The sequence below is a fragment of the Chenopodium album genome, chromosome 3 (genome assembly GCF_948465745.1).
Source record: "Chenopodium album chromosome 3, dcCheAlbu1.1, whole genome shotgun sequence".
Classification (NCBI taxonomy): domain Eukaryota; kingdom Viridiplantae; phylum Streptophyta; class Magnoliopsida; order Caryophyllales; family Amaranthaceae; genus Chenopodium; species Chenopodium album.
In genome coordinates this window covers 16,417,693-16,489,781 of record NC_137836.1, presented here as the reverse complement: position 1 = coordinate 16,489,781, position 72,089 = coordinate 16,417,693, and the positions used below count along the sequence as shown (strand labels likewise).

Sequence of the window (72,089 nt, the reverse complement as noted above, 5' to 3'; positions counted from 1 at the left end):
GGAAGGTGGGGGGGGGGGGGGGGGGGCGGGCGGGTAGGGTTGACATATGGATAGTTAGGGTCACCCCTAAAATCGCTCCCCCCCGGGGCACGATAATCGTACCCGGTTTCCGTCGGGTAGTCTACCCGGGAAACGCCTTGGGAGGAGGGCCCTTGCCAATAGGGCCAAGTAGGTTGCGATCCCTGCCACTAAGGGACCGGGCCTTGTTGGGGTGGCCAATAGGGGTAATTGACCAGGGGGGTGACCTCACCTCTATCCACGGCCGTACCATAGAGAACTTGGGTTTGCATAAACATACCCTGCTGGTTCTCCATCAGGCTTTGCATGCCAAGTTGCATGCTCGTCATTTGTTGTTCAAGGCTACTCATGCCTTGATGTTGTTGCTGTTGTTGATGCTGTTGTTGTTGTTGTTGTTGTTGCTGCTGATGTTGTTGTTGTTGTTGTTGCTGATGTTGTTGTTGATGTTGTTGTTCGACTACCATATTCCTTGCGCCACCCAAAGCAGTGGGTAACACACCATTGTCTCGCGGAATTTTCCATACATTCCTAGCATTCCGCTCCAAGGATGTACGGCTGGGGTAAGGCAGGATACAATGGTAATCGCGCTCAACAAACCAAGCATGAAAATTGTTGGCATCTGAAGTTCCTTAGAGGAACCCCGACCTTCTCATTTGTTGTATGTCTACGAATAAATCCTTTTCGGCCCCAATTTGAGTGCATGAGGGGAAGAAGCGTTCATAGTTAAGCTTCTTGGCAATCCTTGTGATCATCCCACCAAGGGCAATTTCTCCCGTCTTGTGACCCGACTTGATTGCCTCGCAGCACATAACGAACCAGTACCCCATGTCGAGCCTCCCTCTCAACTCCTCCCTAGTAGCAACCCACAAAGTAAAGAGCTCTTCATGCGAGAGCTTACTCAAGTCTTGCTTGCTAAACACCGCATACCCAAGAATGCGGTGAAGGATACGGAGAACAGGGTGGATAATTTGGTTGGCCACCGAATAACTAGTGTTGAACTCTTCAAAATCGATAATCGTTTGCCACCATCGAAATGCATCGTACTCTGGGAATAGGCTGAATGAAGGGGCAAGGAGGTCCGCCTCGGGGTTCAAATCCAACAATGTATTGAGATCACTAAGAGTCATAGTGTGCTGGTTGTTGAATAGTTGAAAGGAAATTTGGAAGTCGTTGTTACCATAAGGCTCTTTTTCAAATGAGGCCAAGAATTTGAAGGTGGGCTCTTTATATGTTCGATATTGATGCTTGATGAACTCATTCATCCCTAAGTTGTCAAGGAGTGACCTTATGTCATCGTCATTTCCCAAAGCTCTCATGGAGCGTTGATCATAGTGTCTCGTGGGATTTAGCTTTCGTCCTTGAAGGTCATTGAAGAAGGTAGCATGGACCTTGTTCAAGAATTTCAATCGAGGGGGAACATTCGGTCCTTGAGCTTGAGTTTGAGTACTAGGTTCCTCAACCCTTAACCGGGGCTCCTTTCTACTCTTCCTTTTATTCATTGTGCCCTCAAGCAATACAAACAACCAAACCAAAAGAGAACTCCCTTCGAACTCAACCAATAATTGAAACACAACAACAACAACCGAAGCCTTAACAATCTGCAAAAAGGTTAGTACCAACAACTAACCACACAAATATAGCTCCAAAAACAACTAGAATCAACAACAAAGCACTAAATCACAATACATTATGATAATAAGCAATTTTCATGAAAATAGTTGCATTATCATCAATACTAACACAAAATTGCTCAACTCAATTCCATGAAATAGCTTCCAAATCAATAATGTTAACTGTTAGTTGAAACGAATACTACAAGAGGGGGGGGGGGGTGAATTGTAGTTAAGTTCCTAATGACTACTTTTGCAAATTTAAAACAGAATATAAAAGGAACTTGATAGTGCACACACAGTTTTACGAGGAAACCTTCCAGAGCCCAACTGGAAGTAAAACCTCGACCCTTTTAAGGGATTTCAAACACACAAGCAATCCACTATAATAGGGCAATGAAGAAATTACAAACCTATTATAATCCAGACCTTTAAACACAAGTTCCAACTAGAACTTGTAGCACGGTAAGACTCAATCCTACCCAACTCAAATCCCCTGACTTGAATTCACTCGTACTCTCACAGTACCAATGCACTCTTTTTACAAAAGAACTTCTACTGTATGTGATAATAAATCTCATACACTCTCACCAAAATACCCAATCAATTACAGTAAATAATATGTCTAGAATATGTTAGGCAAGCTATGCATAAAACTCGAAACTAATATGACAAGATAAAGCTTGGCAAACTTACACTTTGATAAAGCTCACAAGTTTTTTCTTCACGCATAAACTTACAAAAATCGAAAGCAGTTTTACCTCTACTATTTATACAAGTATAACTTGTATAGAAAGTAGGTTTTCAAAAGATAAAGATGTTAACTTTCCTTATCTCTAAATACGATTTTTGGTAAATCATTTTGTAAAAAAAAAAATCTTTTCCGAAAAATACAAGAAGATATATATTAGAGAATAATATCGTTTTGCAACTGATTTTAGGAAAATAAATTAAAACAAAATCTTTTTTTTTTTTCAAAATCTATCTTTTTATATTTTTCCAATTTTATCTTTTTGCCAAATTATCTTGTCACGTCTCTAATAGATTTCATGCATATCTTATTAACATATTTAACAATAAATCTAGAAGATAAAATTATCTCAATGCCGCGCTTCTGTAATTCTGAATATCTTGGGCTTCACGCAGGCTAGGAACAAGTTCCTGCTGTCACTTGGTCTCCAGTTCACAACTGGAACTTCGCAGACTAAGTTCCTTATGGAACTTACTGTCTTCAGCTTACAACCTTCAAGTTCCTGTTAGGGAACATTCCTGTTAAGGAATTTATTTCTTGTTAGAAAACTCTTCTTCTATTGATTAACTCTTTAAAGATTCTTCAAGTCTTTATAATACAAGATGTTCTTCCTTCACTAGTAGAAAAATAGCAATAGGCAGCCCCCATATGGCACCGGTTCAGGCCAAACCGGTGGCCAAAACCGGTCTAGAAATGGGCGGGATTTTAGAACATGAGAAAAGGCACCGGTTTGGCCTGAACCGGTGCCAAAAATAAAAAAGACACCGGTTTGAACCGGTGCCAATTGAACCGGTGCCCTTGTTAGATAAAAATAAAACCGGTCAAGCTTTATTCCTTAGTTGTCCTTTATATTCCTAACCCTAAATGAGAACTCAGGTTCATTCTCTCTTATTAGCTGCCTCTCTCTTCTCTCTCCTCCTTCTCTCTCCTCTCTTCTCTGTCATCCTTCCTTCTCGATCTCTCCGACCACAACGAAACCTCAGATCTCTTCTCTGTTGTCCTCCTTCTCTGTCCGATCTCGCTCTCCTCTTCTTTCCCCCCTCTTCTCCGACCTTTCTTCTCCCTTCTGTCTTCTGCCCACCACCGCTACTAACCACCGCCGCCACCTGCATGTTTCTGGGTTTAATATTTGAGGTAAGGGTTTACTAACCACCGCCGCCACCTGCATGTTTCTGGGTTTAATATTCGAGGTAAGGGTTTCTGGGTTTGATTATTTTTGGTAAATGCCTTGATTTTTTTTGGTTTGATTGTTGTAATATTGTTCAAAATTGATGGGTTTAATTGATTTTTGAATTTTCTGGGATGATTTTGAATTTTTTTTGCGTTTAATTGATTTTCGAAATTGATTTTTCTGGGTTATGAGTTTAATTGATTTCGAAAATTTTGGAAATAATTGATTTCGAAATTTTTGGGGTTAATTGATCTTCGAAAATTTTGGGGTTTAATTGCTTTTCGAAATTTTGGGGTTAATTGATCTTCGAAAATTTTGGGTTTTAAAACACATTAAAAAATTTTGTGGTTAATTGTGTTTCGATTTTTTTTGGGTTTTTTTGGTTATTTATTTATTTTATTATTTTGATTTTTGAGTTCGTACATTATATTCTAAGTTCACAAGTGATGCATGAGTTTTCTGGGTTTTTTTTTCGCATTTTTTGTGAGTTTTATTGATTTCTGGATTTTAATTGATGCAGGTGTTAATTGATGCAAAAGGATTCAAGACTTTGATTTTGGAATATTGTTTTTGATGTTGTAATTTTTTATTTGTATTTTTTTTTTGTATTTTTCAATATCAATTTAACGTTGAATTTTATTGTATGATTACAATTCATTGTATTTTTTTTTTTGTATTGTACAATAACAGTTGAATATATTGTTATATTTCATTGTCTTTTGCGCTTGTTCTAATTTATATTAGTTGATTTAATTTTTAAGTCAAAAAAAATAAAATAAATTTTGGGCAGTTTTGGCACCGGTTAACCGGTGCCTAATTGGGTATATGGCACCGGTTTTGAACTGGTGCTAAAAAGGGGGGGTATTTGGCACCCCCCACATAGGCAGCGGTTCAAACCGGTGCCTTAGACCGGGTTTGAACCGTTGCCAAAACACTTTTTTCACCTAGTGCTTCACCAAGGTCCATTTCTCCTGTACTTAATCACTTGTAAACCTTTAGTTGAGTTTGCTTTAGTTTAAGTTCATCATCATCAAAACTTATAAGCTTCAACAATTTCCCCCTTTTTGATGATGACAAACTTAAGAAAACTCTTAACAAAAGTTAAAACACATAGAAGGATGTATTTTTGTATTTTTGATTTTTTGACAGAAAGTAAACACACAAAAACAAGAAACAAAAATAAAATGAGGAAAATAAAACACACAAAACAAAGAAAAACAGAACATGAAATAACTAAGCTACCAAAACAGAGAAGTTTTGATATTTTCTCAACTGGAACCCAGAACGACTGAAACCTTCAAGTTTGCTTCTTCTTTTCTCCCTTTTGGCATCATCAAAAAGTCCTGCTTTTTCAAGATTATTAAACTTCTGACAACAGCCCCACAAGCAATTCATCGAGTGTGGGAAATTGAAGGCAGCACTGCTAACTTACTTCCAATAAGTTCAACTTTTCTACATAAGCTTTCACAATATAACACACACATGGTTGCACCAAGTTCCAAAATGTTTCATTACAGTCAAAAGAAACTTCCTGCTTAGTTTTCCAACATATTTCAATATAAAAAAAATTCTAAAACAGAAATTGAAATGTGACAAGTTCATGACTGAAACATAGAAAAACAAAAGTAAGGCTAGAAGTAGGCTAGACAAAATGGGATGGATGAGGCTGGTCTTGTTTAAGTTTCAAGGAGTTCAAGGATCTTCTTGTTGTCTTCAATATTCTGCTGCATATACTCCTCCAGCTTATCTTGAAGACGCTTAAGGTCCTTCTGGAACTCCAACTTTTGTAGTTTGAGACTACTCTCAAGACCTTGGACCTTCTTCTCAAGATCTTGTATCTGCTCTGTGGCTGTCTTCAACTGCTTTTCTGCAATGTTAGCTCTGTGTACCAGTTCAGCCACTTGTCCTGCAATGACTTTTTCCTCATCCTCATCTATCTCAAGTGGTTTCTCCAAGATAGTTTGAGGAGCCTTACCAGCTGAGATCCTCCTACTCTTCCTCACAGCTTTTTCTGGAACTTCCTTCCCTTTTATTTTTCCTCCCACTGCTTTCTTTACTTCACTTTTTCCGACCTTTCCATTTACTACTTCAAGGTTTATACCTTGAAGTGTTTCCCTATTAATCACATCTTCTGGTTTTTCCTCCAATCCCTCATAAACTCCTTTGAGCTTCACACCTAGACCCTCAAACACAGTAGACAACAATGCACCATATCCCACTTTGTTCTTTCGTGGAATACAGTGTGATAGGTGTTGATACATTAGGGATGGAAATAAATTTGATTTTGATTTTCTTGGAGAGACAAAAGATGACAGCCAAATCCATCAAGCATGCTTGGCTTCTCTTATGAGTTTTGGGCAATATGGTTTTTCTCACCAAATTGAACAATAGCTTATTAAGAGGGCTAAGATCATTGTGGCTCATAACATTCTTCCCCCTTTGTCCTCCCAAGAATTCAACTATATCTCCACTGAGATAGTTTCCTACCTTCACAGTATTCTTCCCCTTCACATACAATTCAAATCCAGCAGTAGGTACATTCAGAATTTTACCTAGTTTCTCAACATCAAACTCAATTTTCTTTTTATTTACTAAGCTAGAAATCTTCCCTTGTTTAACTTGAAATTTTGCACAAAATTCATCCATAGCCACGGGATATAGCGCATTATTAGAAGCAGTAGATAACATATACTCCCACCCTTGAAATTTGATTAAATCGAAGAATTCTAAAAACCTAGCCTTCTTACACCATGTACTATCAAGTCTGTGACCAGTAACATACCTTCCCGCGCTTGCAAGAAGTTCCACTTGGTCATCATCTTCATCAACCTCTTCTTCCTCTTCCTCTACAGAGGCATCTGCTTCACTTTCTCCCTGATTCTCTTCTTCTTCCCGATTTTCCTCTTCGCCTTGATTTTCTCCCTTTTCGAACTCATCAACTTCCTCAATTTCCTTTTCAAGTGACTTTTCTTTCTCTCTTTTCTGTTTCCATTGACGCAATTTATCAAGTACACTTGAAGTACTGTACTCTTCTTCAACATTCTCTCTCTCAACTTCCTTAGGGTTTGAGGATAAAGGTTTCGGGTTTTCAGAGGGTTTGGGAGAATCGGAGGTACTTTTGGTTGATTTTGGAGAAGGTTTATAATTCACCATTGCTAAAGGTGAAGTTTCTTCTTGAATGGTGTGTTCGGTGTTTTGGGAATTTTCAGAAGAAACGATTTCTGCAATGATAACCATGGTGTTTGATTGTGATTTTGTTCTTGAGATTTTTACTGAAGAGGGTGAATGTGATTTGACAGTGGAGTGAAAAGGTGGATGAAAGATGCTTTTTATATTTATTGAAGCGGTGCAAGGGAATTGAATGATTTTACTGTTCAGTCATTAATTGTAACACATTCAATTAATTTGTAAAATCATTTGGCAGGATGTATTTTCAAAATTCACTTTCTTTCCAAATTCATTTAATTTCACAAATCACAATTTCTTTCTAAATATACACATATTGGAACACGGCTTAAACACATATGCACAATATATTATTAATTGCTTACATAAATAAGTATTTTAGTGAACTTACCTTTAGTAATTAACAACGGTGACACTTCAGCTATGTTTGTCACACCAAAGTTGCGCCAAAAGCTCTTTAAACTTTATTTACACTATTTTTGAATCAGCCATATCTTGGAACTTCAGAAGCAATCAAGTTAGCTTGATCATCCCAAGTTCCAATCTCAATTTCTCAAATCTTTCTCTGTTCAAGGGTTTGGTTAGAATATCAGCAATTTGACTTTCTGTTTGACAAAATTCTAACTTAATATTCCCTTGTTCCACATTGTCTTTTAAAAAGTGATGCCTAATGTGGATATGCTTTACCTTTGAGTGTTGAACTGGATCTTTAGAAATACAAATAGCACTGGTATTGTCACAGTAAATAGGGACACATTCAAAAATAATACCAAAATCTCTAACCTGTTGTTTTATCCATAGAACTTGTGAGCAACATGCTGCTGCTGCCACATACTCAGCTTCAGTTGTGGACAATGCAACAGTATTTTGCTTCTTGGAACCCCAAGAAACCAGACAAGGTCCTAAGAACTGAACCATACCTGAAGTACTTTTTCTGTTAACCAAGTCACCTGCATAGTCAGCATCAGTAAAGCTATTTAATTCAAATGAGTCACTTCTAGGATAGAAGAGACTCAAGTCATCAGTTCCTTTTAAGTAATGAAGAATTCTCTTTACTGCTACGAGGTGAGATTCCTTTGGATTTGCTTGAAACCTGGCACATAGACCTACACTAAAAGATATGTCAGGTCTACTTGCTGTCAAATAGAGTAAAGAGACAATCATACCTCTATACATAGTTTGGTCTATGCAAGTTCCAGTTGGATCTTCATCCAATCTAGTTCCAATACCCATAGGAGTCTTATTGGTTTTTGCATTTTCCATCTTGTATTTCTTGATCAGTTCCTTGATAAATTTTTGTTGATGGATCATGATTCCTTCTTTAGTTTGCTTGATTTGCAATCCGAGAAAGAAGTTTAACTCTCCCATCATACTCATTTCGAATTCTCCACTCATTAGGTCAACAAAATACTTACAAAGAGATTCATTAGTTGCACCGAATAAGATATCATCAACATAAATTTGTACAACTAATATGTCAGTTCCATTTGATTTTAAAAACAATGTTTTATCAATTTTTCCACGTTTAAAACCATTTTTCAATAGGAACTTTGACAGTCTTTCATACCATGCTCTAGGAGCTTGCTTCAGCCCATAAAGAGCTTTGTCAAGCTTGTAGACAGGGTTTGGGAATTCTGGATTTTCAAATCCAGGAGGCTGTTCCACATAGACTTCTTCATCAAGATATCCATTCAAAAATGCACATTTAACATCCATTTGGTACAGCCTAAATCCCATGTAAGTAGCAAATACAATAAGTAGGAGTATAGCTTCTAACCTGGCTACAGGAGCAAATGTTTCTTCATAGTCAATACCTTCTTGTTGATTGAAACCTTGTACTACAAGCCTAGCTTTGTTCCTGACAATAATACCATGCTCATCTAGCTTGTTCCTAAACACCCATTCTAAACCAATTGTCTTCTTTTGCTTAGGTCTAGGTTCTAGATGCCATACTTTGTTTCTTTCAAACTCGTTAAGTTCGGCTTGCATAGCATTAATCCAGTCTGCATCAGTCAAAGCTTCAACATGGTTTTTAGGTTCCATTGAAGATAGGAACGCATAAAATCCACAGAAGTTCCTAAGCTGAGATATGGTTTGAGTTCCTTTTGTGATATCACTCATGATTGCATCAACTGGATGAGATTTCTGATGTTTCCAAGGCTTTGAAGTAAAGTCTTTAATTGGATACAATCTTTCTTCATTGTTGGTGACTAGTTCAACTGTTGGAACTTCTTCTAGATTTTCAGTTTGAACTTCTTCTGGAACTTCTTGATCAGCTTCGTTCTGTTCTGGAACTTGAGGAGTTCCCGTTGCATTCTCTAATGTAGGATCTTTATTAGCTTCTGTATTTGCCTCATTTTCTTCCAGCTGCTTTTGTAATGATGTTGACTCTTCATCTTGATCCATCTTGCGAACAAGTCCTATTTCAAAGTTATCATCACTTTCCTGTACATCAATCAATTGTTCAGTTTCATCAAATATAATATGTACAGATTCCTCAACACACATTGTTCTCTTATTATAAACCCTATAAGCTTTACTATTTGAGGCATGTCCTAAGAAAACAGCTTCATCACTTCTTTCATCAAACTTTCCTAAGTTTCTTTTACCATTATTATGAACGAAGCATTTACAACCAAAAGATCTGAGGTGAGAGATGTTAGGTTTTCTCCCTTTGATTAGCTCATAGGGAGTTTTTTTGGTGATGGCTCTAACAGATACTCTGTTGAGAATATAGCATGCTGTATTAACTGCTTCTGCCCAGAAGTTTCTTGGCAGACCACTTGAGATTAGCATTGTTCTAGCCATGTCTTCAAGACTTCTATTCTTGCGTCCCACCACTCCATTTTGTTGTGGAGTTATTGGTGCCGAGAAGTTGTGATCCATACCATGCTCAGTACAGAATTCATCAAATTTAGAATTTTCAAATTCTGTGCCATGATCTGACCTAAGGTGAATCAATGGATTACCTGTTCTTCTCTGTTCTTTCTTTACAAATGCTACAAATTCATCAAATGTTTCATCTTTGCTAACAAGAAAGAAAACCCAAGTAAATCTTGAAAAATCATCAACAATTACCATTACATATCTCTTACCACTTCTACTTTGGATTCTCATAGGACCACATAGATCCATATGAACAAGTTCCAAAGGTCTTTTGGTGCTTACCATTTTCTTAGATTTAAAGGAACTTCGAGTCTGTTTTCCTCTAACACAAGCATCACACACTTTGTCATATAGGAACTTGATGCAAGGGAGACCTTCCACAAGTTCCTTAGCTTTAAGTTTATCAAGTAATGTAAAGCTTGCATGACCAAATCTTTTATGCCATAATAAAGGATCATTCTCAATAACACTGAGACATGTTAGACTGTTTTTAGGAACTTCGTTAAGATCCACAACATATGTGTTCCCTTTACGAGTTCCTTCTAAAATAATGTTCCCAGTGTCATTATGAATGATTCTACATTTATTTGAAGTAAAACTTACTGAGTTTCCTTTGTCACAAAATTGTGAAATGCTCAACAAGTTGTGTTTGAGACCCTCGACCAAAAATACATTATCAATAGCATGGGAACTTGACCTTCCTACTTTGCCAATGGAAATTATATCTCCTTTCATATTGTCACCAAAGGTCACAGTTCCTCCATAGTAGGCATCCAGTGAGAGAAATCTAGATTTGTCTCCAGTCATGTGCTTCGAACAACCACTGTCGAGGTACCAAGTGTTGTTCCCCCTCACTGGAACCTGCATGAAGAATTAAGCATTAGTATCAGGAACCCAGGTTTCCTTGGGTTCCTGTGTAATAGGAGTGGGATTATTTTTCATAACCCAAATTTGCTCAACATAATTTTTATTTTTCTGTGTACTACTTTTTCTCTTTAAACAATTCATCTGCTTATGTCCAGTTTTTCCACAGAAATGACAAACAATACTACTAGGCAAATTAACATACTTCTTTTCCTTTTGGAACTTCTTCTTGAAACCTAGTCCTTCTGTTCTTTTGGTCTGTGCATTAATAATCCAATCAGGAACTATGTACTCAACAGGTTTCTTACCTTTCTTAGCCTTCTCAAGTTCCCCCTCAAGTCTGGCTTTCTCCATTCTAATTTCCTCTAAATCCGATTTCAATTTCTCAAAATTGGTGATTTGAGTTAGAGAAGGAACTTCAGAATTAGGTGAGTCTATTCCTGATCTTAACAAAGAAAGTTCAACATTCAAGAGTATGTTATCATGTTTTAAGTTTTCTAAGGTCTTCTTCAGAATACGATTATCATAAAAAAGACTAAAGAATCTATATTGAATGTCAAATTTCATGTTATCAGCCCACTCACTATTTTCTTGATAAGTGATTAAAGCTTTATCACTTTGCTGTTTGGCTCTATGCAATTCTTTAATATCTTCTTGAATTTCCACAACAACATATATTAGATTCTTTTTAGAGAAATGTTCTAGATCCCTTTCAGAATACCATACCTCAGCTTCAAGTTCCTTCAGCTTAGCCTTTTCATCTGTTTTTGCCATTAGGCATAGATGGGCTGTTTCTTCAAGAGGTTGATCTTCTTCTTCTTCTGTATCAGTATCTCCTAGGCGGCTTGCATTGCTTTCTTCACATTGTCTTTGTTGAAGTAAGGCTTATACACTCTGGATTCCTTAGATTGCTCCTTAGGTTTGTTCTTACCATCCTTGAGTGGACAATCCTTAATGAAGTGATCTTTTGCTCCACATTTGAAACAAGTAGTGTCTATGGAACCAGTAGGCTTCTTGTTTCTGTCAAACCTTCTATTATTCATCATCTTTTTGAAGCGTTTGACTAGCATAGCCATCTCCTCTTCATCAACTTCAGATTCCTCTGAATCTAGAGCCTTTAGAGCAAGACTCTTAAATTTGGAACTTTCGTTATTGGAACTCAGATGCAATTCATGAGTCATAAGTGATCCAGCTAGTTGTTCCATATTGAACTTGGTGAAGTCCTTAGCTTCCTGCATGGCAGTAACTTTGGATCTCCAACGTTCATCTTGTGGAAGACTTCTCAAAATCTTTCTAGCCTGTTCATCAATAGGAATATGCCTGCCAAGAGAATTTAGTTCATTAATTATGTCATTAAATCTAGTAAACATTTCTTCTATAGTTTCTTTAGACTGCATTTCAAACCTTTCATATCTAGACATCAGTAAATCAATTTTAGAACGTTTTACCTCGTTTGTTCCTTCACGAGTGACCTCGAGTAGATCCCAAATCTGTTTAGCAGTCTTGCACCCCATGATACGATTATGCTCATGAGGTCCAAGACCACAATGTAAATACTTTATTGCTAAAGCATTCATTTCGAGTTTCTGATAGTCTTCTTTGTCATAATCAGAAATAAGTTTAGGAACTACCTCATTTTTATCATTTGTTGCGTTTACCTCATAGTCACCAGCTTCAATAACACGCCAAACTTGGTAATTCTCAGCCTTAATGAAAATCTCCATTCTTTTCTTCCAGCAGGTATAAAACTTACCGTTAAACATAGGTGGGCGTTGGGTTGAGTACCCTTCTTCAAGTTTTTCCTTGTAGTTCATTTCTCCTCAAGATCTTACTCAGCAAAATTATCTGCTTACACGTGAGAACCTTGCTCTGATACCAATTGTTAGTTGAAACGAATACTACAAGAGGGGGGGTGAATTGTAGTTAAGTTCCTAATGACTACTTTTGCAAATTTAAAACAGAATATAAAAGGAACTTGATAGTGCACACACAGTTTTACGAGGAAACCTTCCAGAGCCCAACTGGAAGTAAAACCTCGACCCTTCTAAGGGATTTCAAACACACAAGCAAACCACTATAATAGGGCAATGAAGAAATTACAAACCTATTATAATCCAGACCTTTAAACACAAGTTCCAACTAGAACTTGTAGCACGGTAAGACTCAATCCTACCCAACTCAAATCCCCTGACTTGAATTCACTCGTACTCTCACAGTACCAATGCACTCTTTTTACAAAAGAACTTCTACTGTATGTGATAATAAATCTCATACACTCTCACCCAAATATCCAATCAATTACAGTAAATAATATGTCTAGAATATGTTAGGCAAGCTATGCATAAAACTCGAAACTAATATGACAAGATAAAGCTTGGCAAACTTACACTTTGATAAAGCTCACAAGTTTTTTCTTCATGCATAAACTTACAAAAATCGAAAGCAGTTTTACCTTTACTATTTATACAAGTATAACTTGTATAGAAAGTAGGTTTTCAAAAGATAAAGATGTTAACTTTCCTTATCTCTAAATACGATTTTTGATAAATCATTTTGTAAAAAAAATAATCTTTTCCGAAAAATACAATAAGATATATATTAGAGAATAATATCGTTTTGAACCTGATTTTAGGAAAATAAATTAAAACAAAATCTTTTTTTTCAAAATCTATCTTTTTATATTTTTCCAATTTTATCTTTTTGCCAAATTATCTTGTCACGTCTCTAATAGATTTCATGCATATCTTATTAACATATTTAACAATAAATCTAGAAGATAAAATCTTAACTAAATTAATATCTCAGTGTCGCGCTTCTGTAATTCTGAATATCTTGGGCTTCACGCAGGCCAGGAACAAGTTCCTGCTGTCACTTAGTCTCCAGTTCACAGCTGGAACTTCGCAGACTAAGTTCCTTGTGGAACTTACTGTCTTCAGCTTACAACCTTCAAGTTCATGTTAGGGAACATTCATGTTAAGGAATTTAGTTCTTGTTAGAGAACTCTTCTTCTATTGATTAACTCTTTACAGATTCTTCAAGTCTTCATAATACAAGATGTTCTTCCTTCACCAAGGTCCATTTCTCCTGTACTTAAACACTTGTAAACCTTTAGTTGAGTTTGCTTTAGTTTAAGTTCATCATCATCAAAACTTATAAGCTTCAACATTAACAAAAATGTTCCAAAATCACTAAATATCACACTAAAAACCAACAAATCCATAGCAAAGAAAATCAAAATCACATGAAACTCATGCAAGCTAAACCATGCTTAATAACTAAAAATTTTGCATAAACAAGTGAAAATAAGCAATAAGATAGCAAAATTTAGAGTTATACCACTTAGTAGAAGCTTGAACACCACTAAGAACCCCCAAGAACACCACCTTCAACCTAGCTTGCACACCATAAAAATGGAGGATTTTTGGGTATTTTGGAGAGAGAAAGTGGGTAAATTTGTGAGTAGAGTGAAAAATTTTGATGGATTTGAATGAAAATCAATGGAATTTGTGAGAAATGGGTGAAATTGAAGGGTTAGGGTTTAAGTTTGTGAGGAAAGAGAAGAGAGCATGCATGAAATAGGGCTTGTGAAAATATGAGGGTGAAATGGAAAAGAAGAGCTTAAAACTAGGGATGTCAATGGGGCGGGGCGGGGCGGATGGTGGTCTTCCCATCCCCATCCCCACCTAATATTTTCATCCCCATCCTCGCGGCGGGTCCAATTTTCATCCCCATCCCCGCCCCACCGGGTACAACTCCAAAACCATCCCCGCCCCACCCCCCAATTGGATATCCATCCCCACCTAATCCCCACCAAAGACCCGCCTAATCCCCACCCAAGATCCACCTAATATCCGTATCTCAATTACACAATCTTACATAATTAATACGAATTATAAAATAAAACATTCTATACACATTTTTGTGTTATAATATAAGTGTCGTAAAAAGTATTATAATTAATATTGTATTTCATGTAATTATTTTATAAATAGAATAAAAGTATGTAATTTTGCTTTAAAAGATATATAGATGTGGGTATGAGGTGGGGATGAGGCGGGTACGAAGTGGGGCGGGCGGGGCGGGGCGGGGATGGGGCGGGTACAACTTAAAATCCACCCCGCCCCATCACCCATGGCGGGTATGGTTTTTATCCCCATCCCCACCCCACCCCACCACCCGCCAAACCGAGACCCATCCCCGCCCCATTGGGGCGGGTCTCCTACTTGACCCGCCCCACTGACATCCCTACTTAAAACCCGATTTTCCCAGCTTTGCGCACCCGCACAGGGGATTTGGCGATCTGCGCGCCCGCACAGGAATTTGCGCGCCCGCACAGGGGTCGCGCACTAGGTCGCGAAGACTCACTGCGTCAAATCTCCAATTCTTAGCAAAAGTGAGCGGGTTCTGATAGTGTTGCGCGCCCGCACACCCTTCCCTATGCGCCCGCACAGAGGTCGCGCAAGCCTTCTGTTTCCAAGCTTAAATTTTGAACAAAAGTGTGCGGGTTCTGACAGGGCTGCGCGACCGCACACTTTTCACTGCGCGCCCGCACAACAGTCGTGCACAGGGTCGCGTAGAGCAAACTTCAATTTCTTTCGTCTAACTCAAAGGAGCCATAAGGGGTAGTCTTTGATATCACAAAAGGACCCAACCTCTTTGACTTGAGTTTACCCGGAAACAAACGAAGCCTTGAGTTGAAAAGTAAAACCTTGTCTCCAACCTTAAAGCTCTTGTTTCGAATATGTTGGTCATGCCACTTTTTGGTCTTCTCCTTATATAACCTTGAGCTCTCATAAGCATCATCTCTAAGCTCTTCAAGTTCATTGAGCTTAAGCAATCTCTTCTCACCGGCCAACGATAAATCCATATTGAGTTCTTTGATGGCCCACCAAGCCTTGTATTCTAACTCAACTGACAAGTGACAAGCCTTTCCATAGACTAACCTATAGGGGGTCGTGCCGATTGGAGTCTTGTACGCCGTCCTAAGAGCCCATAGTGTGTCATCAAGTTTGAGAGACCAATCTTTCCTTGATTTATTCACCATCCTTTCAAGAAGATTTTTGATTTCACGATTCGAGACCTCCACTTGTCCTTGTTTTTGAGGGTGGTAAGGTAATCCAACCTTGTGATGAACGCCATACCTCTTGAGAAGAGCTTAAAATTGCTTTTTGGCAAAATGGGAGCCTCCATCACTAATTAGCACCCTCGGAACCCCAAACCTAGGAAAAATGATCTTCTTTAGAAACTTAAGCACAACCTTGTGACCATTGGTAGGTGAGGGTATGGCTTCAATCCATTTCATCACATAATCAACCGCTACCAATATATATAGATTTCCACAAGAAGATACAAAAGGCCCCATAAAGTCCACTCCCAATACATCAAAGGGCTCAACTTCCAAGATATTTTGTTGAGGCATTTCATCTCTTTTGGTTATGCCACCACTCCTTTTACACCTATCACATTGTGAAACGAACTTTTGGGCATCCTTATGCATCGTTGGTCACCACAATAGAGATTGAGAGATTTTTGCCACCGTCTTATCAACACCCTCATGTCCTCCACATGGTAGTGAATGACAATTCTCAAGAACTCCTTCGATTTCATGATTCGGAACACATTTTCGAAAAAGGCCATCTCCGCATTGTTTGAACAAGTATGGGTCATTCCAAAAATATCTCCTCACTTCCTTGAAAAACCTCTTCTTTTGTTGAGGAGAAAACTCTGGGGGAGTGACTCCACAAGCAAGATAATTAGCAATGTCTGCATACCAAGAGCTACATGTTGAAGCCATAGCCATGAGAGCTTCAAATCCTATCTCATAATTGATTGGTACATCATCTTTGTTCTCAAAAGGTAGCCTAGACAAATGATCCACAACGTAATTCTCCGCTCCCTTTTTGTCCCTCATTTCCATGTGAAAATATTGAAGAGAGAGAACCCAACGGATTAGGTGAGGCTTTGATTCCTTCTTAGTCATGAGATATCGCACCGCAATATGATCCGTGTACACAATCACCTTAGATCAAATAAGATAGGACCTAAACTTATCAAAGGCAAAAACAACCGCTAGCATTTCCTTCTCCGTTGTTGTATAGCTCTTTTGAGTTTCATCAAGAGTCCTACTTGCATAGTAGATGACACATGATTTTCCTTCTTTCTTTTATCCAAGCACGACACCCACTGCAAAATCACTAGCATCGCACATTAGCTCAAAAGGCAAGCTCCAATCCGGAGCTTGCACAACGGGAGAGGAAATGAGAGCTTCCTTGAGCTTACGAAAGGCTTCAAGGCAAGCCTCATTGAAGTTAAAAGCAACATCCTTTTTGAGTAATTCGGTCAAAGGTTTGGCGATTGATGAAAAGTCTTTGATAAATCTCCGGTAGAAACTGGCATGCCCAAGAAAAGCTCGTACTCCCGTGATAGAAGTAGGAGGGGGCAATTTCTCAATCATTGAAACTTTGGCCGGATCAACCTTAATGGCATTTTTTTAAACTTTATGACCGAGGACAATGCCCTCCTCGACCATGAAGTGACATTTTTCCCAATTCAAAACCAAACTTGTCTCTTGACACCTTTTCAAAACTTTTTCAAGGTTAAAAAGACAAGTGTCAAAAGACGAGCCACCAACACTAAAATCATCCATGAAAACTTCAATTTCTTTTTCAAGCATCTCGGAGAAAATGGAGGTCATGCATCTTTGAAAGGTAGAAGGAGCATTGCATAAACTGAATGGCATTCTTCGGTATGAAAATGTCCTATATGGACATGTGAAAGTAGTTTTCTCTTGATCGCTTGGATGGATAGGGATTTGGAAGAATCCGGAATACCCATCCAAGAAACAAAAGAAAGCATGTTTAGAGAGCCTCTCAAGCATTTGGTCCATGAATGGGAGAGGAAAATGATCTTTCTTGGTGTTTTTGTTCAACCTCCTATAATCTATACGCATTCTCCACCCGGTCACCGTCCGGGTGGAGATTTCCTCTCCTCCTTCACCTTTTATTATGGTCATCTCACCCTTTTTTAGAACTACATGAACCGGGCTAACCCACTTGCTATCGGAGATAGCATAAATGATGCTCGCCTCACGTAGTTTCAAAATTTCTTTCTTCACAATCTGTCGAAGGTTGGGGTTCAACCTTCTTTGAGGTTCAATGGAGGTGGAATGATCATCTTCAAGATGAATACGATGCATGCATAAAGAAGGGCTAATACCTTTGATATCATCAATGCTATACCCTATCACATCCTTATATTTTCTCAAAATATCAAGAAGTTTTTCCAAATTAAGAGCATGTAGGGTAGCATTGACAAAAATAGGGTATTTTCCCTCTTTATCAAGAAAAGCATATTTCAAAGAAGGGGGAAGGGGCTTGAGTTCTACCTTGGGAGGAGGCTTAGAACTCTCCTCCAATTTCTCCTTCTTGGACTTAAGCTCGATCTCAACTTGTTGTTCAACCTCCTCCTTTGAGGATTCCTCCATTTCCATGACAAACTCTTTAGCCTCATGGGAGTGGAACTCTTCTTTGCATGTAAGAGCTTCTATCATTCGATCTTGAGGCCTCATCACGACCCTCCCTAAGCGATCTAGCTCCTCGTTCACAACATCAACTCTATAGCATTTTTCAACCATTGGGGTCTTGAGAAACTTAGAAAACTCAAAGACAATCTTCTCATCGGCCACCTCACATGTGATGGTGTTGTTCTTGCAATTAATGACCGCCCCCAAAGTTTTAAGAGCTTCACGTCCCAAAATCAAAGGAGTGTTAACATCTTCCTCCATATCCATCACTACAAAGTCACAAGGCTCGTAGATGTGTCCCACTTGAATTGGAACATCCTCAAGCTCTCCACAAGGTAATTTCACCGACCGATCGGCCAATTGAATTGTCTTCCTTGTAGGGATCATCTCTATATTGAGTTTTTGAGCAATGGATAGAGGGATTAAACTAACAATTTCTCCAAGATCGGCTAAGGCGCCCCAAGCTTCCATGTTCCCAATATTCACCGGCAAAGTGAAACTTCCCTGGTCTTTTTCCTTCTTGGGCATCTTATGTTGGACAAGAGCACTCACTTGATGTGGAAGGGTGATAAGATCATCATTGAGCTTCCTCTTTTTGGTGAGAATATCTTTGAGGAACTTGGAGTAAGATGGCATTTGTGTCACAACTTCAACAAAAGGGAGGTTGATGTGCAAATTCTTTAAGACACTAAGGAATTTTGCAAACTTGTCATTCAACTTCCTCTCCGCAAGCCAACCGGGAAAAGGAACCGGTCCATCAAGATTCCTAGATTCACTAGGAATTGAAGTTGTCTTCTCATTGTCAAGCTTCTTCTTCTCCAAACCTCCTTCTATCTCATCTACCTTTTCTTTCTCACCAACCTTATTTTCTTTTACACTCTCCTCTCCTCCCTTCTTTTCCTCACTATCCCCTTCATTTGTCCCTTCATAGGAAGTTCCCGACCTCAATGTGATCGCCCTGCATGTATCGGGTTTTGAGTTGTGAGATGGGTTAGGTTGTTGTCCGGGTAGAGTAGATGGTGAATTGAAAGGAGTTCTCTCGGCCAATTGAGCTAGTTGTGAATCAGCCATCTTGTTGTGAGATCTTATCTCTTGCATTTGTTGCCCAAAAGATTGCATTTGCGCATGCATGGCTTGGAGGAGTTGAGTTTGTGTTAGCTCCGCTTGAGGTGCTTGTTCTTGATGATTTCTTTGAGGTGCTTGGGTTTGATTGTTGTATTGGTTGTTCCTTAGATAGCTTCCTCTTGGGTTTTGGGGTTGAGATGGAGGTGGATTTTGATATTGAGGGTTGGAGTTGTAGGAAGGTTGAGCTTGTTTGTTCCATTGTTGAGGTTGAGGTGCAAACCCGGGTGGTGGTTGTCTCCAAGCTACTCCACCGCCGCTTCCTCTATATCCCTCTTGCCTTGTGTTGTATGTCGCTGCATGCTCGGGGCTTAAACCTCCACAATAAGATGTATCATGGTTCGTTCCTCCAAAATTTTGACAAGAGAAAGAGTTAAATTGAGAGGATCTTGCTCCACCGCTTGAACTTGCATTCACACTCGTGTTCAACTTGGAAAGCCCTTTTGTTAGTTGATCAATTTGATATTGTAATTGATCAACTTTCTCCAATTCGTAAATACCACCTTTCTTTGGAGCATTTCTTCTTCGCCCCCCCCCCCCCAAGAGTAATTCTTTGCTACCTCTTCTATTGTGGCTTCGACTTGATATTGAGGGATTTTGATTAATTGACCACCCGCCCCCGCATCCAAATCGGCTCTTGACATGGGCTCCAATCTGTCGTAGAAAAACTGCATGAGCAACCCTTGATTGTACTCATGGTGGGGACACGCTTGCACCAACTCTTTGAATCTCTCCCATGCTTCGCCAAGACTTTCATCGGCTTCTTGCTCAAATGATACGATTTTCCTTCTCATTTCGGCGGTCTTCTCCTCGGATATAAATCGCTTCAAGAACACCTTTACCACCTCCCTCCATGTTGTGAGAGTGTTAGGATTTACTTTCTTTAGTCATTTCTTTGCTCGTCCGGTGAGAGATTGCTGGAAAAGGTGCATACGAATGTAGTCTTGACTCTCTTCATTGGTTTGCATCATTGCGTACAATTCAAGGAATTGGTCCAAATGTTAAATAGGGTCCTCACTTGCACATCCAGAAAATTGCTCCGATTAGACCATTCTAGTATATTGTGGATGGATTAAGAAGTTGGTTTCCGTGACGTGTATCAAAATCCCTCCCGTGAGCTCATAATCCTTCGGATTTCCGAACTCACGAAACAAAACATCATTTTCTTATCCCGCCATTGATCCGCTTTGTGAACTTGAAGAGTAAGTATCACTCTCACTATCAACTATATCACCAAAACCTCTTCCCTCGTCTTGATAAAGCCTACAGACTTGTCTCAAGGTTCGGTTGATCTCGTGGTGAATTTGATGTGAGGGTGCTCCTTGAGACCTCCTAAGCATTCACCAAAGCTAAGCAAACAATTAGCAATGATAAGGATGATAAAACAAATAAAACAAAAAGAAAAGAAAGTAAAATGACTCTAACAAAAGCAATAGTAGACGCTAAACAAGCCGCTTCCCTGGCAACGACGCCAAAATTTGATAAGGATAAGATAGGTCGTTAAGCTACTACCCTAATCAAATTAATCTTTTATAATACCTAAACTTACACCAAACTAGTTAGTGGCAAGTAAAGGGTCGAACCACTAAGGAAGCACACTAATTCAATATCAATAATCACTAATGCAAGAGTAAAAAGAGGATTGTTTTTGTTGGTTTTGTTGAGTAAGAACACTAAAACTACAAATAAGCGAGAAATTGATGATTAAAACAAAGGGAAAATGACGCTAGGGATACGGGGGTGTCAAATATGATTAGAAAGAGGGGAATAATGATGATTATCATGAAACACATGCCAAAGAACACAAGATTCTACCTAAACAATTCATTCTCATGCAATATCCTAAGCAAATCAATGAAAGAGGTCTACACTAATAAGGATCATTCTCATGCATCCTATTAGTGACAATCGAATCAAGAGAATAAAGAAGCACAATCCATAAAAACTCCACTTTAATAACTCATTCTCATGCAATCATTAAAATAGAGATGATCTTAATCTAGTTCAAATCACTTTCATGCATTTAAACTAGAAAACATCAAATAGAGTGCAACAATAATCTCAAGCTATTAAAAATCATGTCTTTCATCAATTTATGGCATAAGTTCAATCCAACCATCATCATTCATCCAATATCAACTCATATCTTCCACCCCCTTCCCCTAGCTAAAAGTTTAGCCTAGAGAAGGGAGATTAAACATAATATCAAAACTAGAAATAAACTCAAGAAACTCAAAACAAAACATGATTAAATTCAATGAAATCAATAACAACTAGATGAACTAATAAGATTAACAAGAATAAGCAACAATAAAACAAATAAATAAAACTAAAGGAAAGGAGAAGAGATTACTAAACAAAAGGATTAATGAAAGATGAAAACTTGGATTCTTGCTTGATTGATTGAAGATTAAAACTTGAGCAAAATTGAATACAATAAGGAATGCTTGAATAACAATCTACTTTCTCTATCTAGATTAGGCTAATATTCTATGGAATTAGAACTAAGTGTGTTTCATTACAAAGAGTCCCGTATATATATATGTGCCCCCCCCCAAAAGAAAGAAACTTGGGAAACATGGCGCAAATAAATCAGAAACCCAGCGGTGCGCGCCCGCACACGAAAAATGCTCGCCTGCGCAACAATAGTGTGCGCCCTCTCAGCATATTGCGCGGCCGCAACTTTGAGGGTACGGGGAAATGAAGCGCGCCCACATAGTAAACCTGCGCGCCCGCACAGCAGGTCGCACAAACTCTCTGGTCTGGCTCTGTTTCATCGGCTTGGCTGCGCGGGTTCTGACAGGGCTGCGTGCCCACACAGCCAAGGGTGCGCGCCCGCGCAATAGCCGCACAGTAGCCCGCGCAGAACAGTTTGCTTAGCTCCTTGAAATCCTCTTTCTTTCGGCACATAATACCTACAAAACACTAGCATGGAAATTAAAATAAAGAGAAGGCAAGAAGACTAAGAAAAAGGAAGATAAAGGAGAAAGGAAAGGAGGAAACAAAACTAAGTAAAAATGCTTAGAAAAGGGCCAAAAAAGTGCAAATGAGGGGAGAATCCTTAGAGAAAAAGGATAAAAGGGTGGCGTAAATGCCACTCATCAAAAGGTAGTTTTCTCAAACCATTAAAGTTGTAGAAAGTGAAAATGGTATTGAATTTAATTGCTTGATTGATTATTTTAGTGCTACTAGTATTATTTTTCAAACCTCTTGTATGGGAACCCCACAACAAAATTTGAGGGTTGAGAGAAAACACAAACACATTCTTGAAGTCGTGAGAGCCTTGATATTTCAAGCCAAATTTCCTATCTATTGTTGGGGGCTCATCTAATTAATAGAACACCTACTCCCTTGTTACAAAATAAAACACCATTTGAAATTTTTTTTAATAAAACACCTTTTTTTTTATGAAATTCGTAGCTTTAGATGTCTTTGCTGCTAATAACTAGAAAACAAATGGGGACAAATTTGCTAGTCGGAGTAGAAAATGTGTTTTTGTGGGTTATCCCTTTGGAAAGAAGGGGTGGAAATTGTATGATCTTGATTTGAAAGTGTTTTTGTTTCTCGTGTTGTCAAGTTTGTGGAGGGTGTGTTTCACTTCGGGAGTCCGAAGATGTGAATATAGAGCCCATGGTTTTTGATCAAAATAATGATGTTCATGAGGATTTTATAAAGTATTTTGATGATAATGAGGTGATTATTGGTGATCTGGGCATGGTTTTAGTGAACGATGAGCAGGTTGCCTTGAGTGTCGAGCGTACAGCCCAACACACGTAGCAAGTTGCGGGCGCAGGATAACCCACGGCTGGGCAGATTACTCGCCCATCACCTGCTTTTACTCACCCAGAACCTGCTTTTCCCGTAGGAAATCTCGCGGGCGCGGGGCGGGCGCTGGTTTCCCTTCGCAATAGTATGGCTTTGTTCTTGCTTCCCCCGATGGATATCCCTCGGGCGCAGGGTCCTTTGAACAACACAACAACATCAACACCGCGACCGAGAGCAGCATCAGTCTAGACGATTCTCTTCTGGTTTCCACCGATCATCAACCGAGTGTAGAACCCTTGGGTAGGGGATTCGTGAAAAGATTCCGTCGGTCAAGCTTCGTGATTATGTGACGCATTTTATTTTTTCTAATAGGGCGTCTTCGTCCTCTCTGTCTCCCATCACTCCTTCAGGTACACCTTACCCTTTAGCGCATTATATAAATTGTGACAAATTTTCTGTAAATTATCGCAAGTTTCTTGCCGCATTTGTTCAGGAAAAGGAACTAAAATCTTTTAGAGAAGCCATGAAATCTGAGGGTTGGTGACAGTCTATGAAAGAGGAAATCACAGTTGTAGAGGAAAACGGTACATGGAACTTAGAGTATCTTCCTCCCGGGAAGAGAGCTCTAGGGAGTTAATGAATGTATAAAATGAAATTTTTGCCTAATGGTGAAGTCGAGCGACTCAAGTCTCTGCTAGTTGTTTTTGGTAATCATCAGCATGAAGGCATCGATTACAGTGAAAATTTTGCTCCACTTGCAAAAATGACTACAGTTCGGGCATTTCTTGCAATTGCAGCTTCTAAAAATTGGGAACTTCATCAGATGGACATTCACAATGCATTTTTATATGGTGATTTAAATGAGGTGTACGTGAAATTACCTTCCGGTTTTAAAAGCTCTAATCCAACTTTGGTTTGCCGTTTGAGGAAGTCTTTGTATGGGTTGAAACAGGCTCCAAGATGTTGGTTTGCGAAGTTGACTACAACTTTTAAAGGGTACGGTTTTCTCCAATCTTACTCTGATTATTCTCTTTCACCTACACTAACAACAATATTCAGATTAATGTCTTAGTGTATGTTGATGATCTTATTATTTCTAGGGAATGATTCCGCTGCGTTGGTTGTGTTCAAAGCTTATCTCTGTGATTGTTTTAAAATGAAGGATCTTGGTCCTTTTAAAGTATATTTTGGGAATAGAGGTTGTTCTTAATCCTTTCGGTTTGTTTTTGTATCAACGGAAGTACACCTTTGATATCATTTAGGAGGCAAGTTTGTTAGGGGCACTACGTGAAAAAATGAAATTGGCACCGGTTCAAACCCGGCCTAAGGCACCGGTTAACCGATGCCAAAAATACTAAAAAAAAAAAAATTTATCCTCCTTTTGGCACAAAAAAATATTTTTTTTTTTGGTTTTTTTTTTCACTTACCAATTAAATCAATCAACTGAAAAAAATAACAATCACAACAAAAATCGAATTGGTTTCAATATATATAATCCAAAATTTACAATACATAATCAAATCCAAAATTACAATATAGATCAATTACAACTAACATATAAATAAATAAATTACATTATAAAACATAAAAAAAATTATAATATACTAGTAAATCAAAAAGAAAATTACAATATGAATATATCAATATTCTTGCATAATCTGTACCTGCACTAATTAAAACAGAAAAAAAAAATCAATTGGTAAAAATAAGCTTAAGAATAAATAAAAAAAACCCAGAAATTAAAGTCAAAATAAAAATCGAAATTATCAAAAACGAAAAAAAAAACCAATTAAAAATCAAAATCAATATCGGAAAAAAATCAAAATCAATGTCGGAAAAAAATCAAAATCGAAATTATCAAAAACGAAAAAAAAAACAAAAATTGAAATCGAAAAAAAGAAACCAAAAATTTGAAAAAAACAAAATCAAAATCGGAAAAAAAAACCAATTAAAATTGGAACCCAAAAAACCAAAATAAAAAACAAAATCCCAGAAATCGAAAACAAAAACCAAAATCAAAAATCAAAATCAATATTGAAAACCAAAATAAAAAACAAAATCCCAGAAATCGGAAAAAAAAAAAAAACCAAAATAAAAAACCAAAATCAAAATTGAAACCCAGAAAACCAAAATCGAAAAAAAAATCCCACAAATCGAAAAATAAAAAACCAAAATCGAAAATAAAAGGCAAAATCGAAAAAAAAACCAAATACGAAAAACCAAACCAAAATCGAAATTGGTGAATCAAAAACAAAAACAATTAAAATCGAAAAAATAAAGACAGAACTTGAACTTTGTGGGATTTTGTGGTGGTGGCGGCGGGTGTTGTTGTTGGTGCTCGAACTTTGTGTTGGTGGCGGCGGCTGTTGTTGCTCTATTTCAAGCTTTGGTTGCTGCAGATCTAAGGGAGAATATGAGAGAGAAGAGATCGATGGAGATTTAAAGAAGAAAGAAGAACGAAGGGAGAGAGAGAGAGGAGATCGATGGAGATTGAAAGAAGAAAGAAGAACGAAGAGAGAGAGAGGAGAGAGAAGGAGAGGAAAGGAAATGGGGGAATGGAGGCGGATAGAACTTAGGGTTTTAGGGATAGAACTTAGGGGGAATGGAGGAGAGAGAAGGAGGAGAGAGAAGGAGAGGAGAGGAAATAGGGTTTAATGCTCCTTTTTTTTTAAAGGATGGACCGGTTCAGTGGCACCGGTTCAAACCGGTGCCCTTTGTATTTTTGGCACTGGTTCGATCTGAACCGGTGCCATTACTCTTGGTCTAAAATCCCGCCCATTTTTAGGGCGGTTTTTGGCACCGGTTTGGTCTGAACCGGTGCCATTTGGGGGTTGCCTTTTTGTATTTTTGTACTAGTGGGGCTAACCCTGGAGGTTTTCCAATTGAGATAAATCACAAACTTAGTCTTGTTGATGGTGAGTTGATGGCTAATCCCGATGCCATTTGAGTCTAGTTGGTCGGTTAATTGTATTTAAGAAATGATTTTCCTTTCTTTGAGAAACATTCTCAAAATAAGGAAATTTTGTTAAAAACTACCAAAAAGTTGTAAAAAGTTTATGTAACACTACCACTCTAATAATTCCAACTAGAATATTCTCCATGTAGGTTCCACTTTTTACCTTTGCCTCATAATATAACCATCTAAATTGTCTAAATTACCCTTAATAAAGGTAAAAATTGGTAAAACGTGAGACCCAAATGTTAAGAGTGGTAGTGCTACTTAAACTTTTTGCAACTTTGTGGTAGTTCTTTTTTTAAAAAAATTAATAGGTAGTTGCTTTCAAAACATGTGCTTTAATTGGTAGTTGTTGACAAATTTTCCTCAAAAATATTTCTTTTTTCCAATCATTGAAAACAATACAATTTTATTTAGAATTCTACAAATATAAGTGCAAAGTATAGCCATTTGTCAAGACAATAACATTATAAGTTTGAAATTTAAAAGCATACATGCAAACTTTCAATCATATTAAGCATCTTATCCATGCATAAAAATTTTCCCTTTTAGTTGAGAATAAAACGATTCCAAGATCCCAAAAATCAGAAAGTTATTAAGCATGTTTTAGCTTGTCTTAACACTTAATATTTTAAGGTAAGCAATTCCCTTGCTAATATCTCTAAGCTATTCTTGGTTCGATAAGACTTCGCATCTACTGCTTTCGTGACGCTTATCTCCATTGCCACGACATCTAAGTACTCCTTACTAATATCGTTGAGTTTAACAAAAATCAAAGTGTATATGATGTCTTGCTTTGACAAACCCTTCAACATACCTTACGTCCCTAGGAAAGTAGTAATGATGTACTTTGGCACAACCCATTACTATTCTCATTAGTTCGGTAAGTGTTATTTTGGAATGGCAAAGTTAACTCAATATTCTAATATAAGGAACTTAGGGTTTCTATGTTGGTTGATTTAAGTGAATTTAATTAATCGTCACTGTACAACATTCGAAATCCTAAACATGCATCTAACATGTCATTCATATATAAGCGCAATTATATAGATAACATAAGTAACATATGCATTTGGTAACTAGCATGACCCCTTGAGTTTTTAAGTCTTCAAGGATCTCCATTGTAACTTTATGGCTTCGTCTTCTTAGAAACAATGTCTTCAAGATACCACCGTCGTTTATGCAACTAATTGTAATTAAATCTAGGACTAATCTAAATATTAAGGTACAACACTACGCAATCGTTCGCATACCGTATTTAGATTTACAAAAATACATAACGGATCGCAGTCCGTATTTACTATCCTAATCGGGCCCCACTAGTTTGCCATTTTCATTAAACTTGTGATAGAACATTCATTCTATTCATCCATTAACTATATGTAAATGACCCATGTTTTCCAACAAACAAGTAATAATGAAACATCATGGGTAAACTAGTAACTAACTTAGGTAGTTAATCCAAAAAACGCGCCTAATTAAAACTAGTCAAAGTTGTTAACCAATTAAGTGATTAAATGCGAAAAAATAGCTCAAGTAAATAATGAAGCTCCCACTAAATTCCGCATCCAACTTAATTAAGCCGGTAAACCCAAAATTTGCCAATAAAATTTGCAAGTGCTGGTAAAACCTGAGGCCTAGCCTCAATTTAATTAAAATAATTAAATATTTAATCAAATAAACAAGATGACAAAGCGCAAAAATAATTGCCCAACAATAGACGAGTGTAAGCCCCAAAAGCCAAGGGGGTGCTACTAGGTTGCCTAGCCGAGCAGCCTTGCTGGCGCTCGATCTTGGTGCTGCCTAGCAGCTCCTCGCACTGTTAGCATGTGCTGGCCACACGAAGCTCGGCAGCGTAACACCTGCTGGCCTCAACAGAGACACAATATACTAGAGATGCTTGCGTGCTGCTAGGCTGGTTGGTGCTAGCGCGCTAGCTAGGTAGTAGGTGCTGCTAGGCAGCCCTACCTTTGCGGCACACATTAACTCTCCATGCACCAACGCACCAAGCCTGCTTGCAACATTGTAGACACCTAAAAATGTCTCCCCAAAACCAAACTAGAATATGAACAAACTTTCATTGCCATTATTGGTCGGATTGAGTATTTAATCTTTGAGTGCTTAAATCCATATTTAAATTTCATTATCTAACCCAATTCCTAGCCCATTTCCGCAAACCATAACTTATTTTCCTCTTTTCTTGCCTTTAAACCCAAAATAATTCATTTTGTGTCCTTTTTATAAAAACGTTTAGTCTAGTTTGTTTTGGTCCATAACCTGAGTCCAATGATTTAATAATTGTATGGGGCTTTAAAATAGCTTTACAATGATATATTATAAGCCCAAATCTGAGTTATAACAAATAAGTTATGGCCAAAATACTAAACTAAGTCTAAACCGAACCTAAGCCCACCTTACCTACGACCCAATGATCATGCGGAGGGTCCAAATTATTTAATTCCATTCCTAAACCAATTATGATTAATTGGAATCCTATATAAGTTTCTAAATGATCTTAATTATCCTTTTTGAAAAGATAAGATTAAAGAGTTAGAAATTGAATAAACTTTTGAAAGTCCTAATTCTAGTTGAATTGAAAGACGTTCAAAGATAGACAGATATTATTTTTGTGCCGCATATTTTTTACCCAAATCTTATATGGTTGTATAGCACTTGAAATTATCTTTCCAACGATTTATTATAATATCAATTCCGAGTTATAACGGAAAAGATATGAATGAAATATCAAACTCTATCTAAAACTGACACTGTCCCACTATTTCGGCCATATCTTTTATTATACAAAATATTTAAATATGAATTTAATTGTTTTAGAAAATATATTTCAAGGGCTTTTCAACGACATATTATTTATCTTATTTCAATTTCTAGATCAAAAGATATGATAAAAACAATAACCGCAAAAACTGTTGCTGTCTATCGCAAGAGTATTATTCCAATTCGAATTCTTATCTTTTCTTAATTCTTCGACCCTTCTTTTTCCTTATAAATAGAGGTCATATCACCGCTTTTTCAATCATAAACAAGCTTGATCACAAAATCATTCTCTTCTCCCTCTTTAGCCTAAATACTAACCATCCTATTCTCTCAAAATACTTCCCTTAAGCACTCCAAGGAGTTCATACAATACCCAATTTCTATAATTAAACCAGTGCGTGAAAGGTATAATTAACTGAGGGTTTGGACCAAATCAACTCTACTTTTAATTTGGTTTTTATATTTATTGAAGTTACTAACAGTTTATTCATGATGTAGCAATTCAAGGAAACACGGAAAGTGTGTAATTAATTCACTAAATTACTCTTATTATTTTATATTGCTAGTATCATGATTAGGTTTTTTATTATTTGAGTTGACTAATGTTATTATTGTTAAATTGCTTCCAATATTAAAGTTTATTCTATTATATTTATTGATCACCATATTGCATGTTTAAAGGGAATATGTAATTGAAAATCACGCCTAATAAGATAATTTGGACGACCGATTTAGGTTCCTTTTTAATCTTGTTATTTAATCAATTGATCACTAATATTTTAGAATTATATGTTGCGTTAATATTCAACCAATTTTGCCTAATAATAGATTGGAGCAAATTGAATCTTTGTTTGCATGCCTTTGAGATCGCAGGGATCACTTTTCATCATAAGAATCGAGTAGAAGCCAATACGGGCGAATGTGACTCCATGACTCACTTCGTTCCATCATCCCCGATCCTCCTTTCGTGGTTCCGAACCATATGAATTTAGTAATCTCATGGATTATGAATGGGGTGTAACCTTCACGGGTAAATCGTTGTTGCCTATCGTTATCCCTTTATCGTGGTTGCCTTTTATGATCCGTGAACGGTTTACAAGTTCCTTAAAAACTTGTTGGCGGATCTCTACTTTCCTTGTCCCTAATCATATATGTCAATTCCCACTTCCTAAGAGTGCCAAGCATATTCACAACATGCTTAATGTAGGCGCACTTTGATCGACTCCTAGAAACACATAAACTCACACACGCGCGCCAGGCCTCGGTAGCAACATGATGGGATGTACGAGTAGCCCCTGCTAGCCGATCTTGGTTCTGGAAGCTTATGCTTTGATTTTGTGCTTATGCTTCGGAATTTTTATTTCGAATTTTTGTGTAACTTTAAAATTAATTCTAAATTTATTTTAGAACTTAAATTAAGCAATATTGAAAATAAAACAAGACCAACTTCATTAAATTCAATTTTAAGTGCACAAACCAAAAATTAATTCAAGAACACTTTAAATAATTTTAATTCAACTTGATGCTACAAAATTGAAAAGGCTAATCTCATAATTAGTTTAACCAAGCATAAATTTATAATGAGTTTTGACAAAATTATAAGAGGTTAGTAAATAAAATAATCATCCAATTAAAATAATTACAACACTTACTTGTGTTCATTTGAAAAATTTCATATTCCAATATGAAGATTAACTAAATTGCAACCACCAGTTTGAACCTTTACGACTTTAAAAATGAGCCAACCAATAAACAATATGGATCTAGTAACATAGTGTTCAAACCAACTAAAATAATTAAAGGTTAGATATTTAATACTTAAGGGCATCAAAATCACAAAAATTTTCACACTTGAAGCAATTGATTTACAATATTGTGAAAAATGAGCCAACCAATTTAAACACCTGTAGACACCCAAATGTGTCTCCCCAAAACCAAACCCAGTGATGAGTACCTTTCACGTCGAATCATAATCGAATGAAGTGAAAGTGTGGAAAGTCTAGTGTTGCGGATAGTTTTAATTTCTTTTCTCTTCTCTCTGTTTTTGAAAACTTATTTTAAGAAAACAGCCAATCCTGTTTGGTTGGTCCATGATATGGGTCCAATAGTAATTTAGTTGGATGGGGCTTGCAAAAACCTTTCCAACGATATATTATAAGCCCAATTCTGATGAATATTGAGGAAGTTATGGCCAATTTACTAAAATGGGCCCGGTTTGAGCTTTATATACATCCCAATGATCTTGGGGAGGGCCTAATATGATTTATCATTCCTAATGCAATTAGGAATGGTTTTAGTCTTCTAGAATCTTCTATAAGGTTCTTTTCATTCCTAATTCAATTAGCATTGAGAAATCGACTTTTTGTTGACTTTTCAGAGTTTTAATCAAAATCAAATAGCATTTTCGAGGAAATTATATGATTTTATCCTCCAGTACGGCAAACTTATCTGATTTTCGAAAACGCGTTAGAAAAAGGCTTGGCGCCTGACCCCAGGCCTTAGCGCCTGGAACCAGGCCTGGCGCGCGCTAGCCATTGACGCCTGGCGCTAGTGTTGGTGCCTGGCGCCAGCTAGCCAGGGTTGGAGCCAGCTCTGTTTTTTGTGCGTTAGACTCTGTTTTGTTTATTTTATCTTTTTGGCTGATTTTCTCTATAAACAACGTATTAAAAACTCCGTTTTCATTCATCAATTCTCCTCATTCATCTACATTCATCTACAATCAGTTAGTTTTCTTTATTCTTTCAATTCTTTCTTTCTTTCTCAAATACAAAATTCCGCATTCACAAGATCTAGAAACACCTAGCCATATTCGAAGTTGCTTTCGCCCTAGACGTGAAAGGTTTTAATTTCTGAGGGTTTGGTCCCAAATCTCTCTTTCAATTATTTAATTTAATTGTTTTGATTATTATTTTCCTTGAAGTTACTAACGTGTGTATTTTTTTATTAGAAAGAGGTACGAGGCATCAAAGTAAGTACTTTAATTGATTGATTGATATTATGATGTAGAAATCATGTTTATATTGTTATTATGATATTCCTAGTATCATGTTTAGGGAAAAAGTTATAATATCAAATATATTAAATATGATTCCTGCAATGCTTCCTATGTTCTTCCTAATATTTATGATTGTTAGTATCATGTAAGGGTTAAAGATTTGATTTTTATTGCTTATTGACATGCTAGGGTTTGTTATTAATCTTGTTAGTATCATGCCTAGGATCTTGCTTTTTTTATTATGCTTTAATATTAACATGAACATGATTATGATTATAATTATTATAATTTATGATTATTATTATTTTGATGATGATTATTTTATTATGATTATAATTTTGTTATCGCTATAATAATTATTATTATGATTATTATAATTATTATTCATGATGATTGATTATTATTATGTTGCTTGATATTTAATGTTATTGCTTGATCACACCTTTTATGCATGTTTAAAGGGAATTTGGTACTTGTAATCACGCTTAATAAGATAATTAATAATCTTATTTAGGGTTAATGTGATTATAATTCAAGTGATCGCCAATAATAGTTTATTTGTGCATTAAAATTCAACCAACATAGATAAACAGGTTTAGGGTTAATCCTATTGATTGTATGTTAATTAAAAAGCACACATGAATACGATCAGAATAAAGTAGAGGCCTATTATTAGGGCAGGTTCAATCTCTTTTAGGTTGGATTTGTACCTTCATCCCCGAACCCTTATTTGGATCTAGACCTTATGGAGTTGAAGATCTCTTGGATCGTTAAGGGGTGTAACCTTCACCTCGTGAACGGTTTACAAGTTCCTAAAAAAAACTTGTTGGCGACTCTTTTGCTCTATCTTCTTCCCTTTTGGACGCCACCGTACTTTAGTATATGATCACAGTGGGGTTCAATCTAGTGGGATTAAAGCTTGAAAATATACCCTATAGTTTTTGGCGACTCCACAAGGGAGGATTTCTATTTTAATTCCTGAATTTGTTTCGGCAATGATTTAGAATGAGTGGATGAGACTCGAAAAGTTCTAAGTATTTCATGTGCGTAATTTTGATTAACATTATTGTCATATGCATAAAAAAGATCTGATTGGAAAGACCATCCGTAATGAGTTAAAAACATAGGATTTTACACGTAGGAAATTTGAGAAATATCTTTCACAACTAGGACTGAAATAACACCGCGCGAAACTGGAAAATTTTATCGAGCACAGAAAGCTGCTGAGGCATGTGGGAAGTAGCGTCAGGGGCCAGAGCATTAGCGCCAGAATTTTAACCGTAGCGCCAGACGCCAGTATTGGCGCCAGGCGCTATAGTTAAAAGCTGGCGCCAGTCTCTGTTTGCTGGCGCCAATTTCCCCCAATACTGAGCCAGAAATATGCGTTCTAATTTCGACCGATTTTTCGTATTGTTTGCTCGATCCTACTTCCTGATTGAATTTTTTCTCACTTTTCTGAAGCCCATATGTGTTCTACATATGGACATAACCCTCTGGGAATTCATGCTCCATCTACCCGATTGAACGCTCCGTGCAACAAAGGGTACATCCGAGATGTTGAATTCACCAAACCATGGAAGCAAGTTTTTTTTTTCTAAAACTCGCGGTGTCCCATCCACTCGCGCCAACTCTTCACGGTTAGGCTTCCGCGCGGTGCATCCGGACAATTAACCATGGACCCTCTTTGACTAAACCATATACCGAACTTTAGAGAACTAGAGCCATGGTTAGGTTGCAAACGCATTGCATCATATTGTGCCTACTTGACTAAGTGTGCATTATTTGTTGTGCATATATATTCTATGTTTCTCTTAACCGTTTGTTGACTTGTGTTGAGACTAAATAAATTAATGGCTTAAAGAACTTTGCATAATTAATTAATTGATTAATTAATTTGAGTCATTAAAGTCTAATATTTTAATCGAAATTGACCTAGTACGACTTTAGGCATATCCCAGTTGACTAATAACACCGAAAACAGTCCCAAATCGAAGCTCCAATATTGGCGCCAAGGTCTGAGCTGTAGCGCCACATTATGGAGTGTAGCGCCTGACGACAGCTCTGTCGTCTGGCGCCAAGCTCCAAGTGCGACGCCAGTCCTGTCGCTGGGCCGACAGTTCGGATTATTGGTCGAGTCATCACCTAGAGTCTAATTAATCAGTTTGCTAATTAATTCGGTTAAATTTTGTTGTCAATATATAGTACTTATTTGAGTCAATGATCGAGTTTAGACACTAAGTCCCATGGTCTTACACAAGAGTCCAAGCATGTCACTTACACTCAATGCACACACCAATACACATACTTTGACCATTTTTAAGAGAGTCTTGTGTGCGCGTTTTTCCGTCATTTTTTTTAGGGGGGGTAAGTCGGATATTAATCCTCCAATTAAAAAGAAAACTATACTTAGTTCCCTAAAAATATGTACATTATTTTTTGCCAGAAAATATGCACCCCTTTCCCTTCTTTTTCTCTTTTCCTCCTTTAAATAAACCGTAAAGTCAAGTTGATTTGAGTCAAGTAATTAAAACGCAAAATGGTTTAATTTACAGCGCGTGGTCAAGGAAAGAAGGACGGTTAATCAAAGATAACCTCTTCGTACAAGTCCAACTTTTCGACAAACCCATTGCTCGTAAGAGGAAAGCTAAGACTATAATGGCAACACAAGAAGAAGTCAATGATCTTAAGAACCAACTGGCTACCGTGACTGAGACACTGAAGCTTCTCGCACTAAAGATCGATGATCCCGTGAAGCAACAACAGATGGACCTCATGCAAGAGAGCCTAAGCAAGTTGTCTAGCGACTACAAGTTTCAAGAGCTTACATCACAAGGGGTCTCGGTGGACAAAGAGCTTCTTCTGCAGAAATTCAACGCCAACGACATCCCAAAATTCAGAGCAATTGACAACCCTTACTTTCATTTAAGAGCATTTGAAACAATAATGAGTATCAAGGGTATTGATAAGAAAGTGTTCCCCTCTCTGTTCTCACTATCTCTCGAGACCGTTTGCTAACAATGGTTCTTTTCTCTCGAGAAAGAAAAGATCTCCACCTGGGAGTCCATAGCAAACGCTTTCGTTGATAGGTACAAGTGCAACATTCAAGTCGAGACTGACCATAGGGAACTTGAAATCCTCAAACAGAAAGAGAATGAAGGCTTCACCTCTTTCTTTAACAAGTGGAGAGAAACCTCAGCAAAAATGATTGAGGTGCCAAGTGAAAAAGAGTCTGTGAGACTATTCATCAAAAATCTCCAAGAAAAATATTCCAAGCATCTCAAATATCTAAATAATCTCCATGCCTTCAAGGCCGTTTATGACATTAAGATCAATATTGAAGATGACTTGGCTAAGTTAAAAGCTGCCAACAATAACTCCAACAGTGGCTGGAAAGGAAAGAAGAACGACAATCCTTCTTCTTCTAAAACCGCCCACTCAAACAATGTTAGCACCATTAATTTAGGAGAAGTCCTTGCCATGAACAATCAAGGACAGAAGAAACCATTTAGGAGGAACTTCACTCCTATTGGCATGAGTTATGACACCGCATTTGATCGATTAAATGCAAAAGGTCTTATAACTCATATTGGACCATTTAGCGACCCACCAGTTGAGAAGAGGTCGGCTAATTGGAACCCCAATGCACACTGCAAGTACCACAAAGGTAGGGGCCATCTCACGGAAAACTGTTGGAAGATTAAGGAAGCTATCCAAGACCTAATTGACAATAACAAGCTGCCGTTGCCCCCTGCCAGTAAGAAGACAAGCATTGACAATGCACCTCTCGCTCATACCCTGGCTATCTCCGATGAGGAAAACGAGATTGACCCCTCTTCTCTCATTAGACCTGTCAAAGAAATCCATGTCGAAGAAAAAGAAAAGGAAATCTTTTTCGATGTCAAGGATAACCTTCCAGAACCGGCAAATAAGGAAGATATACAATTGCTCACACTGTCCATGAGGGAGGTATTGCAACTACTACGTGAAGCTCTCAAAGTTATGAACGAACTTCATAAGAAATATGATGAGCTTCCACTTCCGGAAGATGAACCTAGAAGAGAATTCGCACCAGTGGGAACGACTTATGAGGCAAAGCACTTTCCCTTACAAGTCACTGAAAAACCCAAAAAGAGTAATAGAATTTACACTCCAATTGGGATACCATATGCACAAATGTTCGAAATGCTCTCCGAGAGTGGCGAGATCAAACCTCTCGAACCGAGACCATTCAAATCGTTGAAAAGGACGGATAGATATTACTGTCAGTATCATCAATCAGGAGGTCACACTATAGAAAACTGTTTCAAATTCAAGGATTTGGTTCAGAAAATGATTGATGAAAAGAAACTAGTCCAAATTCAACAAGAAGAGGATGCGACCATCAATGGAGTTTGGGACAGTGATGAAGAAGATGTCTATCTAAAGGACATAGTAGGACCTTCACCTTCTGTGTCATATACCACAGATGACATTTGGGTTGAAGAAGACTCATCAATAGACGTCCTCACAAGATCCGGGAGAATGCAACCTCCCGTTTCAACACAACCTATGCCAACTACACAACAAGTTCCCATACCTATCATCAAAGACAATGATATTGTTAAACAGTTTAAGAAGACAAAAGTTGAGATGAATGTGTGGAAACTTCTGGCAACATCTCGAGAACATAGGTTGGCTGTAATGAATGCCTTGGACAAAATCGGGATAGATTCTGACACTATTCCTGAGGGACTAGCCAACTTCCTCACAAGTGACCTTTCTAGTCCGATTAATTTGATCACCTTTTCTGACAAAGATTTACCCCCAGAAGGTGACAAACATTACAAGGTGTAGGGAATAATTTCAAGCCTTTAAAATCCCATTAGCTTGAACCCCACTGTGATCATACACTAAATTACGGTGGCGTCCAAAAGGGAAGAAGATAGAGCAAAAGAGTCGCCAACATGTTTTTAAGGAACTTGTAAACCGTTCATAGGATGAAGGTTACACCCCTTAACGATCCAAGAGATCGTCAACTCCATAAGGTCATGAACCAAATAAGGGTTCGGGGATGAAGGTACAAATCCAACCTAAATGAGATTGAACCTGCCCTAATAATAGGCCTCTACTTTATTCTGCTCGTATTCATCTGCGCTTTCTAATTAACATGCAATCAATAGGATTAACCCTAAACCTGTTTAATCTATGTTGGTTGAACATTAATGCACAAATAAACTATTATTGGCGATCACTTGAATTATAATCACAGTTAACCTAAACAAGATTATTAATTATCTTATTAAGCGCGATTACAAGTACCAAATTCCCTTTAAACATGCAATAAAGGTGTGATCAAGCAATAAATATCAAGCAACATAATAAATAATCATAACAATAATTATAATCGTTATCAAAATAATAATATTCATAATCATCATAAATTATAACAATTATAATCATAATCATGTTCATGTTAATATTAAAGCATAACAAAAGCAAGATCCTAGGCATGATACTAACAAGGTTAATAACAAACCCTAGCATGTCACTAAGCAATAAAAATAAAATCTTCAACCCTAACATGATACTAACAATCATAAATATTAGGAAGAATATAGGAAGCATCGTACTTTTAATCATACTTAATATTAAAATTACCCTAGACATGATACTAGGAATATCATAGTAATAATATAAACATGAATTCTACATCATAACATCAATAAATCAATTAAACTACTTACTTTGATGCCTCGTACCTCTTTCTAATAACAAAATACACACGTTAGTAACTTCAAGGAAAATAATAAATCAAACAATTAAATTAAATAATTGAAAGAGAGATTTGGGACCAAACCCTCAGAAATTAAATCTTTCACGTCTAGGGCGAAGGCAACTTCGAATATGGCTAGGTGTTTCTTGATCTTGTGAATGCGGAATTTTGTATGAAAACAAGGTTTAGAAGAAGAAAGAGAGAGATGAAAGATTAAAGAATGCTAATTAAAAAACTGATTGTAGATGAGAACTCATGAATGAGGAGAATTGGTGAGAATTGGTGAATGAAAACGGAGTTTTTAATACAATCTTTATAGGGAAAATCAGCCAAAAAAGATAAATTAACATAACAGAGTTTGACGCTCAGGAAACAGAGCTGGCGCCAACCCTGGCTAGCTGGCGCCAGGCACCAATGGCTAGCGCCTGGCGCCAAGCCTGGTTCCAGGCGCCAAGGCCTGGGGTTGGACGCCAAGCTTGATTTCAACGCGTTTTCGAAAATCTGATAAATTTCCCGTACTGGAGGATAAAATAATATAATTTCTTCGAAAATGCTATTTGATTTTGATTAAAACTCTGAAAAGTCAACAAAGTCAACTTATCAATGCTAATTGAATTAGGAATGAAAAGAACCTTCTAGAATATTCTAGAAGACTAAAACCATTCCTAATTGCATTAGGAATGATAAATCATATTAGGCCCTCCCCAAGATCATTGGGCCGTACATAAAGCTCAAACCGGGCCCAGTTTGGTAATTTGGCCATAAATTCCTCAATATTCATCGGAATTGGGCTTATAATATATCGTTGGAAAGGTCTTTGCAAGCCCCATCCAACTACACCACTATTGGACCCATATCATGGACCAACCAAACTGGATTGGCTGTTTTCTTAAAATAAAGTTTTCAAAAACAGAAAGAAGAGAAAAGAAATTAAAACTTTCCGCAACACTAGACCTTTCCACACTTTCGTTGCATTCGATTATGATTCGACGTGAAAGGTACTCATCACTGGGTTTGGTTTTGGGGAGACACAAATGGGTGTCTACACAAGGCATTAAACCTCACGGTAGTTTGCAAGAGGATGAATGTTCCTATGACTCTTGTAGACAATGGATCGGCTATCAATGTCTGTCCACCTAGAACTGCGAGGATGCTCGGCATAAGGGACAAAGATTTAACTCCTTCCACACAAGGAATAAGGGCCTACGATAACACTCGTCGTCAAGCTCTTGGCAAGATCACTCTACATGTAACGGTAGGAGCAATAGAACATGCTACTACTTTCCAAGTAGTAGACATCAAAGCTTCATTCAACTTATTGTTGGGACGCCCTTGGCTTCATGATCTAAAGGCCGTCCCTTCATCCCTCCACCAGCAAGTAAAAGCTATAGTTGGGGGAATTCCAATCACTATCGATGCTTTGCCTATGAGGATTAAATCCATAGAGAATCCAATCATTAATGTGGAGCACGACGGAGATGATGAAGATTTATGGGGCTTTAACGAAGAAGTCTCCTTAATCCAGGAGGATGAAAGGACCCCTCTTTGCCATGACCCCCATTCCAACATGATTGTCAACGCCATGCTGAAGAAACAAGGACACTTTCCTGGGATGACCCTAGGGAAGAAGAAAGGAATGGCAAAACTGCTGGAGTCACCTGGCCTCCCTAAGTTAGATACTTTCGGACTTGGTTTCGAACTGACTCGGAAAGATCTCAAGCAAGCCCAGGAAAAGTTGAAAGCACGTAGGGACGCTCGCATTCAAAAGAAAGAAATTCCAATGGATCAGTACCCTCTTACGCTTAATGGTCAGTTCATAAAAGAGGGAGATGACTATCCATGCCATGAATTTCCCGAGCCATTTGTTGTAAATGGCATACGACAACCGAGATTCGAGATCTTCTTGGATTGCTACTTCACTGATGAAATCCCAACTCCCGTCCATAAGGAGAAAGCACCCCCATGCTTTGACTTTAACGTCATGGGATTACTGTTCGGGCAAGAAAAGAATGAGAAAACTTATGAAGAAGATAACTCCTCGCTCATTCACACAGTCCTACAAAGCGAAAGCTTCGATCCCTCAAAGCTAATTACTCCAGCTGAAGGATCACTACAAGGATGGCGCAAGACTATCAAGGTGACTACTCCAAGCGGAAGAAAGATATCCATCACGACAGGGCAAGGACCGATGTTTGAAGAGTCGTATGAGTCAGAGTCTGAGTCGGAGTCTCTCCCCCTAGAGTCCTCTAAGTCTCTAGTAGTAACACCTCCCCCTTTTATTTCTTCTCCTAGAATAGTTAGTGATCCAGTCCCTGAGGACATATCACTCTTTGATGTAATGATCTTAGAGTATAATAATATTTCTCATTCTCCTTACCTCTCGTGTTCTTCTCTAACCCAAGATGACAAGCATTGCTTAACTAACAATGAAAAGGACAAAGAAATTATTAAAGAAATGGAAACACTCGAAAAGAAAACACCAATAATCGAAGGAACTGAAACCGTTGATATCTCAAATGATTCAACTCATAAGAGAGAAGTTAAAATCGCATTAACATTGAATAAGCAAGAAAGAACCGATTTAATTAACTTACTTAAAGAATTCATCGATGTATTTGCTTGGTCATATGAAGATATGCCAGGCATTAATAGAGAAATAGCTCAACACACTATACCACTAATTCTAGGAATGAAACCTGTAAAACAAAAGTTACGTCGAATGAAACCCGACGTAGCACTTAAAATAAAAGAAGAAGTTCAAAACCAGATAACTGCAGGTTTTATCAAGGTATCCAAATACCCCGAATGGGTCGCCAACGTCGTCCCAGTTCCGAAGAAAGACGGAAGGGTAAGGATGTGTGTCGACTATCGAGATCTAAATAAGGCAAGTCCAAAGGACGACTTTCCTTTGCCACACATCGATATTCTGGTAGATAACACGGCAAATCACGCGCTTCTTTCGTTTATGGATGGATACGCAGGTTACAACCAGATTCTCATGGCAGAAGAAGACATGGAGTAAACAACCTTTATAACACCATGGGGCACTTACTGCTACACGGTAATGCCATTCGGGTTGAAAAACGCGGGTGCTACTTACCAACGTGCAGCAACTGCTTTACTCCATGACATGATGCACAAAGAAGTCGAAGTATACGTCGACGACATGATTGTAAAATCAAAAGACCGTCCAGGCCATCAAGTAGCCTTAAGAAAATTTTTCGAAAGGCTAAGGAAATATAATATGAGGTTGAATCCATCTAAGTATGCTTTTGGAGTCACCTCAGGCAAGCTTTTGGGTTATGTCATAAGCTCTAGAGGAATAGAGGTAGACCCAACCAAGATCAAAGCAATCATGTCAATGCCACCGCCCAAGACTGAGAAACATATTCGAGGATTTATTGGCCGGTTGCAATACATAAGTAGGTTCATATCAAAACTGACAACGATATGTGAGCCAATCTTCAAGAAGCTCAAGAAGAATGTACCAGTAATATGGGATGACGAGTGTCAAGCCTTTGAAAATATCAAAGCCTATCTCGCGAATCCTCCCGTATTAGCACCAGCACTTCCCGAAATACCTCTTAGGTTATATTTGACGGTTACCAAAGAGACAATGGGAGCTATGCTAGCGCAAGAGGTAGAAGGCAAGGAGAAAGCAATCTACTACCTAAGCAAAAAGATGCTCGAATACGAAGCACGCTATACACCGCTCGAGAAGTTGTGCCTCGCCTTGGTGTGGGCCACAACTAAGTTAAGACATTACATGCTGGTGCATACCGTCTTCGTAGTCTCCCGATTAGATCCACTCAAGTATCTATTCGAGAAATCTACACTCAATGGACGCATTTCAAGATGGATAGTCAATCTAGCCCAGTTTGACGTAAGGTTTATGCCACAAAAAGCTATCAAAGGGTCCGTGGTGTCAGACTTTCTAGCAGATTTTCCAATAGAAGACTCGACACTAATACAAGATAATGAATTTCCAGATGAAGACCTAATGGTTACTGAAGATGATACTTGGACCTTGTATTTCGACGGAGCCTCAAACCAAAAGGGATGTGGCGTTGGAGTACTACTAGTATCACCTAAAGAGGAGCATGTTCCAATCTCCATAAAGCTTGATTTCGACGTTACCAACAATGCTGCTGAATATGAAGCATGCGTTGTAGGCCTTGAAACACCTTTGGCATTGGGAGTAAAAAAGTTAAGGATATTCGGAGACTCTTCTTTGATTATCAATCAAATATCTAAAAGGTTGAAAGTAAGGAGCGAAAGTCTAGCTCCTTACCAAACCTATCTGGAAACTCTTACCGATCAGGTAGAATACACGTATCTACCTAGAGAGGAAAACCAATTTGCTGATGCCTTGGCAAGATTAGCCTCAATGGTTAGGATTCCCACGGATATCGATCAAATGCCTCTAACTATAGAAAAAAGGCACAAACCAGCATACATCCAAGCTATAGAAGACGACGAAGCAATCCAAGGTGAAGAAGAAGAAGAAGAAGAGCCGTGGTACACGGACATACTCAATTATGTCACCAATGGAGAATACCCTCCTCATGCTGACAAAAGAGCAAAACGAGCGTTGAGGCTTTTGGCTTCCCAATATGTACTCATAGACAACGAGCTACATAAAAGGGTACCTAAAGGTCGAGCTCTCCTATGTGTAGGAAAGAAGGATGCACAAAGAGCAATGAGAATAGTCCACGAAGGAATCTGTGGCACTCATATAAATGGCAAAATGTTAGTCCAAAAGATAATGCGAGAAGGATATTATTGAACTACAATGAATAGGGATTGCCACCAATACGTAAAAAGATGCCCTAAGTGCCAAATTTATGCCAATTTACAACATGTTCCTCCATATTTGCTCTACACCTACACATCGCCATGGCCATTCTCTACATGGGGAATTGACATCATTGGCAAAATCACTCCCCCAGGAACAGGAGGCCACGAATATATCTTAGTAGCAATCGATTACTTCACAAAGTGGGTCGAAGCGCAATCATACGCTAAACTCACTGCAAAACATGTAGCACTCTTTATCGAGAGAAATATCATTTGTCGATACGGAGTCCCACATGAAATGATAAGTGACAATGGAACTCACTTTCAAGCCGAATGTGAAGAATTTCTACAAAAATATGGCATTCAGCATCATCATTCTTCCCCTTATAGACCTCAAGCAAATGGAGCAGTCGAGGCAGCTAATAAAAATTTAAAAACTATCATCGAAAAAATGACGGAGAATTATAAGGATTGGCCTAACAAACTTCACTTCTCATTGTGGGGTTATCACACGTCAATCCGTACATCAACAGGAAATACGCCATTTTCCTTGGTATATGTAATGGATGCCGTACAACCTGTCGAACTAGAAATACCATCTCTACGCATTGCGTTGGAGAGTAAACTCGATGAAGTTGAATAGACTAGGGCAAGATATGAAGAATTGATTCTACTCGATGAAAAACGACTAGAAGCCCTACATCACACTCAGTGTTACCAGACTCGTATGGCTAGGCATTTCAATAAGAAGGTCAAAACAAGAAATATCAAAGTAGGAGACTTGGTGTTAAAAGCACTAAGGAAAAATGTTTTAGATCCAAGGGGTAAATTTAGACCCAATTGGTCTGGACCCTACATTGTCAAAACAATCCTGTCAGGAGGTGCAGCAAAATTAACTGATATGGATGGCAATGAATTCTCAAACATGACAAATCTTGACCAACTTGAGAAATACTAGCCATAATTACTTGAGTAGGATACTCAAGAGAGTTACGTTCGGCCTGATTCCTTAAGAAAGGATACGTAGGCAACCCTTTACGGGTGCGGCCACTTTATTTTTCGACATCTCCGCGTTCTAGAATTAATTAAAAATTCAACAGAAGACCGACGAATCATCGGCGTCGCGAAGAAGAGCTTGGCGCCAGCCAGCAGCCATCAGCGCCAGACGATGAAATTGGCGCCTGGCGCCATATTCCAATGATTGGCGCCAATTGCAAATAACTGGCGCCAATTTGGAAATAAGTTCTGGGCAAATTTCGGTGTTTTTCGGAAAATTTTCGACTTCCGTACTCGAAGAATTTCTGGAAAATTAATTTTTTTCTGTTTTCATTGCTTTTGATAAAATAAATTTAATGTAAATAATTTAATTGAAAGCTCAAATTTCATTAATAAAATAAAATTACATTATTGATGGAATTTAAATAAAGCTGAAATAAATTAACTTTAATAAAAATAATAAATTAAGTCTAATAAATTGAAAGTCAAGCAATGCTCCTAATCTTTCTTTTCCTTCCTAGCCCTTTTCCAATTTTTGTCTGCTTCCTCCACCTCATCCATAACTTTAGCTATTAGGCATCCTTTAGAGGACCTACATTCAATTTTAGAGTAGATAGTTTTCCCTTCAGCTAACACTCCATGCTTCTTTTCCACCCAAGCCTTTTTATCTGTGGTGTTAGCTTTCTTTTTCCCTTTATCTTTGGTAGCATTTTTCTTCCTAGGCATTGCAGGTGTTTTGAATTCAATTCTTCCACCTAAGCGTTCCTTGGCAGGAATCACCCTGTCACTTAGACGATTCTTCACATCAGTTCTACCCTAATCCTTCGAAGACTTCTTCAACAACCACTTCTTCACATCATTGGGCAAAGAAGGAGGAACCTTTTGGGTAATCACTTCCCATAAAGGTCTAGCACTCCAGTAAGCATCAAATCTGTCTACTTCTTGAGAAACAGGGTACTCGTAGGGAGGACGAAGATCCCCGGAAGGAATATTCTGAAGCAAGCCATATTGTCTTTTTACCCTGCAGGGGTAATAATAAGTCACACGGGACAAACTTGGAAGACGACAAAAAGGTTGCTTGTTAACACCAACCATCCTTTCTATTTTCCACCATGGGACGACCCACTTGATAGCAAAATCACGTGATTTGAAGACTTTTCTCCACCCATGACGCCCAATCTTAGGGAAGCGTTTCTTCCTCCTCACGAAGCAATTAGGAGTATACTTCTCAATTTCGTCCGGAGGGCTTATTAATCCTAGCCTTTCCATTAGCCACATCTGTAAACAAAAGTTGCAATGCAAATAAATCATTATTATCATACAAAAATATATTTTTTGATTTCTGTAATTAAAAATATTATTTTTCTACTTGTAATAAAATTGGAGAGCCGCGAAAAGGTGCTTTTGGGTCCCTTTTCAATCCATCAAGACTAATCATGGTCTCTCCAACTATCAATGGCATTGGATTTCTCCCTGATTTAATTTGTTCTAAAACAGTGGTTATAATTGATTGACCTTCATTACTTTTACCACTACTAAGAAAAAATTGATTAAGCATGCAAAAAAGGAACGCCCTTCTTCTATATATATGAAAAGATTCAGAAAGAGGTTTATCAAAATAATGGCGTGCGAATTCTTTCAAATTAACTATGTTGCCATCTACTATTTTTGATAAATCCCTTTCTTTTAAATTAAAGAAGCGCTCAAAATCCTTATAATAATATGCATCTACTCTAGGGATTACTATAAGGTCTATTGCAGGGAAGCCTAAAATAGCACCAAATTCCTCCGGCAAAGGGCTAATCTCATCATACCCTATTCTGAAACAATGAGTATCAACATTCCAAAATTCTAGAGCGGTATGTATGAAATCTAAGTCAAGATCTACCCCTTTGATGCCATAAATTCCCCCCAAGTGAAATAAATCTAATTCTTTCCTCTCCCTAGAATTAAGAGATCGACACCATTCATGAGTATTGGGTGAAGGTTTTGGTGACTATAGACATGGTTACTATTTTTTCTAAAGCAAGGAATAATTTTATTCGCTGGAATTATGAGAAGAATCGGCTGGGCAGGGGGTTATTTATACACAAATTGCGAGAAGTTTTAATCAGAATGAAATACGGTATCAGCGTCAATTGGCGTCAAAACTCCGTAATTCGCGCCAGCCGCCAGCGCTTGGCGCCACACGCCAAGTGTAGCGCCTGGCGCCACGCGCCATATTGTGGTGCCAGCTGGCGCCAAGTTGCCACATCAGACGCGCGTGCTTAACTTGCGTTTTCAATCCTAAACTCGAGTCGACTAATGACTTTATGGCTCCGTTTATTTTTCCTAAACGTCTTTTTCATCCTTTTTCTTAAATAATTAAAATAGCTATTATTTTTAATTATATTATTCTTTCTTGGACTTTACTTAAATTAAATTCCAAACACCCGACTTTTTATTTGATTTTTCCTTTTTTTTTCTTTTTGGGGGAGAGAGTCGGATACCCTCCATCAATAATAAAAATGACGGAATTTTTGCGCAAAATTGTTTGTCACACTTCTCTTGCACACACAAACATACACATAATAATAACAAACAAATAAACTCATAATAGTATAAATATACAAAATGTGTCTATAAATAATGAGTCTAAGGCAAAGTTCTATAAAAAAGTCAAAATAAAATATACACAGGAACAAACTACGGCGCTGGAGGATGTATGCCCATCATATCATAAAATTGCGCCGTACGTGGAGTCGCCTCTCCACCAGCTCCAGCTCCAGTCTCCGTAGGAGGAGGAAGACTCAATATAGGACCACTCCACCCAGGACCAACCTGAGGCTGAGGTTGCGCAGGCTGCCGCGATGATGAGGCTACCTCGTACATCCCACCACCTCTGAAAGCCGAGGTAGCCTCTCCTACCGGTGCAACATGAGCACCCTCAGAAGAAGATCCCGAGCCCTCTACAACGTCAGCACGAGCAGCCTCAAAGCGACCACCTCTACCCCCTGACGAAGTACGACGACATCTCGAGCTGGACCTCGCCGGATCCCTCCGCCCCTCAGGTCTCGCACGGGTGTGAGAAGCGATAGGCTGTCCCTGCAAAAAGAATTAAATCAGAAACAAGGCAAAATTGAAGCGATAATGCAAAAAAATATAAATAAAGATTACCTCTCGGGTGACGTCATCCCGACGGCAAGTGGCCGCATTCCTCATCCGGACGAGCTGGCTCCGAAAGGCATCCATACATCGTGCCATCGCCGAAACCACTTCGCGCGAAAACTGTCAGAAAAATAAATCAGTAAACATGCATGATATATGAACACAAAATTGTGAATAACTAGGCTTACTCGAGTCTGGTGACGAGGAATCGACCGCTCTACAAAGCGCTTGCCCTCGGGAGCCGGAGAAATCATCTCCTCAATCGGCCCGTACATCCCCTGGTAGTGGATGGACATACGGGGTGACACGAACTCAGCAGCACCGTCCTGATAAAACAAGAAAAGGTCAGTAAAACATTACTTGGGGGCTACTTCATGGAAAGTAAAAGCTGAAAAATCTTACCCTCACATCCCCTGCCGGTACGGGGGCTGGAGCTAACAACGGTAGTAGCTCCTCAGCATAGCACTGCCTAGGGATCACATAGGATCGCCAAGGGGTACCATCTCCCTCAGACATGCTCGACAATCGCGCCTCGTCGAACATATGACGTGGTGGAGCAGCAGAAACGACGAAGACATCAGAAGAATGTTGTATAGCAACCCTCTCTCCTAAATACACGATCGCTCCATAAGTCCCCACAAAATAGGGAATAATGTTTACCTCTACGACCTTCCAAAAGGCAGACAAAGCAACGTTCGTTCCAAAGGACCGGTGTCGACACGAGTCCCTCAGCGCACGAACAAAGTCAGCACAGGCCAAGCTGGCCCAGTCATTAGTCCCGATCCGATGAAGATCACGGACAGCAGGAAGATAGTAAAGCAACGCCTTACTACCTTTGTCAGGGGAGAATGTCCCTGACAACAACATCAGCGCAAAGATGCGCACCCGTTGCTCTCGGGTGGTCGCATCGTCATCAAGAGCCGCTGCCAGCGTCGAGCGGCGAATCCCTCTAGCACTAAACTGAGTCATCTCGACCTCAGCTCGGGCCCGAATAGCGATCGACCCCAACAGCTCCTCGACCTCCGAAGAAAAGACGTCGATTCTACTGTCAAACGGCAGTGGTACAGAGGTGAACTCCAGTCCTGTGATGATACTGAAGTCCGTAGGGGTGACCATCGTCTCGCCCCAAGGGAAATGGAAAGTGTTGGTGGTGTCCCAGAAGAACTCCACCAAAGCGCGCACTACATGATGACCCCCGCTGGAGGCAACCATAGCCTCAGAGGTCTCGAACAGAGTAGCTAGCCCGCAAGACTCCCATATGAGTCTCGTCTCGAGATCCCTAGTAATGTACATCCTGTACAAATCGCCCAAACCATCACAGTTGGAGCCATGATGCCGCGTCCTCCCGAGCGCGATGCCCTGTCTCACCCTCTCAGAAATGTGGTGGACGGGGGCGAAGAACAGAGTCCGCTCGTCCCACTCCGGAAGTCGACCAAGCGAAGTGGAAGGCGTGACGTCATCCTCTACGGGATCATGCTCCCGTCTGGTGTTTCGGGACCGTGAACCCGAGCCTCGTTGTTTAGCCATGCTACATTGTGCAAAAAACATCATAAATTGAGGTTCTATAGTATCTAAAGTTCGTCTAGCCGCATGATACTATGTTCGCAAAAACAAAGTGCGTAGTACTAAAACAGAGCACAAATTCAAATTGAGCATAACGGCATTTTTCAAGCAATCACACAATTTCTGGCAACACTATAGTAATAATTGTGACAAATTGGACAAGAATTGCTAGCAAAAACATCAAGAACAAGCCACATTGTTCTTCACGGCCTTAAGAGGTCCAACAATGGCAAATTACTCATTTCTTTGCCAAATTAAGTCAAACAAGTCTCAAATTATTCCCAAGGCAATATATAAACATAATCAAGCAATTTCATGGCATAAAACTTGACAAACAAAGCAAATTGAGCATTATAAATTTCAAATTTTCATGAATTTCGTGAATAAAACATGCCAAGAATTCATGAAAACCGATGTCAGTTTGTAGAAAACTTACATAGATCGGGAAAATGGATGGAAAGAGCTTTAATTTGCAACAAATTTGAGCAAATTTGGTTGAGAAACAAGCAAGAACCGAGCAATTGAAGTTTTCAGATTTTTTTCGAGCAAATTCGCGACGAGCAGTCAGCAAAATGAAGAGGAAAGGGGTATTTAAGGAAATCCCCGTGCTGGCGCCAAGCCCTATGCATTGGCGTCACAAATTTGGCTTTGCGCCTGGCGCCAATCTCAGCGCATGGCGCTAAGACTAATTAACTGGCGTTGATGGCTTTTCAGTGGCGCCAGAGCACCCAGCCACCTGGTGGGGTTGTTCTACCTTTCTGCAACATATTTTTGGGTTCCTTGGTACGCTAGTTAGCCCCTCGAAGCAATTTGACATAATTTAGTAATCGGCTTGATTACATAAAGTGATCGACCTGGTGAAAGATCGTCTCACTTAGCTTAAAGCGCCTAAGCGTTGGCTAATTAACAAAAGGCACCGACATACTGGTTCATTCGCAAAAAATCACCGACATATAGGTTCAAAAGCAAAGGCACCGACGTACAGGTTCAAAGCAGCAGAAATGTCGACGTACAGGCATAGCGGAAGCAAAGTGCAGGCGAACTTTTTAAAGATTAACAGGCGTGGATCTTCGGTAATTTCCTTTGGAAAATTATCGCATCAAATGAGGATGACTTCAAATGAGGATATCTTCGACGGCATTCCCTAGCTTGCGAAGAGTTGTCACAAGCAACTGGAGGTAATTTCGGCAAAGTTGTCTTCGATCATATTCCCTTAGGCATGGAAGATGGTCATAATGCGGATGGAGATTTGTTTCAAGAGAAGCAATCTTCGATAGTATTCCCTTGGACGTGGAATATTGTCAATGCGGATGGAGATTTGTTTCAAGAGAAGTAATCTTCGATGGTATTCCCTTGGACGTGGAATATTATCAATGCGGAGGAGGATCGTTTCAGGCGAAGCAATCTTCCAAGTTGGAAGCAGTTACGGGCGTAGCGGTTTTCAAGCGGGATGGCATTCTCTAGCTTGCAGGAGGTCATCAAAACAACAGTAAAGCGGCAACAATCGGTTACTTTCAGAGACGTGTGCTCGACGGTGCAAGATACGCGTTTCTTAACTCTTTTATCTGTTTAACTAACGCTAGTTTGCAGGTATCGGCGTTACAAGAGTGATTTAGGATCGCAGAACGTTCTGAATCATTCTCCGTCCCTATCGATACTTTGACTTTTGTTTTCGAAACCTGCGTTTCTCCAAACTCAGTCAAAGTGGGGGCTTCTGTAGACACCCAAATGTGTCTCCCCAAAACCAAACCCAGTGATGAGTACCTTTCACGTCGAATCATAATCGAATGAAGTGAAAGTGTGGAAAGTTTAGTGTTGCGGATAGTTTTAATTTCTTTTCTCTTCTCTCTGTTTTTGAAAACTTATTTTAAGAAAACAGTCAATCCAGTTTGGTTGGTCCATGATATGGGTCCAATAGTAGTGTAGTTGGATGGGGCTTGCAAAGACCTTTCCAACGATATATTAAAAGCCCAATTCCGATGAATATTGAGGAAGTTATGGCTAATTTACTAAACTGGGCCCGGTTTGAGCTTTATATACGGCCCAATGATCTTGGGGAGGGCCTAATATGATTTATCATTCCTAATGCAATTAGGAATGTTTTAGTCTTCTAGAATCTTCTAGAAGGTTCTTTTCATTCCTAATTACATTAGCATTGATAAATCGACTTTTTGTTGACTTTTCAGAGTTTTAATCAAAATCAAATAACATTTTCGAGGAAATTATATGATTTTATCCTCCAGTACGGCAAACTTATCTGATTTTCGAAAACGCGTTGGAAAAAGGCTTGGCGCCTGACCCCAGGCCTGGCGCCTGGCGCTAGTGTTGTGCCTGGCGCCAGCTAGCCAGGGTTGGCGCCAGCTCTGTTTTTTGTGCGTCAGACTCTGTTTTATTTATTTTATCTTTTTGGCTGATATTCTCTATAAATAACGTATTCAAAACTCCGTTTTCATTCATCTACATTCATCTACAATCAGTTAGTTTTCTTTATTCTTTCAATTCTTTCTTTCATTCTCAAATACAAAATTCCGCATTCACAAGATCTAGAAACACCTAGCCATATTCGAAGTTGCTTTCGCCCTAGACGTGAAAGGTTTTAATTTCTGAGGGTTTGGTCCCAAATCTTTCTTTCAATTATTTAATTTAATTGTTTTGATTTTTATTTTCCTTGAAGTTACTAACGTGTGTATTTTGTTATTAGAAAGAGGTACGAGGCATCAAAGTAAGTACTTTAATTGATTTATTGATATTATGATGTAGAAATCATGTTTATATTGTTATTATGATATTCCTAGTATCATGTTTAGGGAAAAAGTTATAATGTCAAATATATTAAATATGATTCCTGCGATGCTTCCTATGTTCTTCCTAATATTTATGATTGTTAGTATCATGTTAGGGTTAAAGATTTGATTTTTATTGCTTAGTGACATGCTAGGGTTTGTTATTAATCTTGTTAGTATCATGCCTAGGATCTTGGTGTTTTTATTATGCTTTAATATTAACATGAACATGATTATGATTATAATTGTTATAATTTATGATTATTATTATTTTGATGATGATTATTTTATTATGATTATAATTTTGTTATCGCTATAATAATTATTATTATGATTATTATAATTATTATTCATGATGATTGATTATTATTATGTTGCTTGATATTTATTGTTATTGCTTGATCACACCTTTTATGCATGTTTAAAGGGAATTTGGTACTTGTAATCACGCTTAATAAGATAATTAATAATCTTATTTAGGGTTAATGTGATTATAATTCAAGTGATCGCCAATAATAGTTTATTTGTGCATTAAAATTCAACCAACATAGATAAACAGGTTTAGGGTTAATCCTATTGATTGTATGTTAATTAAAAAGCGCACATGAATACGATCAGAATAAAGTAGAGGCCTATTATTAGGGCAGGTTCAATCTCTTTTAGGTTGGATTTGTACCTTCATCCCCGAACCCTTATTTGGTTCTAGACCTTATGGAGTTGACGATCTCTTGGATCGTTAAGGGGTGTAACCTTCACCTCGTGAACGGTTTACAAGTTCCTAAAAAAAACTTGTTGGCGACTCTTTTGCTCTATCTTCTTCCCTTTTGGACGCCACCGTACTTTAGTGTATGATCACAGTGGGGTTCAAGCTAGTGGGATTAAAGCTTGAAAATATTCCCTACAACACCTATTATAACTTTATAATCATGCTCAAAGAGGCTTATTAATGCAGTAGGTTAATGAAATAGCCATACACATTATCAACAATTAATATGCCATTAAATAATCAAGGTTTAAAGATTTAAAATTTTTCGTTAAAATAAAAAATGCCTTAAAAATGCCTCGAAAATAGCATTTTTTAGCAGTATTTGGCTTCTGGACAACCTTCAGGATCAAAACTGTTCTAGAACACGATTCCACCCAAAATTCACTAGTCTTAGGGAAAAATCTGGGTTCTTAGGCAAACTTCGAATAAAATCGAGATTAAAATAATCAAAACGAGCTTCTAATCTAATTATCAAGCATAGCCGGAAGTTTAAATCCATTTAAATCACCTTGAAAAATTAGTTACAATAGTTAAATGAGTGGGCCTCCGATACCGCTGTTGGATTTCGTGATGTTCGACATCACACGAAACTAAAACTTATCCCATGACCCGCACGCAAATTTAAGGCAACTAAAACATGCATATTAAATAACAACGTAATTAATTAACAAGATAGAGAAAGACGGATATACCCGTGATGCGTGCTTCGCTCGTTCCGAGCTATTACTTGAAAGCGTCAAAGCTCCACACATGCACAAGTCTCCAACGGCTCTTACCCTTAAGACCTGACCCAAACGACCCCTACCCCGAAGCTTAGTAGGGGGCTACACAAAGAAAGACTAGATTATTACGAACTTAAACATTTTCTCATCCATTAGGAGATGCCTTATTGTGTTCAAATCAAGTGAATAATCCTAAATCCTAAAGTTGGTATTTATAGGCAAAGGCTCCCAAAAAATTCAATCATCTTTCCATGTGGGAGAAATGATAGAGTGAGAAAAGAATGATTTAATTTAATTCTAAATTAAATTGAAACCATGAAACAATAATGAATGAAAAGTGTCAACACACAAGAGAGAATAGGTAGGAGGACCACCTTAACCTTGGAGAGCAAGGAAAGGGGCAGCCCATCTACTACGGATAAACCAAGCTGTTGCCCGACCTTGGGTAGTAAGGCACGCCTTGCTGGCAGCCTTGCGCCACAAGGCTATGCCTGCTGGCCTTACCCGCAAGCCTACACATAAGGAAGCAGGCCCATGCACCTACCGTAGCCGAGCACTAATAGAAGCAAAAGCCCAACAGCAGCCTCACAAGCTTGGCATGCTTGCTGGCCTTGTTGGGCAGCTCGGCTTGCGGTGTTGTATGTGGCGCGCAAGCCCAAGAAGCAGCCCCATCCATCCCCACATTCCTCGGCTAGCCTAGCTGGGCCTTACAGGGTGTGGTGGTTTGTTGCTTGCGGCCCCTAGCCACTTGCATTCGTTCCGAGGCGTGCTAGGGATCATGCTATCTTTGTATTTTTAGCACGATATAGATATATTTGATAATTTTTCTCGTCTTCATCGATTCAGAAAATTGACTCGACTTATGAGGATCGGCTTCGACACTTTAAGCTCGGAATCCGGTGTCTTTATTTGTACTAACTTCATTGACTCATTTAATCCTTCGGATTAATTTGTCATCTCGCTCGGATCGGTTACTCGATTGGGTGTGATCCGAAGGGTTAAGTCAAGATTAAGCTGTAATATTAATTATGCATTAATATTAATGATCGGAAGCAGCCTCAAGCTAGGCATTCTAATCACTTGACCGCACTTGTAATACTGCGTATTTTTATAAAGAATTTAAGTATTTATAAAATGTTTTTTTAAGGCTCAAGTATTTTAGTTAAGTATTTTAAAGGGATAATGTATTTTAATTATAAAGTTTTATAAAAGTTAAGTATATATTGGGCCAAAATTTGACTAATTATTGGGTTTTGTTTAAAATAATGTATGTAAACTAATTCTACATACTCCTATTGGACCTGACCAATTTCATTTAAATAAGCTCAATCCTTTATTTTAACCTTTGTTGGTCAAATATTCCATAGCTTAAGCCCATCTATTTATTGAGCCCAAACTTAAACCCTTTTTCCTAATCTATAAATATCCCCCAAAATCCCAAAATTTCTCACACAAAGAGGCTTAAAAATCAGATTTATTTGGTGTAAGTACACTTTTATTTGTTTTCCTTATTTTCTTTTATTTTTCTTCCTTTTCTCTTTTTCATTAATTTTTTTTTTCTTTCTTTCTTTCTCTTATTCTTCTTTTTCTTCCTTGGTATTTTTGGGAGTTTCATGCGTGACAAACTTCTTCACGTGTGGCTTCATGCATGCCCCAAGTTGATGCCACGTCCACCTACCTCACCTTGCTGCCCGACCACTACACACCCACCGCCGCCCAGCCGGCGAATATCCACCTTGGCCGTGAGCCACCCTCCTCTCTCCTCTTATTTTAATTATTATTCCTATAATTATATACTTTTGGGTATTGATTTTGATTGTTAAATTATGATTAGTATGTTTTAAAATTGTGTTTTAATGATTAAAGAGTATAAATTTCAGATTTTGTATTATTTTGAATTATGATTTTATAAGGGATTAAAAGTTAGGGTTATGATTATAAAAGAATTGATTTTTAGGGTTTAAACTTACAATTGATTTGGGGGTTTTATATATCTATTTATTGTAAGCGGTTATAAAGGATAAAGATTGTATCTTTATGAGTTTTAATGAGTTTTTGTTTTGTGTTAAAAAAACAAAAGAGTTTTTGTTAATTTTATATTGTTGGAATTTAATTTTAAGCACTACTTTTGCGATTTAATAAAAAGGGGTTGATTACCCTTGTATAGAGAAGCTTTTAATTGGTTTTAATGGAATTTTCATATTTAATTTAAGGGTTTAATGCTTAAAAAGTATTCTGAAAATTTTATATAAATACTATAAAGGTGTTATAACTTGGGGGTTTTAATTATGAGGAAGCCCACGTTTATCAATTTGATAAACAAAATTTGTTTATGAAATGACAAAATGGTAAATAAAACAATATAAATGCCCAATCATCATGAAATTTTCGTAAATATATCAACAACAGTGGGACCCATATTCAACAAAAAGTTGTTGATTTATTTACAATCTTGCCATTTGATAAATAAATTTTGTTTATCATATTGATAAACTTGAACTTGCTCTTTAATTACCCACTTAAAGAAAGAGTTTTAAAGGTTTTAAACCAAAATTTTAGCTTATTAGTGAGGTTTTAAAGTGTTTAAAAGTTGTTGGAAATTTGTGCAATCAAGGGATTAATTGAGCTTATATACTTGGTATTGTAGGAAACTTTAAGTTGAGTAATTTCTAGCGTTGTGGCTAGTTGGAAAGACGAGTTGAGGTACATATGCGCGTAGGATGTATTAATTTTGCGCAGTACCATGTTAGGATGTTAAATTGGTATCATGTACGAGATTAATATCATGTTAAGTTGTTGCTGTGATACTTGAATTGATTGATTGATTGTCTTATATATATGTGAAGCATGTGAGTATAAAGGAATTATTACTATGAGATTGATACAAGTTGGAGGTAATTGAGTCATGTTATTATTTAACTGAGGTGAGGTGGGTGGTTTATTGGTTTTCACGATAAATTAGGTTTTCAAATTTTTAACTTCTATTGGTGAGGTAGTTCTTCATTTAACTTCCTCACCAATAGAAGTTAAAAATTTTTTGGCTGAGAAAACAATGAGTAAAAGTTTTTAACAAATTCTTGTAAATAATACAAATAATGAAATTGAAGAACAAGTAATTTTTTGGCTGAGAAAATGATGAGTCAAAACCTCATAAATTAGAGGTGATATTGAGATCTAAGGATTTCAAGAGAAAGTTGAGAAGTTAAATGAAGAACTGCCTCACCAATAAACCCTATCGGTGGTTTGAAACCCTATCCCGAGCCGCCACCTCACCTCAATCAAAACCCTAACCACTGTGGTTTGGGTTTGATCTTGGCGAAGAAGAAAGAGAGAGGGGTTACGGTGGGAGGAGAAGCCTAAGAGGAGAGAGAGGGAAGGTCTTGGGCTGGGATAGCCTCACCGTCGGAGGGAGGGAAGTTTCGGTGCTGGCAAAGAGGATTGACCGGCGTTGGCAGTGAAGGGGGAAGGGATAACGGTGGCTGGCATGTTTGAAGGTGGAGGACTGGTGGTATGGGTGGTTGATGGGTTTTTTTTTTTTTTTTTTTTCAATTTTTTCTTTTTCAAAAAGAAAAATCTTTAGTTAGTTTAAATTTAACCGTTTAGTGAAATAAGGTTATACGTGAAAATAAATTCTTAATTGGGGTCATTTTGTATGATAATAAAAAAAAAAGAAAGAGTTACCTTTTCAGATCAGTGTTACACAATTTGAGGGTTACCATTAAGAATTTTCCTTATTTTTTTTATGTAAATTTGCCTCACTTTCATCTACTCTAATAGTATATACGAGTACATCATAAAACAAAAGAGTAAAAAGTGCTGATAATATATATCTTGTATAAATAAGGGGTCTTCATGGTCTAAATAAAAGTGATTCTTACTTTTTCTGTTAATTGTTTGATTTTTAGCATGTTTAAAATGACGGTTAAGGTTGTGTTTATTTCATTTAGATTTAAACTTATTTTATCTTTATTTAGAGGAAAAAAGTCCTAATAAAATAAGTTTTTAACTATCAGTAAACTTTGTTCAGTTTGCAACACTTGCAGGTTCGTCTAGACTGTTTTGGACAAATCTTAGAAAGCGAATTTCTAGGAATATGTTAAAGATTTTAAGGGGTATTAATAATCGAATTTGCTAAAAGAAAATAAACAAAATCTCCAAATGAATAAATCAAGAGCATTAAAATTATAGAACTATAATTATAATTATAAATCGAAGAACGACTATCAGAGTAAGAGAGACATTTATGAGTAAGGACAAAATGATGTCAGTAACTAAGGACGACATAAATTAGAGATTTTAGTATAAAAGTGTATTAGATGATATACAAATGAATTCTATTACAAAGAGCCTCCTATTTATAATGTTTTGTAAGTCTAATAAAGGTAAATATTGAAGAATACTCGTTATTTTTGTAATGTTGCTTGACAATATTGATTGACATATTCATCTTTTAGGCAATGTTGACTTGATGATTGATATTTACTTGGGATGTAATAATTGTGCTTGCTTCCCAAGCCTTCATTACATGTCATCAAATGGTTTGACCTTTGAAGGGAAACTGCCTTTCTAAAAAAGGTACAGTTAAGTCCGTACTGTCCGTGCTCCGTTGGGACCACTGTGAGAATAATATTACGTCAATCAAGTTATTTCTTTCCTGATTTAGGTTTATTTGATTGATTCTATGGCCTTGATTGATTTCATAAGATCTTTAATTAATTGTTGACTTCTTGATTGAATCAATCAAATCAATAGATGAGTTATGATTTTATTGATATGTTTGACCATGCATATTTTTCTTTTTCAGTTTGTTTCCTTATTATGCTTAAGTGAAGTCAAATATTGTATTCTATACTTAACATGGACGAGCAGACTCCCCCCATTCTCTCATTAAATTTCTAAGGCAGAATGACCAAGAATTAGCATCCACTAATTACTATCACACTAGCTTTGGAATACTCTTTTAATCTTATCATAAACATCCAATAAAACTCACGCGTTCCGATCTGCAAAGACAACGCTTGGATGTTCAGGGCTAGTATGATTTATGTGTGGGTGGAATCTAAGTACTTTAGCTAAACAAAACATCATTTAAGAAAATCATAAGCTTCTTGTATAGAATTTGCCTTGCTTTTTGGCGTTTTTTCCTTGAAATGCCTTTTAGTTTCCTTCTGGTATATGAACCCAGGCGGGTTATTACATGAGGTTGATTTTTATTATGCATTTTAATTTATGACTCAATGGTTATTCAAATTATCCTTCACTACATATTTATATTCTATATTAAAAAAATGAGATAAAATATCATATAATTTAGTGGTAAAATACTCAATTTTAGAATTAAAAGTTGCATGTTAATTAATTAATTAATTTATTTATTTTATTTTATTAAGTGCATGACATGAAACGAGAAACAAAGGAAGAGCCATGTGGCATAATACGAAATTTAGTGGGTGACATTTCGTAATAAAGGGTATATACAATAAACGTTCTTAGACACGTTTTTTAATAGATTAGTATATACTACGTGTATATAACTATATAAGTATGTGGAGTAGATGCTAAATGGAGAAAATAGTGAAACAAAGGGTAAAATGGTTAATGCAAGAAAATGGTTCAAGAATCGAAGTTGATTCTATTTTACGTTTGATATAAATCCCACTCATATACTTGTCGTAGTAATGTAGGATGGATGTTAAATCACAGCAAGAAAACAAAAGAAGACAAATCAAGCACAAAAAAATTATTGCATAATGTTCTACTGCAAAATATATAACATGGATTACAGCAAACTGATTAATGACCAAAGAACTCATAATCGTTCATAATTTCATACAATTATACCTAGCAAATGGGTTGTTCGGCTAGGTTTTGGGTCGGGACAGGTCAATTCGGATTTCAGATCAGGTTCGGGTCAATGATTATCTGGGTCTGGTCGGGTATCGGGTCAACACTTCGGGTTGAGTTCGGGTCGTGTCAATCTTGGAGTACAGTTGTCGAGTCAAGTTATGATCACGTCATACTTGGGTCGAAACTTTGGGTCAAGGCATCAAGCTCAAATAGTTAAATGTATTATTGTTATTATAATTACTATTGTTTTTAATAAGAAATATAAATCTATGTGTCAACATCATTCTTATTATTGCCGAGAGTTATTTATAATATTATTGTTTCATATATATAATCACTATCATTGATTAATTAGTAAGAAATTCAAATTAGTTCGGGTTTGTTCTCTTAACGACTTCACCTTATAAAAATAAGTTTAAGGTCTATTAACTTAAAATAAGTTCATATTAGTACATATAAGTTACCATAAGCTTATAATTAAGGTCCAGTAAGTTTAATAAGGTCAATAAGTTCCAATAAGTCAAAACAAGATTTAATAAGTTCTAATCAAGTCTAATAATAAGATTTAATAAGTTTTAATAAGTTCAATTAGGTCTATAAGGTCAATAAGGTCTGATAAATTCTGATAAGTGCAGGTCCAATAACGTGAAGAAAATACACCGTACGTAAAAAGTGGAAAAGAATTTAAAGGTAACACTTAAAAAAAAAAATAGAGTAATAGTAATAATAACAAAAACAAGGTCTGATAAGTGTTTATTAGGGTAAAGAAATTAAGCCCTAAATTAGTTTATTAGGTTATTTTGAGCATCTGTTAATTTTAAAGTTGGGTCATTTCGGGTATAGTTTGGGTCTCTTCGGGTCAATCGATTCGGGTTAAGATCGGGTCGGGTCAATTCAGATATCGGGTCACTTCGGGTCGGAACAATTCAGGTATCGGGTCAATTCGGGCCGGGTCAATTCAAGAATCGGGTCAAGTTCGGGTTAACACCACTCCAAGTCGAGTACGGATCTAGTCGGGTCGGGTCAGCTTCGTGTTCGGGTCAATATCGGATTAATGTTTTCGAGTTAAGTTCGGGTCATTTGGGTCGGGCCAAGATTGCCAGCTCTACATACAATCATATGCCCTTAGCCCTTAATACGTCCCAGACTCCCAGATAAGTTTTTGCATTTTCTCTTTTTATTTATTTGAAATTTGTTTTTACAATTCCAACTTGGAAAAGACTACTACTCCGTATGTAGTTTGACTAGTTTCTAATGCATCTCAAGTTTGGAGTACCAAAAAGCTAAGTTCAACATACTCTCACAATCAATTTTAAAAAAATACTTCATGATCTACAATAATCACGGCTTCCTTTTTAATAACATAACTATTTTTCAGGCTCAAGTAATGCTCCCAGTTATTGGTTATTTGATTAATTCTATAATTCAAATTCTTGTATTTAATTTTATAAGAATAATACATAATATGCATGTATGGTAATAGCTTACTGGTCTAATGTTGTGCGTTCAAATATTCTAGAATGTTACAAATTTTTATATGTTGCTTGTCACATCTTGTGGCCGGTACGGTGTTACTTATTCAAAGGCAAGTACTCGTTTGGTCAGGAGTTACTTATAGTGGATACTTATTTAGGAGTTACTCGGTCAGTTAGGGGTTACTCTCACACTGAAAACACGCTAATCAACTAAGTAAATATAAAATAAGTTACCCCTGACCAACTGAGTTACCCCTAATGTATAAGTAACCCTGGCAAAAAGCATTAACCAACTGAGTTCCCCAGAATAAGTAACCCTTGACCAATTGAGTAACCCCTAAATAATTAAGTAACCCTTGTATAAATAACCCTATAAGTAACATCGACCACACGGTGTGACCAGCCACACAGAAAAAACACAGTTTCATGCATATTTTTAAACACGTGTAATGAAAGACTCAATTAAATGAGAGGAGCATCACGTGACATATAAATTTGTTTAGGAACTTTTGTTTTTTTTAAATATACATTATATATAGATTATAGATAATTACTATCGCAATTTCACATGTACTTTTTCAATAAAATAACCAATTAATAATCAAATTTTGCATCTAAAAAACAATTAACAATCAAATTATCACAACTTATTGTCCTAAATTATGTGTCATGATATACGTCGAAACTAATTAAAACTAAAATAGAGATAGTATATTAGAGGATGGGTTACAACAAACTAATGAGTTACTATAATTTCACGAGTAATTATTTTCCTTTTTTTTTGGGATAGTCATACATTTCTTTTTTGGTGTTCCACCCGGTTTATCTTTTGGGATAAATCGGATTCGACGACTAGTTCTGGGTGGTTAGGTTCTAGTCTTCTTTTAGTTGTTGTTGCGGGAGATCGATAATTCGATCCTCCCTACCAAGTGTAACCCCAATCACTAATTCACTATTACACCGACATCTAATTGGTTTGGATATCATACATAATTGTACAGTAAAATTCATACCGTAATAAAATTGTCCAAACCAAATCCTAACTTATGGTTCACATTCCAATTTCCAAACATGTAGATCATGGAGATTATCCTTCAGAAAGAATTCTAAAGGACATAATATAAATTGAAGTTGACTTGAAAAGAAAGATTCTTTCAAAAAAAAAAAATAAAAATAAAAAATGAGAGAGAGAGAGGGATTGGATTCTTCAAAAACAACCAATAACATTAGTGAATGTCAGCCAAAAAACACCCATACCATGTGTTGTTTGCCATTGTTACATAGCATCAATGATCAATGTTTCTGTCATTTTATGAAAAAATTGGATAGATTTGTTGATTATGTTTGTGCAGATCATATCATATAATTGAATGTCACTGTGATAACTGCTCTTCATCTACCAATCAACTTATATATTATCATTGAGCTTTCCTTATCAATCTGTTGTTTTTTATGTACTTCAATTCTGTAGCCATTATATATAAACCATGGAGATAGGGCCACCTTTGGTCTGGGTATCTTCTTATAAATTACATTCATTAGATCACATGAATATCCATTGGATTAAAGTAAGTATTATTTTTTCTTTGCTTATAAGACATATATTTGTTTTTTGTAATTATTAGGATCATCTTTTGTGTTTGTGAAGACTTAGCTTACTTGACTGCAGCTCAGTTGACATGATCGAATCAAAGTTGTAATTAGGATAATCTATTCAACTTATGTGAAGACTAAGACTTGATCTATGCGATACCATGTCACTTGCCAAGTCATAGTGACACATAAAGAGATGACATATATTGTCTTGAAGTTTTAATAATACATATTGAATAAACGTGGTGTATTGTAGATTTTAATTTAATAAAAGCTAATGTATTATACGAAGTTTATATATAGTCTATGATTAGTATACTAATTGTGGATAAAGATGGTTGTAGGACGAATCTAATTATACCTTAATTGAGTTAAGCTAGCATAAACATGACCTATAGTCAAGCTCAGTGGTTATGTGTTGGCGTGCCAAAACATTTTAAGCATGTCTCAGCTCAAACATGACCCAAGTCCACGTGCAACCACGTACCTTGCCTTTCATGCATAATTTTCATACATTTTTGTGCAATTTATATTACCATGTTGGTTATGTCAGTCTTTTCGAATAAAGATGTGGTCTAAGACTACCCCATGGCCTTTCATGCACGGTATCATGCTTGTTCATGCTCGTGTCACTTTTTTTATGTTGAATTGTGTCATGCCACATACCGACTAGCCCAACCCAATATCATATGCTTTCTCTGTTCTAAGAATATTGTAACAACTGAATTTTTGCATGCTCTATTCATTAGTCTTATTTGACCACACATATTAGGATTTATATGTAAGGAAAAAAAAAATGGTCATGTAAATATACAACCTCTGTTTCATATAGCTTTTGAATATTTTACATCTAACAAGTAATACCCCAAAGTTGCAAATAATATGAAATAGAGGTAGTTGTCAAAATGATAAAATCTACCCAAAATGCAATCACCGAATAGGTTTAAAAAACAAATCACTTATGTCTAATTCTCTTCACCTAATTCAAAAAATATTCAATAAAAATGTTTTAAATTTTACATTAATAAGTTTTGATACTCAATAAAAAATAAGTACTTTTAATGAACAAATATAACATAGAATTTGAAAAAAACAAAACAAAATGAAATTAGGTTCAATTAATGAGAAATACTTGTAACTTTTCAATAGTAAAAAACTAGATTAATCCCATGCGTTGCATGGTTTAAATAGATTTTATTTGTTTAAAATAGTTGTCAATATTCTTTATTAGAAATAGTGTAATCATAAATTTATTTATTAATTTTGAAAGAAATATTAGAGTTAAGACAACTTTTTTTTTTTTTTTTTTTTTTTTGACAACAGCAAAACACAAGAAATAAGAAACAAAAGAGGAAAAATTAATTCTACAGGCATTAGCTATAACGTTGGCCTGAGCCACTTGGTCCCTGCTAACCTTCCATATAACTTAAGTCCTAATATTCGCAGCCATCATCTGGATGTCCCGGATAGTCCACAAAATACTGATATCCGTTGTCAGCTGATTACCTAGATTTTTAACCAGAATAGAAGAATCAGAGAACAGGAAAACCCTAGGGAACCCGTTCGAAACAACCCATCGTAAGGCCATTAAGCAGGCAAGAGCCTCCGCATGTAAAGCCGAAACTGCCTTGCAGAAGTGCCCTCCACCATCCTCGAAGATGTTACCATCTGAAGAAAAAGCCCACCCTAACCCTGCATTGCCATTGCTCTTCGTCCAAGAACCATCAACAAGAACTGTCACCCCCTGCGTTGTAATTGGCAAATGGAGAATAGTTTAGTCCTCTATACCCACAGAAGTAAAAATAAACCCCGGTGGACGATTATCCGCAGGATTCATCACATCATCTATTCTTTGAGGGCACCTACCCTTTTTCTCCCGGAATGTCTCCAGCTCCTGCATTGCTCTGTTCATATGATGGAGCCACACCTCCCCGTCACCATCTTCCCCTCTAAAGACCCGTCCATTTCTAGTTAACCATAAACTCCATAGAGTCACTATCATTTTAGTGATCCTATCGCTATGAATGTCATCCTCGCTTTAGAAGAGCAGAATATATGTCTGAATCCATTGTCGCACTGGAGTAGATTCAGCAAGATTCAAGTTTAAAATAATGGAACAATTATCCCACGCATACCGTGCCACTACACACTCTCTAAAAAGATGTTGGAAATCCTCTTCCACCTTTCCGCACAAGTCACACCCTAACTGCACTGGAATACCCCTATGATGGAGATTAGCCTTGACCGCCAAACCATTCAAAAATACCTTCCAGAGAAAAAGGCCCCACTTGGGGGGAATATTAAGACGCCACAGAATCTTCCACACCTCCTTATATCTTCTTTGATAAGATTCCACATCTCTTAAGCCCTGAAGGAAAGCATATCCTGTCTTAGTCGTATATCTCCCTGATTTATGGTGCGGCCAGTAAAGTAGATCTTCATCCTGGTTACTAGGCAGTTCCATGCCCAAGATTTCCTTCGCACTTTCCCATTCAAACCTTTTCCTTACCAGGGGTATATTCCACCTCCTGGGATCATTGAGCAAAAACTCACCGACGACTTCTACCCCCACTCCTCTCAACGGTTGGTTGGAGGCCATAACGGGCACCTTACCATTTACCCATTTCATATTCGCCGACTTGATCCTTTCACCCGAACCCACTTTCCAAGCAAAACCTTCAATTAGAGTGTTGGAAACAGAGAAAATACCCCTTCTTCCCCACTATGGAGAGAGGCCTAACTTTGATCCTTTACGACTAGTAGTAAGCGGACTCTCCTCCCTTTGGTATAGCACCCTAGAGGCCAGAAGTTGGGGGTGGCAGTGCATTCTCTGAACTTGTCTGAAAAGCATAGCCTCATTTAGCGTGCCCATTGCTCTAATTCCCAGGCCCCCCCATCCCTTTTGGGAGATGCATAATATCCTTCTTAACCCAATGCATCACTTTTGGTGATCAAGTTTTCACATTTATCATCATTTGGAGATCAAGTTTTTTGACATTGCAGTTTGGTGATTGAGGTGTATTTTCCGGTGCATTTAACTCACCTGAGTGTTGTTTAACTCGCCTTTAACCATACAAAAACTTAGTCACCTCCAAAAAACATGATCACCTCATTTAAAAACATAATCACCTGTTAGAAATAAGTTAAGATTTATTTAAAAAATTTGTGTTTCCAAAAAAGTAGTCGTTACAGAATACAAAGTGAATGCCTTCTTCCTTCTTCTCCATAACAGAAACAGAACAATATCAAAAAACTACTTCATCATGTTCCATTGCAGCGCTTCAAAAATCACAGCAATATATATATATATATATATATATATATATATATATATATATATATATATATATATATATATATATATATATATATATATATATATATATATATATATATATATATATATATATATATATATATATATATATATATATATTTTAATCCTGCAAGAAGAACATTCAACAAAACTGGTTATGGAAAGATCCAATATTTTTTACCCTTGCAATAGAAGGCCAGTACAAAGATTATCAAGGACAGTGAGACATCCTTTCATAAGATTTCCTATATGCCCCAAATACAACCAAATTGATGGCTGCAATTTTTACTAATGGATTGATAACCAACATGATGCAGAAATTGCATATGAACTGATTGTTATGCTAAAGAGGAATATGGAATTGGAGGAAGAAGCAACTGATGAAATCAGGAAGAAATTTAATATACAAAGTGTTGTAATATTATTTTTAATAGTTACCTTGGTTATTGTAGTTCTATTTAAGTGATGCAGTAGATCAGATTCATCAAGTAGTCCCACCATGTGTATAAGTAGCATCCATGTACTGAAATTTCAAAGAAATAAAAAATGTTAGTATTATTAAACTAGTGCATTTGTGAGTATATTTAACTGATTTTGCTTACCACTCCCATTCTTTGATAACCATTGGGGTATGTGTACAGCCCAATCCCCCTGTTGTGCATTGGTATGGTGGTTTGTGACTGTTGAGTGGTCTGAGTAGTTGTTGCTTGGTGATACTCATGTCCTTCCTGCCTGTTTGTGTTTGATGACTCTGATGCAGTTGCCTGAGGACAAGTCTTCTTGTTGTGGCATGTCTGTCTACAAATGCTGCACTTATGTTGCTAACCTTGTCTTGTGAGCCTTTCTCCTTGAGCCTCACCAGCTGGCTGTTTCCTCTTTTGCTTTGGCCTATGCTGAATTTTTTTAAGTGATGAGCTGTTATAGGTAGGTAATTTGACTATGGCCATTCATTTTGACCATTTAAAGGCTCTAGAGGGTAATCATAAGCCTTCAAATAGGTGTCCTTACTATATGAATGGCTAACATAGTGTTCAGGGACCTCCATAGCCTTTCATATTGCAGTGACAACATGCTTGCAAGAATACCCCCTAAGTTGCCATGCATTGCAACTGCATGTTCTGTCAAGTAAACTCACTACATACCTAATTTGAGAGCCCCCCTCCCTAACACCATATGAGAAGTTCCCATCCCAGTAAGCCACCCACCCCTTTGCAGCAACCTTTGATCTCTCTAATGCCTTTTGGATTATGGGGCAAATAGGGATATCTAATCTACTCATGAAGTTTCTTTTCTTATGCAATCTTTCCATGATCCCCTCCCTTATGTTCTCTAACATGGTTATTATAGGTTTATGCCTAGAAGACAGAATGTATGCATTAAAAATCTCATTCATGTTGTTGCCTATGCTGTCACAAGTTGATTGTGGTGTGTGGTAAGCCCTTACCCATTTCTTGTAATTCTTGTACAACAAATCTGTTCCATCTTCAGCATTTATCTTAGAGAATGTTTCTATATTAGCATTAAAATCATTCTCTATAGTGCTCTTTGCTATCTTCCAGAAACCCCTCTTATACTGAAGACCCCTTCCAAATTTGCTCCTAAAATTGCAGTAGACATGTCTTGCACAAACTCTTGTCTCTGCATCAGGCCAAACATTTGATATAGCATTTAGAAGTCCCTTTTGTTTGTCACTCATGATTGTGTAGCCATAGCCATTAATTGTCCCCAAGTCAACTGCTATTAGCTCTAGGAACCATTCCCAACTATCAGTGTTTTCAACCTCCACACATGCCCAAGCTATGGGAAATATTTGATTGTTTCCATCCCTCTCCACAGCCACAAGTAGTTGGCCACCATATGGACCTTTCAAAAAACAACCATCAATCCCAAAAAAAGATCTACAACCTGCCAAGAATCCCTTTTTGATGGAATCAAAACAAATATATAGCCTTTGAAACTGGCCCTGATTCAATCCAAACTTGATTGTGTTCAAAGGATTTGCTCTTTTGATTTCTTCTGCATATATGTACAAAAGATATTACTGTTGTTTGTACTCCCCTAAGATAAGTTTTTGACCCATTTTTCTTGCCTTAACTGCCAACCAAAGACTCACCTTAACCCCAAATTCACTCTAGATTGTGTCAACAATTTCTTGACATCTAAGGTAAGGGTTAACCTTGAATTTCTTGTAATAGTTCTCAGCAACCCACTTAACCTTTATTTTCTTCAGTTTAGGGACCCTACAACAAGTATGATTTGGAACAAGTGTTTTCACAGCCATAGTTCCATTCTGCTTCTCCACTAATGCCCAAATATACCAAGGACATCCCAAGTCATGCAGTCTACATCTTGCCCCCAAAGCAACTTTTGTGTTCCTAGTAAACACTAAATTTCTTCCTATGCTTACACTATAGTTGGTTAATGCCTTCCTAAACTCAACATCACCCTCAAACTGCTCTCCTAAGAAGAAATGCCCCTCATCATCAGGCCTCAGTGTCAACATATGAGCAGAATGAGTCAGTGTCTCCCTCTTCTTCTGTTTGGGGTTGCCAGGAAGTAAGTGGCCATAATCTTCCTCATCAAGACTTTCAAGACAGTCAGTGTCACTTTCTTCACACAGACTAGCATCAATAAGATCCCCTGCATTAAGGGAGGCCACTTCTTTATCCCATTCCTTTTCCTTTTTATTATGGAGAAGCAAATCCTCTCTTGCCTTCTGAACTTCTTCATCAGACTGGTCACTACCCTCATCATCATAGTCTATTTTATCATCAACTTGGTCTTCTTCATAGTCACTCTCACGTTGCCCCAAAAAAGATTATGTTCTGTTACTACAATCTCCTATTTCTTTTTGCCTAGTTAACAGCTTTCAATGCCCCTAGCAGTCCTAAGCACACTGCCATCATCACTTTCTCCAACCTCATGCTCTGTGTACAAATTTACTATTCTATACTTTACTAGCAAGCTCAAAATTTTTGCAAATGTAGTATCATCATAACTTAGAAACCTGACCCCATTATTCAGTGTCTTACTAGGATCACAATAATGCAGCTTAATGATGTCATCATATCCTAAACTATTAATGACCCTTTTCAACCCAGCCACATTAAAATCACAAGGAAGTTCATCAAATACTCTAACTTTACCATCAACATAGTCCAAATCAGGGATGTTTTTCCATTTACCACCATAATGCACAATAAGAGACATAGGTAGGTCCTCCATCTACAAATAATGTAATCAAGGCAAATAAATAAATATATTCAATATGAAGACAGAGCATATAAACTAACACAAAAAGTATCAAATTAGTACTTCAAAATCATCATTTCATTAATTATAATCAAATAAGTACATCCATAACTTTGTCATAGTTGTGACATTGTCTTACAATTGCAAAAAGTACACTGTCACACTAAACCATGACAAGAGCAAAAGAATCTAGATCGGATTAATCTATACATTAATTCCTACCTAGACCAACAAGTTCTACTTTAACTGACTGCTTCTAAAAGGCTAACAACAAAAACTAGTACTTAAAGTCAGTTTAAAGCCAAAATAATGCCCTCTAGTTACCCAAAAACCAATTCACAGGGCAATTCACATACCACTATCAACACTACTCTAGCTTAATCATCTTCTTCTGCCCACCTGGTTGAGTTGCTTCCCCCCTCTTCCTTTTCTTGTTGTACAATAGCTTCTTCATCCTTAAATAACCAACGCAACCCATCCAAAAATTCAGCCCAATCTTGAACCATCCCATTATGAAATCCATAACCATTATTCCTCATTATATATTTAGCCACCCACCACCTTTCACTTTCCTATTGGGCTCTAACATAATCAGGAATCCAGGATTTAAAAAATCATAGTTCATTCCAGTGCTTACACACACAATTGCACATGCCTTGGGCTTTAGGGGGGAAACTTAGGGAAGATGTACATGCATAAAATTTCTGGAATTGATAACGCATGTGTGGCATCCTCTAGAGCCGCCATATGATGAGGGTCGTCTACTGGATCCATCTAACCTAACAAAACACCCAATAATCATGGTTTTAACACAACCACAATTACACATAATTCATGCAAACAAATACTCTGTTTTTCAAAAATAATAACAATGTAACTCACTCACTTCTTAGCACAAAATTACTTAAGTAACAAACAACAAATTCGATCAATACTAATAAAAATGTAAAATCGACATAATATAAACATAATTCTATGATTAAACCTAACAAGAACAACAATTAGCAGATGAAAGGGGTATTTTTTTTGTAAAATATAAAACGCTTCATTATAAACCCTAAATCGATCAACAAATCATCATCAAAACACAACAAATAAAAGCAATTACAAAAAAAAAAGTGTAAATTGATCAGAATTTTACCTTAAAATGCAATTATGATCCGTTCGTGCAAAGTTTTTCAAGAAATGGCTTCACTCTAACAGAGAATAGAAGATGAAAAGGAAGAGGAGAATATCCTTTTTTTTCTTCACTGGAGTAAATAGTACACAAAGAAGAGAAGAGGGGGAGAGCGCGCGAAATTGCGGAACAAAGAAGCAGAAATGTCATTTCGATAACTAACGTCCTTGATTACAAAAAAAAAAAAAAAAAAAAAAAAAACAAAAAAATCAACTTAATTCCTATTGGTTAATCTTAGGTGACTAAGTTTTTAACCAGAAGTGATTAAGTTTTTTCCCACAATTTAATTAAAAGCACCGGAAAATACACCTTAATCACCAAACTGCAATGTCAAAAAACTTGATCACCAAATGGTGATAAATGTGAAAACTTGATCATTAAAAGTTGTCTTAACTCGAAATATCGTAATTGTTAAGTTTTAGAACTTAGGAGAAAAAAAATAGAGAAAAAATTATGATGTCAAAAATAGTTTTGGCGGAAAAAAATTTCATTAGAAATTGACAAGTGTCCTCTAGTGATGTCATCGTGTTTTGGTTTAGTAATAGTTAATAGATCAATAACTTTAAAAAATACATATAATATTTTATATCCAAATCTATTAACTATTACTAAAACAAAAAGTTGTTGATGTCATCACTGTACATATGCCACTCTCATAATAAAAAAATTTCCGCCTAAATGCAAGATGATGTCATCTTCTTCTACTTCTTCTTTTTTTTTTTTCTTTTCTTTTTTTTTTTGTTTTGGGGAGCTATTATATTTTACAAATTTAAAATTTGAATATTAGAATCTTCTACATTACAACTACAAACTATCAATTTATCCTTAAGAAATGAAATAACTTTAAGTTGTACACTAATAAATAGACTTCTACATTAAAATATGTATTAGCCAAATTTGAATACGTATTATATCATAATTTTGATGAAAATCTTAAAATTTTAAAAATACAGATTTTTTGTACAAGGTGCATATTCTTATTTATATTTATCCATTTTTTTTTTAAAAAATGTACAAATTATAAAAATAAGTATTGCACGGGTTTTAACCTAAATATATACTAGAGAAATTCCTTGAAAAATTCGTAGATTACACATGTCAACACCACATAAAAAAATTTCTCACCAAAAACTTTATTTTTTTTGTTGTAATTTTTTCTTCTTTTTATTTAAAAAATGATATATAATAGCAACAATAACTAAAAGCCAATTTTATCAGGGTAAAAAGATAAGGTGGATAATTTCAATTTTAACATATATAATCTTATGTTGAATTTAACTGAATAATAAAAAAAAAGTTTGTTATTGCATATTACTAATTTCAGTTATTCATCTACTAATTAAATCAACATACTAAATTAATTTTCATACTATGTATAAAAATATCCTACTATGTTTTAATTAAAAAAAACCAAGCATATCTCGAGCATTAACTAGTAAAATAGTAAAGAAAGTTTAAGTTCAAGAAAAATAAATTCAATTCAATAAAAAAATAATTTAAATCTGGTAAGAAAATTTAAATTCTTTTAAAAAAAATTTAGTTCAGCAAAAACAATTGAAGAGAAATTGACCTAACACTTATTTTTACTATCACTCTATTGTGTTGGTTCATTAAAGTTATTAATTTAACTGATTACAACTTTCTTTTTTTAACTTTAAATTTTTTTTTTTTCTAGATTGAAATTATTTTTAGTAAATTAAAATGTTTTTTTACTAAATATTATTTGAATAAGGTGAGTAGAAGTCTAATTTCAAAGAACAATTATAATGTTGTTTAATAAATATAATTTTAAAATTAAAATTCAAATTTAAATTTAGTAAATAATAGTTGAAGACTATATGGTCTATCAAAGTTCCTTTCATAATTCTACAAATCTGCAATATATTAGGCATTATTTGACATAAAATTGACAAAGGGTAAAACTAGGTCGTCATCTAATTCTCCCTTGATCAAACTAAAATTATAAACACTTAACAAACCTTATACAAGTACGCGGTAAGTCAAGGGTCGAACCCAAAGGAATGAATCGGGACTATGCTATAGTCTAATGTTAAGCTAAATCGATGAATATCAATGGTTGAGTTTGGCAACTAGAATAATAAGAATCAAGACAAATCGACGAATTTAATCGATATGCTAAACACTAGGGACATAGGTTCCACATGCAAGCTCAACAATCATGCTAATTAATAGATCACTCAATTGATTCAAACATTGCAAGGGGACTACTAGGGGGGAGAAACCAGAGAGAAAGAGCGCGTGGTCCCTGCTCAAGCGCGTGAGCTCGAGCTGCCATGGCAGTGGGTACACGAACTCTATCTTCCTCGGAAATTGTTCAGAATAAACAGAATATACACAGAAACACAAGAATGTGAAGAAGAACAAGGAGAAAGGCAATAATTGTGCATCAATGGAGGATGGAAGTATAGACCCTGAAATCGAAAAGTTCATGGAGGACCAAATTCTTTCACAGGAAGCATCATTGGAGGATTTGGAGCAGCGAGAAACGGTTAGACAGACATTTTCGGACTAGGTTAGTGAAATTAAAGCTAGCTCGAAGGTCAAATCGAATATGCAAGGTAACCAGATTTTCAACCCTCTGCTTTTCATGCAAAATCTGCTTCTAGGAATTTGCAAAGTAATTTTGATGATGTAGTTGAATTGCATGATGATAAAATTGGTAAGAATAATGCTAGAGATATTAGTTCAAATTTTAATAGTATTAAAATTGATATGGATGATATTCAAGAAGAAATTGATTCATGAAATTCATCGATTGTTTGCTATATTTGTGGGGCAAATCCTCAAATTTCTATGGTGGAAGGGTTTTTTAGACGAATCTGGAGAAATTTGGGCGTTAATAAAGTAGCCATGAAAGACAAGGGTATTTTCATTGTTAGGTTCTTAACTATGGAGAAAAGGGACATGACAAGGTGCTGCTTGGCCCTAGAATTTTCTTCGATAATAAACCTGTATTCTTGAAACCTTGGGACCCAGATATGATAATTTCACAGGATGAATTCAAGATAATCCCAGTTTGGGTTCAGATACAAAATCTAGATTTGAGATATTGGGGGGAGAAATCCTTGAGTAAGATTGTTGGTAATGTGGGGAACTGGGTGAAAATGGATCAAGCTACTGCTAAGAGAGAGACACTACAAGAAAATTGGCTTTTCGTAGCGATTATTTTGTAGTGATTGTACAATCGCTACAATATGCAAGTGTGTTTGTGAATTAATTAAGGAAATTGTATCATTTTACCATCGCCATGGTTTTCCC

The 72,089-nt window shown here is 37.0% G+C and overlaps 2 protein-coding genes and 1 non-coding gene across 3 annotated transcripts; 1 reads left to right on the top strand and 2 right to left on the bottom strand.

Moving 5' to 3' along the window:
• Positions 1-11,791: 11,791 nt before the first annotated feature.
• Positions 11,792-12,300, bottom strand: LOC145624890 (uncharacterized). The gene is made up of 3 exons (XM_081677977.1): positions 12,118-12,300; positions 11,935-12,072; positions 11,792-11,806 (listed from the first exon to the last, which is right to left on the bottom strand). The coding sequence occupies exons 1-3, from the start codon at positions 12,298-12,300 to the stop codon at positions 11,792-11,794; spliced, it is 336 nt and encodes a 111-aa protein (XP_081534103.1).
• Positions 12,301-19,819: 7,519 nt separating this feature from the next.
• Positions 19,820-19,927, top strand: LOC145625990 (small nucleolar RNA R71). The gene has a single exon (XR_014110879.1). It is a non-coding gene; the product is annotated as a small nucleolar RNA R71 (small nucleolar RNA).
• Positions 19,928-62,491: 42,564 nt separating this feature from the next.
• LOC145624889 (uncharacterized) lies at positions 62,492-63,694 on the bottom strand. Its single transcript, XM_081677976.1, has 3 exons — positions 63,201-63,694; positions 62,858-63,101; positions 62,492-62,809 (listed from the first exon to the last, which is right to left on the bottom strand). Exons 1-3 carry the CDS (start codon positions 63,692-63,694, stop codon positions 62,492-62,494), a joined length of 1,056 nt encoding a protein of 351 aa, XP_081534102.1.
• Positions 63,695-72,089: the final 8,395 nt, after the last annotated feature.

What these genes read in the sequence shown, in the direction of transcription:
- LOC145624890 (XM_081677977.1), bottom strand. Translation starts at nt 12,300, where the DNA reads ATGAACTACAAGGAAAAACTTGAAGAAGGGTACTCAACCCAACGCCCA. An exon ending in CAACAAATGATAAAAATGAG is followed by an intron (nt 12,073 to 12,117) that starts GTAGTTCCTAAA and finishes GAAGACTATCAG; the next exon opens with AAACTCGAAATGAATGCTTT.
- LOC145624889 (XM_081677976.1), bottom strand. Translation starts at nt 63,694, where the DNA reads ATGAAATGGGTAAATGGTAAGGTGCCCGTTATGGCCTCCAACCAACCG. An exon ending in AGAGAGTGTGTAGTGGCACG is followed by an intron (nt 63,102 to 63,200) that starts GTATGCGTGGGA and finishes GCTCTTCTAAAG; the next exon opens with CGAGGATGACATTCATAGCG. An exon ending in CGGGGTTTATTTTTACTTCT is followed by an intron (nt 62,810 to 62,857) that starts GTGGGTATAGAG and finishes ATTACAACGCAG; the next exon opens with GGGGTGACAGTTCTTGTTGA.